A 72,089-nucleotide genomic window follows, 5' to 3' on the forward strand; every position below is an offset into this window, starting at 1 on the left:
GATAACATCAAGATGAAAGCTGGAGAATCCTTGCACGAATATGATGATAGGATCAGTGGTATTATCAATGAGCTGAATGTACGTGGAAAAATGTATTCGAACAAAGAAGTGGCACTGAAGGTGGTCAGAGGTCTTCCAAAAGAATGGGATTTCAAGACCATGGTAATGAGAGAGTCAAAAGACCTTAACAAGGTCGAAATTCATGACTTGTTTACTGATTTAAAGGCTTACAAGTTTGAACTACAAACCAGAGAAGGAGAACCTTCTACACCTACTGCCACAACTGCTTTAACTACTGTCAGACTGGAACCAAATGGTTCTGCTGAAAAATCTGCCGAGCAATGATGCTATGTCATTGTTTGTGAAGAAATTTGGAAGGTTTATAAGGAGGAATCAAGGAAACTTCCAGAAGTAGTATCAGAAAAATCAATCCAAAGAAGAATCTTATGCTTGCTACAACTGTGGCAAATCTGGTTATTTCATAGCAGACTGTCCTAAGCCAAAGAAGGGTAGTCGAGTATCAACTGAAAAGGGAAAGAAGCCCTATGAGCACAGAAGAAGGACCAAGGATGACAAGAAATCATTTAAAAAGAAACATGAAGTGTTTTTGGCTGAAGAGAGCAAATCTAAGTGGGCTGAAACTGACAGTGATGAGTCAGAACCTGAAAGCCCAAGCAGTTCAAGTGAAGATGAAGAGGAAGTCAAGTGCTTAATGGCAGATGATGCTGAACTGGAGTCAGCAAGTGAACATTATTTGACTTCAGTTCTACTGATTTCACTCGTGAGGGACTCATTACCACATTGCATGACATGGTAAATGAGTATCACAAACTTGCTTGATCATTTCAGAAGGTTAGAACTGAGCAAACTGATCCCAATGACAACAAAATAGAAACTGATGAGTCAGTTGAACTGTTGAGTCTAAAAAGAGAGATTGCACCGCAAAAAGCTGAAATGATTGAAAATCAAGCCTTGATATGTCAGTTAAAAACATAAATTTCAAAACATACTGAACTGATTCAAGCTTAGAAAAAGTCTTCAGTTGCACTGACTGAAATGAAGAATTCACAAAAATCAGTTGATGATAAAACTAGTTTAGGTTTTAACAATCATGTTGAAAATTCTGTAAGTGATACACAACCAAGGTTGAAAGAAAACAATGGAAAGTACATTACATTTGTAAAATCAACCATGATAAATGAATTCTCAGAACCTAGTAGACCAGCTGTTCAATTGACTGAAAGTAAGAACAAAGACAAATGGTATGAAATTGGATATAGCTCTGAGATTTCAAATGATACAAGAAACTGGTCACCTAAACGATTCAGTCACAAAAATCAGTACTCAAGGAATGGCTATTAAAATTACTACAACTGTAAGCCAGTTCAGAAACGATATCAAAAGAATAGTCAGTTGAAAAAGGATACAAATCATACTGTTTCATCCTCACATCACACACATATTGCCAATAATTCGAGAAAAACCATTTGGAACACAGCAACTGGGAAGTCAGTTAGACTAGTCCAAGTCTGGGTTCCTAAAGGACTAATCAGTTTAGAACCCAAATGAATATGGGTACCAAAATCATATATAATGTGTGGTTGCAGGTAACAGGTACAAACAAAGAATCAACTTGGTATGTAGGCAGTGGTTGTTTGCGACATATGACAGGAGATGTAAATTTGTTATCTCAACTGATCAAATATACTGGACCAAACATCAGTTTTGGAGACAACTCCAAAGGTAAAACTGTGGGTAAGGGTAAGCTTATCCATGGTAACTTTACAATTAAATATGTTTTGCTAGTTGAGAATTTGAAGTATAAGTTGATAAGCATCAGTCAGTTATGCGACAATAATTTCTCGGTTCAGTTTGACATACACACTTGTTCAGTTAGAGACTCAACTGATGAGGTCATCCTAACTGGTAATCGTTGTGGAAATACTTACAAAGTCAGTTGGATTGTATAACCTTATGAACCAGTTTGTTTCATTGCTTCCAAATCTTCTAAAAACTGGTTGTGGCATAAGAGGTTGAACCACTTAAACTTTAAATCTATTGCCTATCTGAGTAATCATGATCTTATAATTGGTTTGCCCAAAATAGATTTTTCAAGATATAAAGTTTTTTAAGCATGTCAGTTTGGTAAACAAGTAAGATCTTCATTCAAAAACAGAGGTTGTAAAGCATCTTCCCGATGCTTAGAACTGTTACATATGGATTTTTTTTGTCCAATACCAGTCATGAGTTTAGGGAGAATGAAATACACCCTAGTAGTTGTGGATGACTTTTCAAGATTTACTTGGGTTATTTTTCTCAAATCCAAAGACAAACTGCTGCACAACTGTTTAACCTCTTCAAAAGACTTTAAAATGAAAAATCAGTTGGGATTGATCGAATAAGGTCTGACAGAGGGACTGAATTCATCAATCAAAATCTTTCAAATTTTTTAGAAAATACTGGAATCAAGCATGAGCTCTCAGCAGCTAGAACACCTCAGCAAAATGGTGTAGCTGAGAGAAGAAATCGAACCCTTAAAGAAGCTGCTAAATCTGCAGAACAGATCAATGATTAATAAGAATCATGTGAAAACATCATATGAGATATGGCATGGAAGAAAAAGTGTGGTTTCTTATTTCAATATATTTTGCTGCAGATGTTTTATTCTTGATAATGGTAAAAATCATTTAAAAGCATTTGATGCTAAATCTACAGAGGGAATATTTCTTGGATATTCTTCAGTTAGCAAAGTATATATAGTTTTTACTAAAAACTCTTTAAATGTTGACGAATCCATTCATGTTGTTTTTGATGAAACTGTACTAACTGATAAGCCAACTGATCTAGTTGAGCTAGTTGATCTATTTACAGAAATCAGTTTGGAGGATGAAAGTGAAGAAGAAAATCATATCAATAGAAATATCCTTCAAACACCTGAACCGAAAATACTAGATCAATCAGTTGAACAGGAACCTACTCCTGATAATCAGTTGGTGGAGCAAACAAATGATATTCAGATAACAACTGATATAGCTCCAACTGAAACTGAAAATTTTCAGTTGCCAACAGAAGCAGTTGCTGATATGGAAACAACAAATAATGAGCTCAGATGGAAGAAATCACATCCACCAGAATTGGGGATAGGTAATCCATCTGACCCGGTAAGAACAAGAAATCAAATGCTTAATTTTTTCATTCATTCTGCTTTTGTCTCACAACTGGAACCAAAGAAAACTGATGAAGCTCTTGCTGATCCTAACTGGATAAATACAATGCAAGAGGAGCTAAATCAGTTTACCCATAAAAATGTTTGGAACTTAGTTCCAAGACCAGTTTGCAAACCTATTATAGGTACAAAATGGGTATTCAGAAATAAACTGAACGAAGATGGTTCAAATGCACGCAACAAAGCAAGACTTGTCGCACAAGGATATAGGCAGGAAGAAGGAATTGACTATGATGAAACGTATGCATCAGTTGCAAGACTGGAAGCAATCTGAATGTTCCTTGCCTATGCATCATTCAAGAACTTCAAAGTCTATCAAATGGATGTAAAAAGTGCATTTCCGAATGGTCAGTTGCAAGAAAAGGTTTATGTTGAACAATCTCTAGGTTTTATCAATCACTCTTTTCCTGATCATGTCTATCATTTGAACAAAGCCTTATATGGTCTTAAACAAGCTCCAAGAGCTTGGCATGCGACACTTTCAAAATTCTTAACTGATCATGATTTTACTGTTGGATCAGTTGACAAGACCTTGTTCAAATTTTATAAGAATGATCACATTTTACTTGTGCAAATATATGTTAATGATATTATATTTGGGTCAACTAACCCCAAATTACGTGAGAAATTTTCCAAGTTAATGCAAGACAAATTTGAGATGAGTATGATGGGTGAACTGTCATTCTTTCTAAGACTACAAGTGAAGCAACTGGAAACTTGTATTTTTATCAGTCAGACCAAATACACGAAGGAGTTGCTCAAGAAATTTGGCATGGAAACATGTTCAGCTGCAAGCACTCCCATGAGTTCATCAGTCAAATTGGATAATGATCAAGGGGGATTATCAGTTGAGACGACACTCTACAGAGGTTTAATAGGTTCATTATTATACCTAACTGCTAGTCGTCCTGATATTGTATTTGTTGTTTGCATGTGTGCTAGATTTCAAGTAAATCCTAAGCAATCGCATTTTATAGTTGTCAAAAGAATTTTAAAATATCTAAAAGGCACTCAAAATGTGGGATTATGGTATGCTAAAGACTCTTCTTTCAATTTAGTTGGATATTCAGATGCAGATTATGCAGGATGTAAGCTAGATCGTAAAAGCACCAGTGGATCTTGTCAGTTTCTAGGAGACAGACTGATCTCATGGTTCAACAAGAAGCAAACATCCATAGCTACTTCCACAACTGAAGCAGAATACCTTGCTGCTGGAAGCTGCTGTGTCCAACTGCTCTGGATTCAGCAACAACTGAAAGATTATGGAGTTGATGCTAATGAATCTCCCATATCTTTTGATAATACAAGCACGATTGCAATAACTTACAATCCTGCAATCCAGTTCTTCACTCAAGGACCAAGCACAATGATGTCAGGCATCACTTCATCAGAGATCATGCTCTGAAGAAAGCTATCAGACTGGAATATGTGTCAACTGAACAACAAACTGCTGACATCTTCACCAAACCATTGCCAGAGACTAAGTTTTCTCACTTTCGCAATATACTTGGTTTAATTGATTTATCTTAATTATATCAGTTTTATTGCTGCTTTGTCAATAATTGATCATTCAGTTTTGTCATATTTTATCAACTGATGTCAGTTAGTTATTTATCAGTTATTATATTTAGTTCGTTAACTGCTTGTCAACTGATGTCAGTTAGTCATTATCAGTTCTTGTATTCAGTTTGTTAACTATTTATCAACTAATGAAAGTTAAGTTTTGCAGAAACACAAAGAGACAACAGCATTGGTACAAATCAAGATTTTATTAAGAACAAAATCGATACCATACAACATCACTTAGTCCACTTCCTACGGCATCTTGCCATAACATCAACTAATTATTCAAGTCATAACTCCTAATATTCTTGAAGGCTAAGGCATTTTCAATTCTCTGAAGCAAGTGTCATTCCTTCAACTACATCATGTGGATCAGGACATCATCCTTGACTAGATCAGAAATATGATCGACTTGAGCAAGCCTTTTAAGCTTCCTTGCAAGTGATCTCTGCTTAGCAGAAGCCAGAAATTCTCCATCATTGATTGATTGAATGTAGTGAGCAGTAGTCCAAACGGACATAACCTTTGTAAAGACGTATTCCTCAGCATTTCTTTTAAATCTCTGAATACGTTGAGGCGTCCATGAAGGATGAGGAACATGTGTGCAACTTTCACAATCCATTGGAGTTCAGATGTCATTACCAAATGACAATGATCTTAATTTATAGACAAGAGACAGGTGGAAGACAAAGAGTCATCAGGCCTTAACTAATTCGGACAAAGTTTCTCTTACTTGGTTTTCAACTGAACTGACTAAGTTTTCAACTGGTCACTCAGTTGTTGATCCAACTGATTTTCTCAAATATGTTAACTGATAAATCGAATAATATTCTATATTAAATGATGTGTCTATTTGTCGAATCATTAATTGTTGTCTTTCATTGACTAGTATTTTGAAACGTGGACCCACATAATCCATTCATATTCTTACACATTTTTATCACACGTACACACATTTTAAATTCAAATTTTCCTAGACTTACAAGTGTCCAAAAATTTGAACAGTCACTTACATCAGTACTATACCCGCTCCAATTCAGTTTTTGTCTTTACGCGCACATTAAGCATTCAGAGCAAAATTCTACTCAAGCATACTCTTTTTCGCAGATTTCACTCAATCAAATGGCAAACCAGATCCCAGCTCATGTCATGAACGCTGGCGATCGATTTTGATTCAGTCTTCATTGTAAAAGACGAAGAAGTCAAGAATGTTTTTCTGAAACTGCAAGCAATTGGGCTGAAACAATTTCTAGGGTTATACTCTCAAGAAATCTATCCTAAAGAGATCCAAAATCTCTATTCCAGCGGATATGTCACTAAAGAAGATAGTATCGCAACTACTGTAAATGGTCAGTTGCTGATCATTGAAGAGGACTTCTTTTGCAACTTATTTCAACTGCCTACTGATGGGCTAGTTAACCTTTCTGAAGTCAAGGCATCTGATGTTGAAGAGATGCAAACCCTACTCTCTGCTGATGGTCGGAAAATCAAAGTTTCTGATCGCAAGAAGGAATTGAAGCCAGAGGTGCAACTGCTGGCAGATATTGTAGCGAAGGGGCTTTTGGCAAAGGCAGGATCCTTTGCTGCACTTACTCTGGTGAAATTTCAAGCTATGACTGCAATTATGACTGAAAGAAAGATGAACTGGAAGAATATTATTTTCAACATCTTGAGCAACATGTTTCAATGTTCCAAGCAATCTAAGGGTTTTGCGGTGCAGCTCAGCTATTTGCTGAAAGTCAAGGGGATGGTGACTGATGATTCTGAGAAATCATCAAAATAGAAAATCTTTAATGTCAAAAATGTCCAGCCACCCAAGAAGAAATTGGACATGAATCCCGAGAAGTTTATTCAAGTGAAGAAGGAGATTGGGATGGAAGGAGCTCCCAAATGAGTTAAGAAATCTAAGAAGGAGACCAAAAAAAGATGCTTAAACGTAAACTGATTATCAGTGAAAGTGACTCTGAGAAGACTCAATCTTCCAAAATTTCCAAGAAACCCAGGACCAAAAAGACCAAATCAGTGATGGATTTGGTCACTATCCCTTCTGATAAGATCATCCAATCTGGCCCTGAACAGCCGATCAAGGCTACTCCACTCAGAACTTTACCAGTTGAGACGTCAACTGATGATCAGTTACCAATGTTTCAGTTCTCAAAAATTCTATCACCGAATCTGGTGAAAAGAAGCTTCAAGAAGCTTGCTGGACTTAAAGCTTCACTTATAACTGTCACCAGACCAACTCCTCTGCCGATGGCAAGACCTAAAGGAGTATTGATTCGAGAACAGGTGGACGCGAAAAGATTAGGACTAAGCATTTCTCATGTTCTAACTGAATCTAAGGGTAAAGGAAAATGGTTGAAGAGCCCAGACCAACCAATACCATTCAGACGCACATTGACCTCATTTGGAAGGAAGTCAATGAATTTTCTGAAGGTAAACTCAAAACTTATGAAGAATTGGTAAAGTTTAGAACTATTGTGTTTGCCAGGCAATTACGGAAGAAATCAGTTTTAAAGAAATTCATTTCCTTGGAAAAACTTATTCTGAAATTGGTCAAAGCTGCCACGGTGGTTCAAGCACTTGAGAGGAAGAATATTTCTTTGATCAGATACGGGCAAAGAAACTGAGTCAGTTGATCAGTCAGCTGCGTTAGAACTACGTTCCCACAAGCCCAACTGCTATTAATGATAAAGCAGTTCATGACCAACTGCACGTGGACTTGTTAGCTCTGCAAATGGAAATCAAGCATTGGGAAATGGATCAGGAACTTATTATTCCAGATAATTCCAAAGATCTTTCTTCAGATGAGCTAGCTGATCAATCAGCTTAAACAGATCAGCCATCCAAGGATCCAAGTGCAGGCTCTGTTGAATATATGACTGATTCTTTTTCTAAAGATGCATCACAGCAAACTGATGTTCCTCGGTCTTCAACTGTTGAAGTTGCACTCTACACTGACGCTGAATTATCATTGGCCAACATTGATGAAGTAATCAAATCAGTTGCCTCTTATGTTCAACTATCCACTACTGAAGCAGTTGACGAGTTGTTCTCAAATGAAGAACCAGTTTTTCAAGCCCCATATCAACCTTTTGAAGAATCAGTTCAGTTGCCTTCCACAACTGAACTAAGAAATTTTCACAACTGAAGAACCAGTTCAGTTGCCCTCCACAACTGAACAGGAGATATTGAGAACTGAAGAGCTAGTTCAATAAGTTATCATGACTGAACAGGCAGTTTTGGAACCAACTGACGAGGCTTAGCTGCACTCAGTGCAACTGAAGAAGTGCCAGCTGATCAGCCTTCTATCATTCAGTCAACCGAAACATCAGTTGAGCATTGTATCCCAGAAACAACTGCTGTTTCAACTGATCATCCACATGAAGCATCATCAGACCCTGCTACTGATCCAACTTCTCCTCCACAACCTCAACAGGAAGTCTTACCAGAAGAGACTTCAGAAATGGTCAATACTACAACTGAAATAACTGAAGGGGCACTGGTCATTTTCAATGAAGAAAACAGAGAGCAACAAGAAACTTCCGGAGCCATGTCTCCAGGCATTACAATAGAAACTGAGTCTCTGTTTGAAGAAATTACAGCTATTCAGACCAACCTCGTCGGTATAATGACTTCCATTTCTGACATCCGATCAACACAATTCTTGAATACTATGAGGATCGATTCTATTAAAGAAAATATCATGGGTAAACTGCAGCAAATCCAGAAGGATGTTTCTTCTTTATTCTTTCAGATGGAAGAACTCCGCAAAGACACAGTTTTAACTGAAGCTCATTTCCAGACGCAAGAATTAGTGACAAGATCTCTAGACTATCTGGAAAGTACTGTCTCAAAACGAATGAATTTACTCTAAGATATCCTAATGAATGCAATTTCTAATCTCTCTTCAGATGTGTGGAATTTATAAAAAATGGTTGATGAGTTTGACAAAAAGGGTGAAACAGGAGAAATTAAAGATCAGAAAGGGGAAGATAAAGGAAAAAAGAAGAAATAAAGATCAAGTTGAAGACTTTAGAAGGAATTCTTTATTCTTTTATTCTTTGTACGAATCTGTACATTAGAATAATTATTTTATCTACAATGAGTTCGAAGATATTTTTTTGAGTTCAGTTGATCAGTTCATACTTTACAAGTTTGTCAAACACCAAAAGGGAGAAATTGTTGGAAACTTAATTTCGGTTGTTTGACAAACTAGTGATTAATTTATTGGACTAACTGATCAAGTAAATTGTAGTAACTGAACTACACAAAACAACTGACAGTTGCCTAACTGAAGATTAATGCGTAGTTTATCCAAGGCAACTGAAACCAGTTGAACTGAACTATCGAAGACAACTGACTAATCAGTTTACATATTCATTTGTGAGCTTATCAGATGATCATTCAGCTGTACACAGTCATCAGTTGAAAATGACATTCAACCGAAAACAGTACATAGCAGACTGCAACTCGTAGTGGAACGTCGCATTTCAGAGCTTACAGTGTACGAATGTCAGAAGAATATTGACGTGGCAATCAACGAATATAATGATTCAAATTATACTTAATGCTACCGTTGAAGAGAAGCCTATAAATAGGTGAGAAGATCAGTTGAGCAAGACACCAATCGATCTATCTAATTTTCAAGCTTACTGTTACGCTACTGAATTTATAGCTCTTATTCGAGAATCAAAAAGCTCACACTTATCTGATTTATCTGTAGCATTTGAGGCTACCTTTCGAGCTTACAAGCACAAATCGTTGTATTGTGTATTTGATCTTAACTAGATCAGTTGTGCTAAGTTCAGTCGAAGAACTGTGAGATATTTAGTAAACCAAGAGTTTCAGTTTGGCAGTGTTAAGTTCAAACTGAAGTGGGTCTGTACAATCTTTGTATCGATCAAAGTCTTTTAGTGCATATCATATCCTTGTGATAGAAGGGGTGACGTAGGAGTTATTTCATTCTCCGAACATCCATAAATCTTCATGTTATTACTACAGTTATTTATTCTATATTTCAGTCAGTTTATTTCCGCAACTGTTATCAGTTAAATTGATTGTCATTGACTGAAAAAGATTCCTAGTTTCAGTTTGTCACAGAACTGACACTTCATTCGAAAAGATTAAAAAATCGTGAGTGTTTATTCAACCCTCCCTTCTAAACACATCTCAACCTATCAACCGATCCTAACACTTTTCTTGTACATAAATACTCTGGGGCTAATCTTGATGAACCATTGATGTACTTGGTTTCTCAACAGTCTTCTTGGTAGAGATTAGTTTGTGGAGGCTTCAGAAATGAAGAAAGTCTCAGGAACCACCAAGCTATAGGAGACCAGTTATGATTAAACTGATGGTCCCTGGACAATTGGCTTTACTTCAGCAGCAACTATTTCTTCAGTTCCCAACTGAACTTCTTGAGTTATAGTCTCAACCGTCTTAGCCAGTTCAGTTACTACCTTAGCTATTTGTTCAACAACACCTTCTTCAGTGGCTTACTGTTCCCTATACTCTTGATGTATATCTTCCATAACTAATAGCAGAAACTCATCTACGTTGGCTACGGATGGCTCTTATTCTGTGTACGTGGTGAATGGAGCTGGTGGTTCAGAAATTGGTAGAATAATTATTGATGTGGAGGAGGAACGTTTTAGATGCTTCAAAACTGATTGAAGAATAGTTCTTGTAGTCTCTTCAGCGGTAGGTTCCAAAACTGATTCCACCTCAATTGGTCTAGCGGAAGGCTCATCAACAGCTTCGTTGAACTCCTCAGTTGGACTGCTGGCATCAATTGGAATGTACAGCTTCTTTCCCTGTTAGAGTAGGTGCCCGGGAATCCAACTTATAACTTAGGCTTTATTGACTCTATTGTAAAACGATCTTTATTTTAAAAATATTTTATAATGTTATGACATTATACTTTATCTGTATACTCATACAAGCTGCACAGATAAAGTCCTTGAATATACAATAGGTACCATGAGGTCTGATTCTCAACGTAAAATTATGAAACTCATTAGGAAGTGTACCATATATTCTAAACAGGTTCCTAGTCAAATCAGCCGCCTAAAACAAGGATAAAGATCACTTGAGATCGAACTAACATTTGTGATGTAAACGCCATGTTTCATTGTCAAGGACATGGAAGTCCATTCACACAAATGAGTGGTCATATGATGATGCACTGAACAACCCTCCCTCAGACTGTCCAAGTAGGTTCTCAATTATTGATTGGAATAGTCCGCAGTTATGATTGTACAACATTAGTCCTTGACCCAGGACAATGTAGGGGCTATACATACTAGCATGCACTTTGATCCGTTTACCGATCTCCATTGAGGATCATCAGGTGGCGAGGTTGAGTGTAGTTTTGAAATACGTAGGAGCAAATGCATTGTAGTCGGGGATTCACCGTTTGCCTATGGGCGAAGATATTCTATGTGATCTGATGAGTTAATAGTGCTAGGAGTCTCTGTCCATAGCAAGAAATGTGCTTTAGGGAATGGTGTTTTCCTAGTTGCACATACCATGCCACTATTAGTATTCAAAGATAAATCACATCATTATCGAATTCATATGCGACTCTCGATATACAAATGGTTGAAGATTCGATCGGATATACGTGTTGAAGGGACCGTACTATACGCTAATCATGGCTTAAGGTCCTTGTAGGCACTATCAATGATACCTAGGGGATCATGGGGCGATGCTATTAGACGCTCTTACCACGATGCGATGAATCGTCGTTTAGTCCATGTATATGACTTTATCAGACAGTGGTACGATGTATTAGACTGTTTTGTTTCATCTGTTATGCTTGGTTGCGAACTTTCAGTTTGTCGGCTGATACAACTGATGACATGGCTAACTGATCAAGAGTCAAAATGGTCAACTGATCAGTTCAGCTGGACAATATCAGTTCTAATTGATGTCTTCTCAGTTTTGAATACTTCAGTTGACATAGGTATTTTTAGTTCAGTTTTGCGAAGTCTTCAGTTCTTATCTCCATTCTATTTACCGAGCTTCGAGTTATTGGTTCTTCAGTTCTTTTGCGGATTTGTTTGTCAAAGTCTAAAACTCATAAATTCCAACAAGCCTCTTCCATTCTGAGATAATTTTCAACTCTCGATCTTACATATGCCCGAGCTTTCTATTTCATAACACTATTAATTCTTCTCCTGGACCAATTGATGCAACAGCTAGTTCTGCCTCTTTGTGTGTTTCTCCCAAAAGTACATATAGATTTGCAGCAACTTTTTCTACCTTCATAACCACAAACGTACCCACCCTTCACAATTTTCATTATCTCATTCTCGATATGGGTTTTGCACCCGATATCATCCAATTGTCCAAGGACAAATGATTTTTCATCAGTCCCTTCACATGTCGTACGTCATGTATGGTGTGAATGGTGCCATCAAATATTTTTATTTTTAAAGTACCGACCCCAGCAATTTTGAAGGCATGATCATTTCCCATGAATACAGATCTTCTTGAGACTAGTTCATAATTATCAAACAATTCTCTTTGAGATGTCATGTGCCATGTCTCTCATGAATCCATAATTCATGTGTGACAAAATGTGTGTCTGTCTTCTACAATTGTTGTTGCTTTCGCTAAATAATATTTCATCATCGCCTGATGTACTTGCCATATTTCCTTGAGAACTCTTCTCAATGCTCGTACACTCTTTCTTGAAGTGTCCTTTACCATCAGATTTAATGCAATAGATATTTTTCTTCTAACTTCTCGACTTTGATCTACCTCGTCTTTGGCTCCCACTAGGTCCATAAATCTTCCTCTTATCATCGATAAAGTCTCTACCTGCTTTGTTATCTTCTTTATCCTTACGCCGGCTTTCTTGTCCGAGAACCGCAGTTAAGACATCGTCGAATTTTAGAGAACCCATAAGAATATTGTTGGTTAAGTTGATCATATGAATTTGATAGATTTTGAAGTAGAAGATTCGCGCGTTCATTTTCATATGTTTTATGCCCCATAGAAGTGAATTGGGCAAATAGAGTATTTAGTGTGTTGATATAGTTGGTCATCGATGAGGATTCCGCCATCCGAAAAGTGTAAAGTCTTCTCTTTAGAAAAATCTTGTTGTGTAGTGACCTGACCTCATACATCTTTCTCAGAGTATCCCAAATAACTTTTGTTATTTTTATCTCAGAGATGCTTGACAATATTTCATCTGTTATAGAAAAGTGTACATTTTCAACAACATTATGATTCATCTCATTCCACTTTCCAGTCCGTCATTTCTGCTGGTCTATCTCTAATAGCCGCCAAGCAATTCTCTTTTCTTAAAATTGCTTGTATCTTTATTTTTCACCGCATTAAATTGCTTTCATTGAACTTTATTATATCATACATGCCCGTCATTATGTCTACAACAACTTAGTAGACTGAAAAAAGTAATCCTGCCTTAACAAAAAAATCTCAAAAAAATATTTTCTGATGTAGAATATCAGTCTAGGCTGCAACCACATAACATACTCATAATTTTAAGAAATTTTAAACCAATGCTCTAATACCACTTGTTGGTCCTACTTGCGACAGCTTGAGATAATAATAAGAAAATAATTAATAAAATTGGACATCAAAATTTACGTATAAAACTCCTAAAAATTATTGGGTTAAAACCACGGGTAAGATGAAAAGAAGTCCACTATAATATCTATGTTGTACAACCACTCATTATGTTTCGAAAGAGAACACACACTCTCTTAATACATGAGAACAAAACACCTCACAAATATTATAGAACTACACACTCAAAGAAGAAAAGATGCTCAAGAGAATAGCTGAATGAATTTTGGGATGATAAGAATGGGGGGAGAGGAGCTCTATTATAGCTCCTTCAACACCTCAACTCTTGGTTGGCATGTATATGACAACCAAAAAGACCCCCAACAATCAACCACCCCATTAATTGCCGACACAACCCACCATTAGGCAAGGTAGGCCGGCCTTTCATTTGATAGGTTGGAAAAATGTCAACCGGCATGACACCTCCAACGCCATTAGGCGAAATGAGACGGTCTGCCATTTAGTCGGTTGGAAAATTGTAACCCAAACTACCTATAAATGACTAAGCGATCGTCCCGTTAGACTTAGCTCGTTTTGAAATCTACAATTGAACACATCTCTTTGTAAAAATGTAAAATTTAATAATTTTTAAAGCTACAATTTTGTTTCATGGACGTAGGCTTAGGCGTAGGCGTCATAGAGACTAGGGTATCAAAATAAAGCAAATGACTAGGTTTACATATGAGAGATACTTTGGAAGCTGTAATGTCTTGTTTTTGAAATAAAAAGAGGTATAAATTGAAAATTTTGCTGGAGTTTATTGTTTTAGTTTTATTCTTGATTTATGTGACTTAAGTCACTGATTCTTCATTCCTATGTGGAAGCGAGGTGAAGTTTATTCTAGCTCACCCCACCACCCAAGTTTCGGCCTTTCTTGTTAAAACAATCATATCAGCATTTGTTCAAATTGTGATAAACAGAAATGCAGGTTGAAAACTTATACTGGTAGTAGACGAACGAAGTTATAATCTTGGTTATTCTTCAAACGCTTGAAGGCCATGGAATGCAGAGCATGTATAGGCCGGGACATCGGACCTTCAAGACCAACGAAGGAATCAATACATTTTATCAAAGCCAAAAATATACATATTTTACCTCTTGCAAACTCAAAAATTTTCAACACTCTCAATTTTTCAACATCATTTACAAAATCCATCCGAAGGGATTTTCAAACCATTGCAACTTCCAAAAACTGCTAACTTTCAGGAACTCAATCCATGGGGCCCATACCAACTCAGACAAGAAACGAGCAGCAAAAATAAAGGATGTGTTATATCAAATGTTTACTCATGGGAAGTTAAAAAAAATAAGGAATTGGATTGATTGAATTTTATTTACTATAATAAGTTTTAGGATCTCGAGCCTATATAGGTGAATAATGGAGAGATTTTTTGGATTAGCAAAAGATCTTATAATAATGACCATGAGCTATCATTGATCTTGGGCTCTCTCTGGTAGGGGTGGGCATAAAACCCGAAAAACCAAAAAAATCGACCGAACCGAATAATTCGGTTTAAATGGTTAGGTTTTATCGGTTTTTTGGTCGATTATGGTTTTAAAATTTATGAAGTTCGGTTTTTCGGTTTGGTTTTCGGTTTTAATCCCCCAAAAAACCGAAAAACCGAACCGGCTATATTATTGTTAAATAGAATGTTTTTATGTATAATGGGTCATATTATTGTTAAGTATAAGACTTTTTATATATAATGGGCCTATTAAGATTTAGGAACTTAGTATCATTAACCATCAATTTTTCAATCCGATCGTTTTCTCTTCTTTCTCACCACTCACAAGTTGATGTTTTCTCTTTTTTTTCTGTATATATTTCTTTAATATTTTCGTAAGATTATTTGTGTCCATTCGACCTGGTTGACACTTTGTTATCATTCTTATTACTGAATATTCCGTTGGATTCATGCATTTTTCGCGTTTACATGGTTAATTAGTTATATATTGTTATTATATTCGTATGACATGTTTGTACACAATACATGTTATATATATATTTATATATATATATATATATATATATATAAGATTAAGTCTCACAAATTAAATATTTGAAAAATACTATGATTTAGATTTTAAAGGCTTAAAGTGACATATAATTTTATTTCTCAACAAATTTTAGCTAACCGTATATAACCGGCCGTATAAACTGAACCGTATTACAAAAAAACCGAACCGAACCGTAATAAAATGGTTTGGTTTTGGACTATAGATATTAAAACCGAAACCGAAAACCGAACCGTTGTAGAGTAAAACCGGACCAAACCGACCGTTGCCCACCCCTACTCTCTGGACTCTTCTCCTGTAAATGGGCTCCCTTTGGGGCTTTTTCCCGCATTTCGAGCTCACTCTGAGGTCTTTTCCCATAAACAGGGTTCCTCTGGGCCTTTTACCTAACAGGAATTCCCGATGTGCCATCCTTCAAATCATATCAAACAAACTTATCATATTGGGACGAATCAGACGGATCAAACAGATCAAATTGAAACAAAATGGACGGGACAAGTTGGATCGGAACAGAACTAAGCAAAAGATGTAAGTGCGAAGAAAACGATTTGTAGCAAAACATATAGTATATGATTGAATTTTAACATATACATATGCATTTAAAGCATATATCCACTTGCCGTTGTTTTGAGCATGCGGTATAAACTTGAACGAAACATTGATGATTCTAGGAAATTTCGGACAGAACTCGACAAGGGTTCGGGTAGCACTCGAACGTGATTTCTAGATAAAAAAACACCTTATAATGTTGATATATATTGCATGATCCTTTCAGGAACTCATGAATATGGCAACTACACGATCGAACTAGTGTTGTTCGAACCTGCCTGGATTTTGCGCCAACTTTGGCCGAACTTGGGAATTATTAGGTCGAATACGGGCAAATTCTCAGACGAACTTGGGCAGCACCTCAATCACGGTTTGGGCAGCACCTGGTCATGATTTGGGCAGCACTTGGACAGCTCTGCAGTGGGCGAATATAGCCTCTCTTCTTCACTTGAAGTGGCCGAAACTTGGAGGGGATTTTGGGAGGATTTTTTGTGCAAGGATTCGTGAAAGGACTTGCATGTATTTATTGGCTGAATTGTGACACTCCAAGGGGTAGTCTTGTCCAAAAACTTGGTGTCAAAGTAGTCAAAATTTCATCCACAACCAAGAGTCACTTTACTTTGGTTAACTCAAAGGTCATTTCTTGCACATTAAATTTGTCTAAGCTCTCAACTCTTCCCTCGGCTACAATTTTGGCTTATTTAGGACTTAAGAATGAAGCTTCTTTGAGCTAAAGTTTCAAGCTCATGAGCTAGGGGTTTACATCCTCAAGAGACTCGACTTCGAGCTTGCGGTTTTCGCGACATCCCAGGCTCTACTATGATGAATTTTGCACACTTTAAGATTTTTCGTTCTTTGAAATTATGGGTCCTCACATCCCACCCTTCTTATTGAAAGTTTCGTCCTTGAAACTTGCATTTGCTTGATCTTCAAGAAAGGTACGGGTATTGGATACACATCTTCTTTTCTAGCTCCCATTGTCGCTTCTTGTTCGATATGGTTAGACCATTGTATTTTTATGTTTGATATGGTCCGATGTCTTAGTACTTGGTCATTGGTGTCCATTATGCGGGTAGGGACCTCTTCATATTTTAGTTCCTCATTCAGGTTCCCGTCTATTGATAATGGTTCGACTTCAAGAATATGATTCAGATTGGGGATATATCTTCTTAGTTGTGAAATGTGGAATACAGTATGAACTCTCGACATGTCTGGAGGCAAGGTCAGTCGATAAGCTAAGGCTCTAACTTTTCTGAGAATCTCGAAGGATCTGACGTATCTTGGATTCAACTTTCCGAATTTGCTGAATCGGGCTACTTCATTCGTAGGTGAGACTTTCACATAGGCTTTTTCACCATTTTCAAACTCTAACGGTCTTCTTTTCAAGTGATCACAGCTCTTTTTCGATCTTGTGTTGCCTTGAGTTTATCCCAGATGATAACCACTTTATCAACAGTTACTTGAACATGTCTGATACTGTGGTAGCTTTCTCTCCGATTTCATCCCAACATAGATGTGACCTATACTTTCGTCCATACATGGCCTTTTAGGGAGTCAGTTCAATACTTTCACGATAATTATTGTTATCGAAAAATTCAAACAAGGGGAGGTGTTTGGTTCAATTTTCTCTGAAGTCTATGGAACATGCCAGAAGAATATCTTCAAGAGTCTGTATTTTTATTCTCAGTTTGGGATTGAAAAGTCATGATGAGAGTGATCTTGATACCCATGGCTTCCTGCAAATATTTCCAAAATCAAAAAGAACCTTGGGTTCCTATTGGACAAAATGCTTACCGGAACACTGTGTAGTCTTACTGTATTGTTCATATACAGGGTGGCCATCTTTTCCAATTATAATTCATATGGATATATAGAAAATGTGTGTATTTGTTAAAATATCCATTATCCAAATCTCATCATCATTTTGTGTAAGGTCTAGAAAAATCGAACGATGTAACATGACTACATACAATCTTAGGTTTTACTAAAATATGTGTTTAATTATTTTAAGGCATTAAATACATGATTATTGTATTGATATGTGGTTTATTTCATGTTTTATTAAAGTTTCACGTATTAGGGCTTTTAGTAGTATATCGAGTTCGAACAAGGAACGGAGACCAGAGATAATTAAGGAAAAATAGTTTTCTTAAATATTATTTTAATTATTTAATATATGGTGCAATTAAAGGTAATTTTTGAAAATGGACCTTGGTTGGGTATTTTTACTCGTCAGGCCATATTTTTAAACGGTACGCAAATTTTAGCAAGTTGGAGGACTTTTTGAGGGTTCGGGCAATCTTTTCAAAAACGTATCTAAACGAAATATTTTTCAAGATTGTTTTTGGGCTCGATGGGACTATTTTATTGCATAATGAGCCTAAAAATCCTTTTAAACCTCGTTGTTTTTAAATTAAGGCCATTAGCACTTAATATTATACCTAAACCCTACACTAAAACACTAACCACTCGGCCGCCCCCTCATCTTTATCAATCAGCTTTTTCGAAAATACACCAGCAGCCATGTAAGGTCAAAAATTAAAACGGCGTAAACCAATTGCATGCAAATCTAGGGAAAATGAACAATAGCTAATTAAATTATTTTAATTGCTTAAATTAATTATGGGTGATATGTTTATAAGATTTTAGAGTAGTTTTGTACTTAAATGCATTAAATTGTATTTTTAAAATGTTATTCGAGAAGTGATCGAGGAACGGAGACCGATGACTGAAAAAATAGAAATAATTTTATAAATAATTGTTTTTAATTATTTAAAATAAATTTGATACTTTTTATTATTATTTTTAAAATAAGGAGTTTTGAGGTGATTTTATACGCCGAGACGTAATTTTTATCGGTATTCAATTTTCATCAAAAATATGAACTTTTTGACAACTTGGCCAATAATTTCACGAAGAAAAAAAACACCCTTTATTAGTTATTTCGTTTTTATGCATCAACATGAGTTTAAAGCATGATTTTTGATTCAAAACATGATGTATACTTGCGGAAAGGGGTTGCCATGATTAGGGAATGTTTACGGGTTGTTTTTACACGAGTTAAGGGTCCTAGAAAGCACTAGATAGGCTGCACACAAATTTGAATAAACTGGAACCTTGGAAACACGTTTTTGTGTCAAACTACATTTTTGAGGGGTTAAACCATGCATGGCTTTGCTTGGGCGCGGCCAGGGCTGGGCTAGGACATGGTTGGGTTAGGAGAGGAATCCTATCCACGCTAGGACTCGAGCACAGTGGCTGAGAAGGAGTCCTAGCAAGCTAGAACGCTACCCGTAGCACATCGAGTGAGGGGCAGCTGTGCGCTTGGGACTTGTGGCTCGGACAGGTTTGTTAGGGCTGGGCTAGGCTAGGTCTCTAGGGTCCTGAAAGGGTGCACGAGGGTCTGGGTCAGGGGCTGGCTCGTTGGTTACGGTCCTAGCAGGTTTCGAAGAGTCCTAGTGGTTCTAGGATACTCGCACGGCTGCTGTCTCGAGCAGTTGGCTTCGGCGTTAGCTAGGGTTGGTCTAGTGGGTCTAGGAGGGTTCCTAGAGGGTCTGGTCAGGGGTTGGCTCGGGGTGGCTCGAGCATGGCTCGTGGAAAATGTAAGATGGCTCGAGGAGTTTAGTTATGTTTCGGTCCTTAGGGATTTCATGGCTAAGGTTTGAAACCGTGGTTCAACGAGGGTTGAATCAAGGTTCACGAGGGCAAAATAAATATAAAAAGTTCTTGTTTTAAATTTGAGAATTTTATACTAATGTTCTAATTTAATTCGAGATTAAAACGCATTAAGAATTTATATTTAAAGTATAATTAAAAAGCCACAAATTTAAGCTAAATAAAAATATGAGAAATTTAATTTAAGTTTAAATAATTATTCGGGATGGTCTAGAGTCAACTAAAATAAGAAAAATTCAAAATCGTGAAATTTTACGTCTAGGAGTAAAACAATAATTATACACTTGAAAAATAATAAATGTTATGGCAGTGTCCTGAATGCTGTAAAATATGTTAATATGATTATTTTAAATCTTTATGGAATTTTATGATGAAACGTTAACGCAAAAAGATATGTTGAATGTTTGGTTTAAAAGAAAGATGATTTATGCATGTTTAATTTTTATAAAGTGATGATAATATGAAATGTTGAAGGAAGTGACGTAATTGTTACTAATACGATGATAAGATAATACGTAAGGCCAACGCTCAGTTGACGAGTGAGCTGTCGCTGATGTCCCCACCGCCTAATACTGTGGTTACATGTAGATGGATCCATCGAACCTCTAATACGAAAGTCACAATTAACGATCTGAATTAAACGAATAAAAAATTTATACGTATATGATAAATATGAATATGTTTATGATGATATGAAGAATTTTTATGTTTATGCATGATTATGAAAATGATATTTTAAGTAAAAGTATTTTCACTGTTGCATGTGATCTGTATACGTATTATTTGTTATCAAGAATATAGTTTCCTGAGTCTTTAGACTCACTAGGTGTGATCGATGCAGGTGAATATGATAATAATGATAATGGAGGTCTTGATGGTTGATCTTACTGGGCTGAAGGTGCACATAACCTGAGGACCAGCGCTTGTTCTTCCGCACTTATGACTTTTGATTATGATTTAGGATTTAAAGTTTATGTTAAAGATATTTTTACGACTTTCATTATGCTTTTGAGTGGTTTTTGAGAAGTTGTTAGGTTTAGCAATATTGCTAAGTTAGGAGTTGCAAACGTTTGACGATTTGATGTTTTGAACTATGGTTGGATGCTTTATTTTTAAAAATGGTTGGATGCTTTATTCTTTTTTATTTTTAAATATGGTTGGATGCTTTATTTTTAAAATGGTGCAAAATATTTTAAGTTTATTTATTCAAATTCGGCCGAGATCATTGAGAGACTTATAAAATTTAAAAAAAATTCTAGTACTTTTTAAGAAAAACGAGTAGTGGACGTTTCAAGCCACCTTCGAATTCTCTCAAGCTTTTGCAAAGAAATCCTTCTCCGTTTCTCCGGTGCAAGTCCTACTCGAATATCTCTAAGGTTTTGAGCGTATATACGCAAAGGCACGCCCAAAATCTAGCTTTTCTCATCATTCACATCATTATATGCTGATTTGTGTGTTTATGCATGAGAAATTATTAATACTATTATGTTGCATCGTTTTTGCAAGGTTTGTTAAGAAATACGCATACCGTTTTACATGTAAACTCACGTTTTTTGCTCGTATGCTAGGGGGCTACCGAATCACGTTTTTTAGGGGCTGCGTTGCTTCATGTTCGAAGGTATCTAGGTGTGTGGATCGATTTTGGATCAAACCATGTAGGGGCCGATCGGGTTTCATTGTTCTAGGGCTTGGGATGGTTCGATCGAGTGAGGAGTTGAGACAGCCGTGCGCAGGACATCTCCAAGCCCTGGTTCAGACATGATAGGGACTGATTTGGGATCCTGGGTGGTCGGTGCTAGGCTGGCTCGAAGGGTGAAGGTCCGGCCGTGTCGTGTGGGGCGTGTAGTTGTGTGAGGAGTCGGGTACGGGAGGTGTTGCGTCTCTAGGTGCATGGCTCGGTCTGGAGGGTCCAGTAAGGTGCACGTGGGTCTAGTCGTGGTCCTAAGTGGTCTAGTCAAGGTTTGGTTCGGGTCTGGTCCAGGTTGGATCGGTATAGGGTTGATTTTTTAGTTTGGGTACGCCACTAGGGTTCGGTCGCCTAGGTGGAGAAATTTCCAGCCGTGGTTCAGTCATGTTCGAGGGTCTTGAGTTGTCTGAATTAGGTTGTTTAAGGGCTGGTAAGGGGCGGTTAAGTCATGAGTCAAGTTTGGGAAAATTCGGTTAAATTTCGGGTTAATCCAGATTAAAACCGGGACCCTGGTCCAAGTCTTTAAAACGAATTGTAGAATTTAATACATATGCTCGAGTTTACATCTAAGAAATGATTATAAGTATGTTTTGAGGTATTTTAAGGAGTTTGGTTAGCTTCGGGTCGAAATTTTAAGGTCTAGGGGTGAAATGGTTAATTTGGGTTTCCAATGGAAAAATGGTCATTTTGCACCTGGGTCGACTTAGCAGTCCTGGCAGTGCCCTGATCACAAATCGATATGTTTTAAATGTACATTTAATCACGAACATAACTTTTTATGGGAATACGAAAATACATTGCATGCTTGATTTTAAGGAAATTTACGTACATGGATGATTTTTTATAAGTGATGAATATGATGATATGTTTTGAAGGATGAGAGTTGGTTGTGACTAATACGAATACAAACACGAACACGTAAGGCCAAGGCTCAGTGGATGGGCAATATTGTCACTGATGTCCGCGCCGTCGGGTACCGCGAATATAAGACGTATATGGATCCGTCGACTAGATCTGATACGAAAGTCACAACTAATGATATGAATTGAATAAGGAAAATGAACATGTATATGATTACACGATGAGATATGTTTAGAATATGTTTACATTACGTTATGTTTACGCTCATGCTTTCAAGACCATGAAGTTTATTTTAATTACAATACTTTTCACTGTTGCATGTTATGTATATGTACTTGTTATAACGATTCAGGTGTATTGAGTCTTTAGACTCACTAGATGTGAATGATGCAAGTGAGCATGATGAGTTTGAGACTGGAGGCACCAAAGGCTGAGTAGGCGGAGCTGGGGGTGCGCACGATGATTCGAGAACCTTGCATTTTTTCGTGCTACATGTTTATGGGTCATGGATGAACATTGTTTTTATACATTTTATTTCTTTTTATACGTTGATGATACGACTATCTTTGATTGTTGCGTTTGAGCTCTTTTCAAACAGTAGTCTAGTAATTTGATGATATTTAGGATTTATTTAACTGTAGTTATTTTTATTCAGTGGTTGAATAACTTTTAATACGCATGGTGGACTGTTTTCATTCGCATGCATGTGTATGAGCATTTTCAAAATTAGCTTTCAAAGAAAAAAAATTTAACAGTATTTTAGTAGTAGACGTTTCATTTTGTCTTTATTTTTCATAGTTCTACCACAAGTCCATGGAAATATGTTGTCGTCTCCACATCGGTATTTCTAGTGGTTGCAAGAGAAATCTAGGCCTTTGGTGTTCTTTGACATGTTGAAAAATTTGGCACCTAGCAGCCAAATCTTTTTTCATTTTATTCCACCAGAATATTTTTAAAAATCTCGATACGTCCAATGTGAACTAAAAATTTCGACTTGTGTGCTTCAGACATCACATATTGTTGAAGAGTTTTGATGGATCAGGAAAATCCTCTAAAAACAGTGATGAGTTGCAATAGCTCGTGTTCTAAGAATGATGACACCGATGAATTATATCGAGTTTGAAATTAAATCAAGCGGAAAATACTCGAAGTAATCCTTCATTAAGAAAACTGATCGATTAAAGCTTTTAATCTCTATGTAACTAATTAAGTGAAGATAAAGGGGATCAGTTCTCGCAAGTTTCAGTTCAATTATAGTGAGAACTGAAGTGATAGATACTCGAACTGATCAAGTCAGTTTAAAGCAAGGAGTTAACAGTTAAAGTACACAAGATATGTTTATGGATGTTCGGAGACTTCAACTGCTTCTACGTCACCCCTTCTACCACCTCAGGTATGATCCACTAGAAGACTTTGATTAATTACAACAAGTGTAATAACCCACCCAGCTTAGGAACTTACTCATTGTCTAACTGAACTCCTAGTCTAGACTGAAGGCATCACCTTCCAGCCAACACTTCTTTAACGTCTATGTAAGAAAGACTACATACACAAGTTTTACGTCATTGTGCAGGACAATATTTGAGTGGTGGTGTGTGTGTGTGTGAGAACTGATCTCTAAAAACTACCCGAAAGTGTTCTCACACAATAAGGAAAATATGCTTCTAAACTAAGCTGATAACACGTGAAGTGTTCCCTCTGATCTGATTTCTTCTTGTAAGCTGATATGCGATATGCGTGCCCTCTCTGTATTTTATCATTTCACTCATCAACTCTCATCATCACTCATTATCCTCTTCACTAAGCTTCATCTTCTATTTATAGGCGTTTGGCTGAACGTACAGTGAAACTCAGTGAATGAACCTGTTGCAATTTGAATTTGTTCCCCAAATTAGATATCTGGAACATTTGGCTTTAAACGTTGTTGCAACGTCTCTTATTGTACCTTGATAGTACAATAGCTTTTGTACCTTTGTGCACAAATGGATTAAGCTTGTCGTATCTGCAAACTGGTTCGCTCCTAACTGATGTTCTGAACTGGTCAGTTGAACTGGTGAGGTGAAATCAGTTGACTCGTCAGCTGAACTGATTTCACTGATTCAGTTGAACTGATCAGTTGGGCTCTTCATCAGTTTAACACTTCATCAGCTGGCCGGGCTTATGAAGGTCTTCTGCTGAACCACCTATCAACTGGATAATCAGTTGAACTGCTCTTGATACTTCAGTTGTCCTGGTTCAGTTCGATCGATCAGTTGGCACTTTAAATTTGAGTCTCGATAGCTTCAGTTTAAGCTTGGTAACTGATCAGTTCGAATCCTGATCAGTTTCAGTTTCTTCGCACTTAGGTAAACTCATTAGAAACAAACAAACAAGTTTTGTTAACATCAAAATCAAGATTGTGAACATGAAATATTCCAACAATCTTCCCCTTTTTGAGGATCACAAAACTTGAACAGTTAAAGCGATTTAAAATAAATTTAAACAATAAATAATTCTCCCCTTTTGTGAGAATCAAAAACGCCTAAAAACATTAAATCGAATAAAAGAACTTTCAATTCGAGGTATAGCAGAAAGAAAAGATCCCCCTCAACAACTGAATAAAACGATTTGAAAATAATTTGTCATTTCGAGGAATAGCAAATTTAAAATCAGTTTTAAAGAATAGTTCCCCCCTCAAGAACTGAATCAAAAACTCCCCCTCAAAAATATAATCGTTGCGCGATTTTAAAAAGAAGTTTAGCAATAAACACTCAAATAGTTAAGGCAACATATAAACTGGAAAAATCAGTTCAGTTACAAGCAAACTAACTGGATACACATTATGTTAATTTAATCCATTACGCGTCCCTTGTATTAATATAAAGCACACCATCTTATATAAGGGAATTTCTATTACACTTAGCAAATATCAATTAACATCAAGTATCAGTCAGTTTATATAAAAGAGAACTGAGTGTACCAACAATTGGTCGCCTAGAATGCTTGGAATACTGCATCGATTTTGAGTTTCTTTTGCCATAAGAACAGATAATTGCCTTGGACTTTATCTCTGTGCTGGCTAACTGGTCTAACTGATGCAAACTGGACTCAACTGATGTTGAACCACAATGATCAACTACTAGGATCTGATATGGCAATGAAGCGGCGGCACTTCTGATGATTAAGCTCTACTTAACTCATCAGTTTCAGCTGATAGTTGGGTTTCGACTGTTGATCAGTTTAACTGGTAAGCTGGCAACTGAAATCTTTTTCGCTGATCAGTTTAGCTATCCTGCTGTCAGTTGAACTCAAAAATCCTGCAAACAGCTAAACAAACAAAATAGCACAGCAAAAACAATTATCAGAGGGTTTTGAAAACCATTTTAAGACAATTTTAAAACACATTTTAAAAAGACTATCAGTTTTCAAATGTCCTTCTTATAACAGCTAGCTCTGATACCAAATGATGGATCGGGAAAATCCTCTAAAAACGTTATGAGGTGCAATAGCTCGTGTTCTAAGAATGATGACAACGATGAATTATATCGAGTTTGAAATTAAATCAAGCGGAAAAAACTCGAAGTAATCATTCGTTAAGAAAACTGATCGGTTAAAACTTTTAATCTTGTGTAACTAATTAACTAAAGATAAGGGGATTATTTCTCGCATGTATCAGTTCAGTTATGGTGAGAACTGAACTGATAGATACTCAACTGATCAAGTCAGTTTAAAGCAAGGGGTTAACAGTTAAAATACACAAGATATGTTTATGGATGTTCGGAGACTTCAACTGCTCCTACGTCACCCCTTCTACCACCTCGAGTAGGATCCACTAGAAGACTTTGATTAATTACAACAAGTGTAATAACCCATCCAGCTTAGGACTTACCCACTGTCTAACTGAACTCCTTGTCTAGACTGAAGGCATCACCTTCCAGCCAACACTTCTTTAACGTCTATGTGAGAAAGACTACATACACAAGTTTTACGTCATTGTGCAAGACAGTATTTGAGTGGTGGTGTTATGTGTGTGTGTGAACTGATATCTGAAAACTACCCGAAATTATTCTCACATACTGAGGGAAATATGCTTCTAAACTAAGCTGATAACACAATGAAGTGTTTCCTCTGGGATGATTGCTTCTTGTAAGCTGGTACATGATATGCGTGCCCTCTCTGTATTTTATCTTTTCACTCGTCAACTCTCATCATCACTGATCATCATCTTCACTGAGCTTCGGCTTCTATTTATAGGCGTTTGGCTGAACGTACAGTGAGACTCAGTGAATGAACCCGTTGCAGTTTGAATTTGTTCCCCCCAAATAGATATCTAGAACATTTGGCTTTAAACGCTGCCGCAACGTATTTTATTGTACCTTGATAGTATAATAGCTTTTGTACCTTTGTGCACAGCTGGATTAAGCTTGTTGTATCCGCAAACTGGTTCGCTCATAACTGATGTTTTGAACTGGTCAGTTGAACTGGTCTTGAACTGGTGAGGTGAAATCAATTGACTCATCAGCTGAACTGATTTCACTGATTCAGTTGAACTGATCAGTTGGGCTCTTCATCAGTTGAACACTTCATCAGCTGCCCGGGCTTCTGAAAGTCTTCTGCTGAACCACCTATCAACTGGATAATCAGTTGAACTGCTCTTGATACTTCATTTGTCCTGGTTCAGTTCTTTCGATCAGTTGGCACTTTCAGTTTGCGTCTCGATAGCTTCAGTTTAAGCTTGGTAACTGATCAGTTCGAAGCCTGATCAGTTTCAATTTCTGCGCAGTTATGTAAATTCTTTAGAAACAAACAAACAAGTTTTGTTAACATAAAAATCAAGATTGCGAACATGAAATGTTCCAACAAGTTTCGATTTCATAAATGTTTCATCCACAGAATTTCCTTCTCATCAGTCTGTAAATCTTGAGCTTTCACTTCTTTGAGTTTTTCCTAAATTTTTGTCAGGAGGGATCTTGGTCTTGATTCAATTTCACTTATTCTTGCAGGCACGATTGTGCTGACAGTGAACTACGATTACTTTCCCGATATCCTTTTGGCTAAACGTATTAGCTATCTTGTTAGCCTTAGGTCATACTCTTTCAATAGTTCGATCCACCATCTATTCCTCATGTTTAATTGTTTTTGTGTGAACGCTATTTGAGACTATGATGATCAGTAAATATCTCACATTTGGTACCAAAGAAGTAGTTCATCTGGATTTTTGGCACAAATACAATTGCAGTTAATTCAAGATCATGCGTTGGGTAATTTGTTTTTCACATGGTTTTAATTGTCTCGATGCATAGGCAATTACTTGCCCCTTTTGAATGAGAACACATCATAATCCTCCCTTTGACGTGTTTCTACCTTCTTCGAGAAGTTCTAATACTGGCGTAGAAGTGAGTTTCTTGTTCAGTATCTAAAAATTGTTCTCATATTTTTCACTCTAATTGATCTAGAATTGTTCTGAGTGAGCTTGGTGAGCCAAAGAAAATCCTTTGACATATTTTCTATAATAGCCGACTAATCCCAGAAATCTTCGGATTCTATTCCAGTTTTCGGTCAAGGCCAGTCCATTATTGCCTCCACCTTCTTCCGATCCCCTGATATGCCCATTTCGGATATTATATGACCCAAGAATGTGACGTTTTTTAGGCAAAATTCACACTTCTTGAATTAGTAAATAGTTTTTTTTCTATGAGCATATGCACTATATATTTCTCTAAGCATATGCAGACTAAGGCAAAGATGTTCCTTGCGGTCTTATCACTTGTTGAATATGAAAACTAAAGTTTCAAGAACGAAACTTCCAATAAGAAAGGTGGGATGTGAGGAGTCGAATTTTGGAAGAAAATTACGTAAGTAATAAACTTCCGAACTTTTAGCTCAAGCTTGTCAAATTAAAAGCTCAATAATTGTCCTTAAAATTTCGACTCAAGATGTTCAAAATCCAGCATAATGGAGCTCGAGACGTCGCAAAACCGCAAAGGCAGAAGTGTAGACACTCGAAGGCGCAAACCCCTAGCTCATGAAGTCTTCTAACTAGCTCAATGAAGCTCATTCATAATGTCCTAAGAAGGCCAAAAATGCAGCTAGGGGATGATCTAGGAGTTGAACATAATTAAGTTGCAAGAAGTGACCTTTTAACTAATCTAGATGACTCTTGAATTGGCTAGCAACTTGGACCATCATTGGAGGTATTTTGAAGGAAAAAGATTGGTGGGAGCGGGCAACCCTACAGCCATATTTTTCCTATAAACACCCTACCATATGCTGAAGAAATGCTACACAAAATCCTCCCAAAGCCTCTCAACCATTCGAGTAACACAAGGCTGCCAAAATCGTGCCATCCAAATCGAGTTCATGCAGCAGCAAAGTAACATTTCAAGGCAAAATTCGGTCCATTTGTTCACTTATAATTCAATCCAAAAAGTGCCCAAAGAAGTTGGGTGACAATCGAGTTACAACAGAGTTATTCAAACCACACTATTCTAACTTTCTCGAGCAAGAAGTTGTCGTGTTTTTGAGTGATTAGTCGAGTTCATACAACATCTAGCCAACAATTTGAAGATGTTTTTCTCTCCATTTATATATCTTACTTCAATCCAAGCAGTGCCCAACTAAGCACCAAGAGTTCGGGAAGAATTTGATCACCAATCTAGTTATGATCAAGTCTACCTCGAGCAAACAAAATTGTGTGTTTCTAGTCAAGATTGTGCAGTTTCTAACCAGTATTTTAATATTCTTCCTTGCCCGAGGATCTCATTCAGAACTTATTCGAGGTGATGTCCAAAATAGAGTTTAAGTCCTATTCGATTTCAGCCTAGATTTTGTCCAAACTTCAATCAAGTTCTCACTATACCTTTGAATTACGGTAAGTGGGCTTATATATGTTTTAAAGGCTTATGTATGAGTTAAAATTCGATCGTATACCGCATGTTTTGTTTTGAATTGTTTGCTTCACATTTGCATATTTTGCTAAGTTCTGTTCCGATCCGATTTTTGTTACGTCCTTTTCGTTTCGATTTGATCCTTTAGATCTGTCTATTTCGTCCCAATAGGATAAGTTTGTTTGATATGATTCCAATGATAGCGTATCGGGAAAGCTTGTGAGGGAAAATGCCCCAAATGGAACCCGAATGCGGGAAAATGCCCCAAAGGGAGCCCATTTACAGAAGAATACCCTAGAGAGAGGCAAAGATCAAGGATAGCTCATGGTCATTATTATAAGATCTGTGTTCAGTATATAATTCTGATTTGATAAGACTTTGTTGTGTTCAATTTTGATATGATCTGATCGATATAACTTTTGAACTCTATTTGTTCCGTGTTCGACCTTTACTTTGAAAAATGATCGCTTTAAAGATATGCACATTTATAACTTGTTATTCTGGTATTCGATCGGTCCCCACTTACTGAGTGTTTTCCAAAATGCTCACGCCTTACATCCCTCCCCAAATTATAATTAAGAACAGGTGGAAGAGGCGGAACAAGATCAATTTTCATGCTGGTGAAGAAATCCAGAGATGTGAAGATCAAGTCGCTGATTTCATGATTATAATTTATTCGTTTTCGCATTTCGCACTTTTCTTTGTAAGAACAACTTCCGTATTATTCGGATTTTTTAACATGTAAAGACGATGTTCTTTTATGAATTAGACTGGATTTTGACTATTTGCTATGAAGCTTATTGTTTTCAATTAAATTGTTCAACAATGTTGTCATCAATGTCTCAGTTTCGGGACGTGACATTTATGTGTTATATAAAAGGTTTACTAATGGGAAGTTTAGAAAATAAGAAATTGGATTGATTGAATTTTATTTACTTTCTTTTAATAAGTGTTAGGATCTTATGCCTAGATAGGAGAATTGAAACGTCTGCTATTCATTTTCTTAAAACGTACTAGAATTTTTTTTTTAAACCCTTAAAAATACGTTTTAATGCAACCATGTAAAAAATATATTTTAAATATGTAAATAAGTACATCATAATTAATTAATGCAATTAAAACAATTAATTGAAATACACAAGAAATTTAATAACTTGTATGCATATGGTTCGCGTGGACCTTCAAATTTTCAGGACATTACAATCTTCCCCCTTAAATTGAATTTCGTCCTCGAAATTCGCTTATCCTTGATAATCAAAAGTTCAAAAAATTAGTTCTAGTATCCCAAAAATCCACGCTTCCGCTGTGCTACTCTGATAATACTTAAGTTCTAGAATGTCCTTATGTCTCCTTGATCCCAATTGAATCTACCTTCTAAATCCTTATTTGCGATTTGCAACTTAAAAAGACCCATGATGACTTAATGCTATATTATTATAATCTCGAACTTCAACTTTTCTTACAATTCCCAATATTAAAATATGGATGACCACACTTATCGTATATTATTTTCCTTATTTTGTACCCCAAAATGTGCATCAATCTATCAAATTTCAATCTTAAAATCTCAAACACACCTACAAATTCTTAGATTTTCACGCTTAATATTGATTCATCCCATAATACCCTTGATTAACATCCCTTATAACGTTATAACCTAATATCTCTCAGGGTTCTAAATATTCTTACAAGCCTAAATCATCGAAAATTCTTAACATTTAAACCATTCAATTCTCACTTAATGCTACACTAGTCCCCAAATTCGTTAGCCATTGCAAAACTAAATTCTTAATTTCCTCAAAAATTATCCTAATTGGTCCTTAATGTCGAAAATTCCACAGTTAACCCATTAATTTTTGGCATTCTTAATTTCCTTCCACAGGTTTCCCATAACATAATTTCGAAAAGTTTAAACTTTTTTACCCCCAAATCAATTCTCATAGCCAATATTACCTTTCATCACAACTTAAATTCCCAATTTATACATTTTCTTACTTCCAAAGATAATTGCAGTCTTCGAACCATTATTACTTATGAGTAATTCCCAAAAATTAATTCAACTAGTAACCATAAATCATAAATATTTTCTTAGAAAATCTACGTGTCCCAAAATGATCGAGCAAAACTTGCATTGTGTAATCCTCAATAAAAATATGGTTTTGTATGCTCGAAAATTAATCGCAAGTGCACGATGTCAAGTAATAGTATAATGTACGTGAGTACGAGTATCGTTCCACTGAAGACTGTATTTTACAATTATTATTTTCAGTTATCAAATCTTTAGCAACAAAATTTGAATGGTCGTTTATTACTACTATGCTCCAATAAAAATGCCAATAAAAAGGTTCAGGAATTAAATAGTGAGATATAATATCTAGAATAGTTAATTAAAATTCAATGAAAAATGAATTTGTTGGGAATTTCAGTTCACCTACCCCTCGTTGATTTATTAATTCGTTCGATAGTGATTTATGCTTCCGACAAGATTTCATATTCGATTGAACACGCCCTCTCGAGCTATGCTAAACTAACTCTACTCAATGAAGTAATTAAATGTCTTTAATTATTATCAAGAGTGAATCGCATGTCGATCTATGAAATCCCCTAGTTTTCGTCCTACCACACTATGACTATCGGCGCGTATCCAATTTCATATGTCTATGTAAACTGTAGATCCACGGACTATGCTACTTGTTCCTATCACAAGCTATTCTCTCGAACTCACTCGCAGTATAAGATTATTATTAAAGTTAGCTTCTCTTTAATAATTATAATGAAAACAATAGCATAATCAAGAATAAACCAACAATTGAAATACGAATTAACTAAATCGGTTTCGGAGTAGGATCCCCTTAAATCCCAACAAAATGTTTAAAGGATAAAAACTAAATTATAAATACTAGATTTGACGAAAAACACGAAGAACGATGCCCGGAAATCTTCGAATCTTCAATCCAAACGCTTTCTCCAAGCTTTTCTCTCCTCCTCATGCTCCTTGGCTTCTGAATATCCTAAAAGTCGTCCCCCAAACCCTTCCATATCATCCATATCCAGAAAATAAGGTAAGGAATCGGCCAAGAAATCTTTCCAAAATTACAACCGCGCCCAGGCGCACATGATTTTCCGCCCGGACGGATGGCTTGCGCAGATCTTGTTTTAAATCTTTTTAATCGACGCGCCCGGACGGACATAAGTTTCCTCCTGGGCGGATGAGTTTCACAAATTTCTTTTTTTTTTTTTCTGAGCTTCCCGGCACTGATGGTGGCACAACCCTTTACAGAACCATTGCTGCTCTGATACCAACTGAAACGTCTGCTATTTGTTTTCTAACATACTAGAAATTTTTTTTTAACCCTTAAAAATACGTTTTTAATGCAACTATGTAAAAAAATATATTTTAAACATGTAAATATGCACATCATAATTAATTAATGTAATTAAAACAATTAATTGAAATACACGAGAAATTTAATAACTTGTATGCATATAGTTCGCGTGGACCTTCAAATTTTCGGGACATTACAAAAATAATTGGCAAATTTCTTTGATTGAAATTTAATGATTATCTAGTATTTAAATGACGGCTTATGAAAGGAATAAAACATTTAGTTTTTCTCGAAAAATATAGTTAATATTGAGATCATGAGGTTCTTTCAAACTGATTCTCGAACATCCAAAAAATTAGGTAGACAAAGTAGAAAAGTCATAACAAATCTCAAAGATAAACGATCAACCCTTTCATCGGCCCATAATCCGACCCTTTACCCGTGCTCATAACACTTACCAAACACAATTCTAAAAAAATACTTCTAAATCCTTTTTTCTACACCTTTTGAATTGAAAATATTAGAAGCCCAACCAAATAATGTGTAACGAACAAAATCAGACTAGGGTCTTGTTAGGTAAAATCTGCACAGCAGAATGGTATGCACAGTTTTTGTCACACGTTCCCAAATAATGTCCGCACAAAATCTGTTCAAACATATATGTGTTTCTGCAATTTTCAGGTGCAACTAATAAGTAGATGATAACAACTCAGTCTGCTATAAATGCCACTCCCAGCTCCGTTGTGTGCAACAAAACTTCACAGAACACGCCAATTTTTATCAAGAACGTAGAAATCAATTTCATCTTCCGAAACATCTGAGTATAGAAGAGGTAAGAGTTGAAGATAAGAATTTCAGCCCAGCTGATCCTCCAGGGAAGTAGGAGATGACGTAGTACGAGAGAGCAATCACCTACCAAAGCAAAGTTCAAGAAATCGAAACAATATTAAAGGTAAATTAAGAAGAACTATGTACCGTGTACCACAACTAGTGTAATTGTTTCAATGCTCCATATTCTACCACATTCTAAACTTCGATTTCTACGATTTTCTTCATTCTTACCTCGCAGTTAGACCTACTGAGTAAACTCCTACTTATAAGAGTACATTTTTCTAATGGTGGCCAAAAGCACAACAGTCAGCATAAAATGCCTATCAGTTTCAGAAGAAAATGCTGAGGAAATGGGAGGAATTAATAATCACAAATATCTACTAAATATACATTTATCCACAACCATATCAATTTTTTCAAAACTTATATCATGTTTAATCCAAACTAATTTAAGCTTTATAAAAAAATAATAACAAACTGTTGCCCCGGCCACCCACATTTTTCTTGCAACCACCAGTCCACACCTTCCACACCCCCAAGATTCATTCTGACTGACGGTCGCCAAAGCAACACTAGTTTTTAACATGTAGGGGGTAGAATGCCAGGGAAGAAACAAAAACAATTGAAACTAAAATTTTGATTAAAATTAAGTTTATACTAATCGTTAATATTTTTAGTATAGTAATTCAAATTCTTCTGATTTTGAAAAACTAAAATGTAAAAAATAAATTGCATACAAAAATCAATTTTAAATATCTTATAGCACTTTTGTAGACCATAGTTCAGTTCCATTTTGTTTTGAGAGAAAAATTATACACACACTCAGTGTGTTATTTAAAGGTAGAGAAAGGAACACTAATAAATGAGGAAGGCTCAGGATGCGTCATCGTGAATTCTGAGAACATAATAAGGCATCTCAATGGCTCAACTTCAATCCAGCAGGGACATCTCCTGGTCCCACTCCAAGTTTCAGACTAGATGCCAGAGTCGGACACAGCTCTTTCAAAATTAAAAATGGCATAAAGAATAGGGCATTGAATTATCTACAGAACCAATAAGGCAATAAAGAGTACATTATTCCCTTGAGAGAGTTGATATTCAAGACTAACGCACAGGGCTGAAAGCAGTGCCAGATTCAAAGCACAAAAAAGTCCAATCACAGTACTGTCCACTCTAGTTTTGCTGGGAAAAAGATATGCTAGGAAAGTTTAATGCAGTATCTAAAAACCTCATTCATTAGCAGAACAGGTCAAGATTTCCTCTATGACAAATACATAAACAAGATCAATTGGAGAAGAGGAATATAAAATTAGAACGAATGTGTTAATTATGAGGATAATTGTTATGGGAGAGGGTGGGAGTTTCATACCTGCAGTATGGAGAAGAAACCTGAAAGAAAATAGCTGTGAAGAACCATGGATGCATAAACTGTACCCACCATGCTGCCAACAAATCCTAACGTGAAAGAAAGTCTCTGCAGAAAGGAAAATGTGATTGACTGGGTTCAAAGACTTCCAGGAAAGTGGATGGAAGAATACAAAAGTGGAAAAGACGACTCATTCTATTCCTGGAAGGAAAAATAATGAATAAATTAAATTTCTAAAAAAATATAATTATAATACCTCCTTAGAAAACATGTGTTGAAGCTGACTCTTTGGACCTTTGAGGGCAAAGAGCGAACCAACTATGAAGGCACAGCCAATAGTGAAGCAGATAGCAAATTTTTGAGGCTTCAGCACCATCGCAGGCAGGAATATGGTGAAAGCAATGAAGATGAAGAAAAATCCAGTAGCAAGGAACAATCCAAAGTACATAAGAGATTTTCCAGAGGGAACAATGCTTGTAGCAGAGTTGAAGTTCCTGGGTAACCCCCTCATTCCTTTAGATACCCTGTCGAGGAACAAAAATTGAGGTCTAGGAAACAGATGAAACAAATTGGAAAATATTTCCGCCATAATCACATATTTCAATACAACTGACAGCCAAGGCTAGGGCTTATGTTCATTATATTCTGATAGCTTGGAAGAAGACAGCTAGAAAAGCCACATAGAGCTGTAATTTCCTGTTGCTAGATTGGAAAAAAAAACGAACCAAATTAAGGCAAGTTTTTGCTACTAGGTTGTTTCATCTTGTCAAGTACAAGTGCTTCTCGAGGTAGAGTACAATATTATGCAGAAATCAAGCAATGATTTGCTCACAAGGCCAGAGAGAAAGGGAGCTGGTAGGAAATCTGTCCAAAGCTTCCTGTGGTGCTCAAGTCAAATGCTTGATATTCCACTTCCTCTGTTATTAAGGTGAAAAATGTTTGACAGTGAATATCGGGCCTTTTCCATCCATATATCACTATCAAACTCTTAGTTTCGTACACATGCATCTACAAATTTGATAAATCTTATACTTATTCATCATTACAGCAGTAAAATAAAACCAAGTGTAAAAATTCCTTTTCAAAACATTCTAATATTAGTGTACCACATTGATCATCTTCAACATTATTTGAAAACTAAGAAGACAAGTGTAGCATACCCTATCTAAATGTAGGTTGTTCGCAGAGGTAGCCCATACATTTGGAAGCGTGGCAGACCTAACTTTATTCAATATTCTGTTTTACTGTAAGTTGCAGAAGCAGGACTGTTGGTCGAGTGAGTGAGTGAGTTAGGCAGTTATATGAAATAACACATTTTGCATTTTGATTGGTATTATTTACTACAGAAGTTATTAGTGATGCCTGGGAAAGGTGAAAGTGAAAAGATCAAGGACTCATGGAAGCCCTATTATATTCTTCTTTATGTTAGTTGATTATTGTTGACATATAAGCATAATCTTGTGATTGCAACAGTGGTTTTCCTGAATGTTATATCTCTCAAAATATGAAATCAATGGTGGAACACAGAATGGTGCTTACAGCAAATGGGTTCTTATCTTCTATACAACAGATGGTTAAGACATGTGATAACCACAACATAATAACATAGACAGTAATAAAGGAGAAATTATTTCCTACTGCAGTTCATTTATATTTTCTAAGTCTATCCACGCGAGAAAAATCAATTTTGTTTGCGTTTAAAATACTCTTGGCATATTTTCGAGGATTCTCACAAGAACTGTCCCAGATGTACTATCTATTTTCGATGATTCTCACAAGAATTGTCCCATATGTACCATCTAGGAAGGTGATAAACACTTCCATATTCGTAAGCGTATTAGACACTGAAAAAATTATCAGTCTACAAATCCTACTTCGAAAAATATGAAATATGCGCATTCAGGACCTGTTGGGTATATATATTGGCTTGGTTGGTGTAAAATTTGAAGACTAAAAAATTATAAAGGAGAAGCATAGTTGAAATTTGGGAAGAATCCTAGTTAACACCACAAAAACCAACCTGTTTCAAAAGTTTTCTTTTCTATATTATTTTCCCTACAACTCCAAACAAGAGAAACACAAAATAACCAATGTCCAGCCACTTGTTCCCCGTGGAAATAATTACTAAACGGACTAGTCATACATAAAAAAGAAATTTATTTCCACTATAGATCCGTTATCTTTTCATTTAATAAAAAAGAAATTTATTTCCACTATAGATCCGTTATCTTTTCATTTAATAAGTGCTACAAACCCAATACTAAGGGCAAAGTTTCAGAAGCAGGACTGTTGGTCGAGTTAGTGAGTTAGGCAATTATATGAAGTTACAAGTTTTGCATTTTGATTGGTATTATTTACTACAGAAATTATTAGTGATCCTGGAAAAGGGGAAGGTGAAATTATCAAGGACTCATGGTAGCCCGTTATAGCTTTCCTAAGGAAAAAAATTAGGCTAACACAAGAATCGGCAAATACTAGCACCAGTTCATATGTTTAACCAACTATTGATGGTGTCAACAAGTGAAGATATAAGCTGCATTAGCATTTGCAAATCTCTATTGATAAAAAAAAATATCTAATGTATGCTTTTATGACGCACCACTGATAACCAAACAATAAATTCTTCTCTCAGCAATTAACAACAGAACATGGATCTCAAACAGTAACACTAATATCAAACCAAATAAAACCGAAGAGTAACATCCTCGAATTATTGACGACGGGTAGGTTTTTGGAAACCTTACACATCGAAAGTACTGGTGACTTTGTCGTTAGCGGTGCGCACGGCGGCTTCGATATCGAATGAGGAATCTATGTCGGCTTCGGCTTCGGATTTGGAAGCGGCGGCGTAAGCATTCCAGTCAGCCAGTAAAGACGACGTCGGCTGGCCGATTTCACTGCTCGGACCGCCGGTGAACCACCCCGGACTTGTTTTCTGCATATTTATATTTCTAACTAATTGTACTTTGCTGCTCTAAAATAACATTTTAAAAACAAAGAAAATATTTTAGTCTCTTTTATTTTTTGATTTGATAATTTGTCCATTATATCTTTAATTTAAAAATATATTTTGATTTTAATTATTCTTTTTGCTAAAAGTCACTGATAAATCAAATTTTATTCCTTTGATATTGATGTTAATAAATTTTTAACAGTATCTATTCGAATTCCTTATAGACAAGATAATACGATAATTTACTAAGAAAAAATTTTCCAGTAGTGATAATATCAAAAATAAAGAATTATTATTTCTGAAAATTTTGAGAAAAATATTCAATACTATAAATTACCAGCATCTTCTAATACGAAGATCAATAGATATGATAGTTTTAATTTTAGATTTGATTATATCATAAAAACAATTGAAAAACAATCCCTCTGAAAGGGGGATATGATTCATTTAGTTTGTTATCACAAAAGTTTATTAATATTCATAAGCAATCATATAAATTTATGCATTTAGGAATGATCCAAGTAGGTTTAAAACCTCTTACAAGATTAGGTTTAAACACAACAGCCTTAATTATCGTCAGAGATCAAACGCATAATAAATTTAAAGATTCTTTATTATGAAAAATAGAGTCCTCGTTATGTGAAGGACCTATACATTTTAATTGCTTCCCTAATTTTCTTATTTTGCTTTTTGATCCAAATATCATAAAAGCACTCACTTTAAATATAAAGACTGAGGATTTTAATATGATAGATGGAACAGAAAACGTTGCTATATTATATATAATTTGCTATAAAGTAATGAATTCAACTATTTCTAATGTTAGAATTAATGCTAATCAAATTAGTTCTAAAAGAGAAGAAACTACTCTTTTTATAAGTGATATTAATAAAAGTAATATTATGATTCTCAAAACAATTATTTGGAGTCAAGTACTCTTCCAGAAATCTGAAAAATAGAAAATATTACTCCTTCTCTTAAAGAAGAATATAAATTAGAAAGTATTGTTCACTATGTAGATGGTGATATTGAAATAAAATTCTCATCTCAAAGACATCTACGTATTAAACTACCTGAAGAAATTATAAATTATACTTCTTCTATATCTGATTTTGAAATAAATAAGTATATATCATATTCAGAAAACCAATGAAAATATTTATCAAACCTGAATATAAGGTTGATCTACCTGAATCAAGTAATTCTAGATTTCAAAGAAGTTACTCCGTTAATAATAGAACTTCTAATTATCATACCTTTTCTGAGAAGATGGCTCGTTTGTATATAGAGAATATACTGAGACTGCATGGAGTTCCAAGTGCAATTGTCTTAGATCATGACCCTCGATTCACTTCAAAGTACTGGACTAATTTACAAAAAAATGGGTACACGACTTGTGATGAATATTGTGTACCATCCTCAAACAAATGGTCAAAAATAGCATACAATCCAAATACTCGAGGATATGCTTCGAGCTCTATTTATGGACTTTTAAAAAAATGTTTGCAAGAAGTTTATCATTAGTGAAATTCTGTTATAATTACAATTTTCAAGTGATTATTGATATCAAAGCTTTGTATGGATGAAGATTTGGATAACATGTCTGTTGTGATGTGAAAAGCAATTGACTAGACCTGAGATTATTTAAGAAATGCATGAAAAAGTTCAGTTGATTCATCAAAGAATGCAAGCTACCCATGACAGTAAAGCGAGCTATGAGATTGTTGATCATATTGAAACTTGTGCTTATCATTTGGATTTGTCACACTCGTAGTCTGACATCTACGATGTATTTCATGTTTCTATGTTGTACAAATATGATCCAGATTTGATTCGTGATTCAGCCTGATGATGCTGAACTTGATCCAACATTGTCGTATACTGAGCATCTTGTTTGTATTCTAGATCGCTAAGAAAAAGTTATTCGTAATAAAGTTATAACACTTGTTCGAGTTCAGTGGACGAGACATGGGGTAGAAGAATCAATGTGGGTGACAAAGAAGAAGATGAGAGCATATTATACATTATTTTTTGATTCCTAGTATGGATTTATTGTATTTGTATAACGTGTAAAATATATGTTTGTAAACAGAAATTTCAAGGACGAATTTGTTTCAAGGCATGGAGAAATGAAAGGCCTTTTAGTAAATTATCCGATAATTTGGCATCATTCAAATAGTTATTGAGTTGTTAAATTAAATAATTATTTATGAAAAATAAATTTAGAAAAGTGTGTTAAAATATGTTTTTTAAAATATTGGAGAATTTAAACGATATAAAATACATTCGGAGTTTAAATAACACTCCAGGAACAAAATAAATTCAATTTCTTTGTTATTTAGTGTTTTGTTCGTGAGAAATATAATCCTCCATGTTTTCCCATTTCTAGCCCATTTTCCAGCTCGTTTCTGTCACGTTCGGCAAGTTTTCAGGCGAGAATTCGCTTTCCCTGTTCCAGCATTTCTATATTTCGAGTTTTAGAAATTATTTGAGCACCAGTTCAATTTTTTATCCAATATTCAAGCTCTTTCCTAGGCACTGAGTAAGCTGTCAGAATTGGAATTTCACACGCTTCGATTTAATTCGTTTTCTTCACTTTTACCACACCATTATTGATTGTTAATTGAGTTTATATTATAGGTTCCACTATTGGAAGTCGTCGAGGTATGTTTTTGAAGAGCCTCTAAATTATCACGGAATTATTAGTGAGATATTTTGGAGAATTTGTGATCGCTCAATGTTTATTAGATTGAGTAGCGATTATTTAGCTAAGATTAAAATAATCGTGACTTAAATAGTTGAAATTTTTGGAAAATATATCCGTCGAGTTGAGATGTTGGGAAAATAATTCAACCTTGGATATTTTAGAAATATAATTGAATTATCTAAGGTATTGTTGTCGGTTTATTAAATATTTGTGGAATATTTAAATCTTTGTAGGCCGAAGTGATAAAGTTGGAAGTAAAAATCTATCTTTGGATCTTCGTGAGTTGGTATTAGTATGTTACAGTTGGTAATATATGACGGTAACACGTAAATTACGTTTTAAGTATATTTATGTATTTTTATGGATGCTTATGTGTATTGTTAAATTTCTCATTAATGTATATGTTAATTTATGTGACATATTTCATGGTATTTAGATTAGAGAATGATATTATGACATACATTTTTAGCTATATCTTTCTTGTTGAGCATTACATTTGTTACTTGTTATTAAGCGCATGTTTTATATCTCAGGATCATGATATAGCTGATAGGCCTATATTGATACAATTGAGATTGTAGATTCGGTTGAGTAATACCACCTGCTAGTGCAGCTCTTCAGAGTTCTGTTCAGTTGTGACATCCTGTTGTATCGTGACTGATGTGTATAGGCTGAATCGTGGGTATTTGTGTTAGCATTACGACGTATAGGCTATTGTCGTGGGGTGTTTGTGTTAGCATCGTGACATACTTGACATGTCGGTTCTGTTGTATGATTATAGTTTCTATGTACATTGTTGCTCGAGCAGTACTACTATTGTTATCGTAAAGTTTATTGGCTCCTGCTACCCGTCCTTATTGAGTCATGTTTCATGAATTGAATAATTTATTGTAAATATGTTTATGCATGATTTATATTAATATTTATTGTTTATTTGTTTTATATCAGAACCATAACCTCAGTTGTTTACTGGAGGGCTGGTGTGGCATCTATTGGGTAAAACGATAGGTCTCCCAAGTATTTTTGCATCATCAGTGAAGGGTCCACCACTGGAGCTCGTGAGTGAGTGAGGTCGGATTGCTTTGGTCCTATCAGTATGAAATCTCCCAATAAGTCTACATATATATTGGAGTCTGTAAATTTTATGCGAGATTTTATTTCTCGGGGACATTTCCATGTATATGTATGACTATAGGGATTTTTTGTTGTTTGTTTGGAGCCTTGTCGGCTTCTTTGAATTGTTGTTTTTAGATTATTGGTTTGTGTCAGGTCGGCACTTTTATGCGATTGTTTATGAATTCTACAGTCCTTAAGTCATTTTTTATTAACATTTAATTTAAATATTTGGTATGCCCTATTTACAGGGAGTTCATGCCGAAATTTTTATAGGCACCGTGATCCGTTTTAACATATTTTAATACTATTTTCAACTAAATTTTTAATCTACTGATATTGCTTGATAATTAAATTATAACTATAATAATTGAGCCTCACAAGTATGCAAAATTGTTGTATTGATCAAAGTCTTATAGTAGAATCTTTCCGAATAAAGATATGCGTAAAATGATTATCTTCGAATCTATATAAAAAAACGTCTTATTTACTTCAAGCTGCTTACCATTTTTGTATGTTTGTAATATGATAATATGAATCTTTCGGTTTTACCAGCCACTTGTGCATATTAAAATTCACCGAGTCCGACTGACTATTTTCCCACTTAGAAACATTTTTTTCTAGTTGTCTGATGTGCCCAGCTATCTGAGAATTTATTATAGTCATTAACCGGACTGAAATCACTTGCAGTTTAAAAATCTGCAAAATATTTTAAAACGTTTATTAATCCATTCTAACTGGTAAGATGGCAACTAAAATCTTGTCCGCTGGTCAGTTTAGTTATCCTGCTGTCAGTTGAACTCAAAAATCCTGCACACAGCTAAACAACAAAATAACACAGCAAACATATAAAATATTATCAGAGGGTTTTGAAAACCATTTTAAAAAAATATTTTAAAATACATTTTAAAAGAAATATCAGTTTTAAAATGTCCTTCTTAGAACAACTAGCTCTGATACCAATTGTTGGATCGGGAAAATCCTCTAAAAACGTTGATGAGCTGCAATAGCTCGTGTTCTAAGAAAATATACACCGATGAATTAGATCAAGTTTGGTATCAAACCAAGCGGAAAAACACTCGAAATAATCCTTCGTTAAGAAACACTGATATATTTTATATCTTGTGTAACTGAATGACTGGAAATAGCTAGGGATCAGTTCTGGCTTATATCGGTTCAGTTATGGACAGAACTGAACTGATATCAGCTGAACTGATCAAATCAGTTAAGAACAAAAACAAGCAGTTAAAAAGAAATAACACAAGATATGTTTATAGATGTTCGGAGACTTCAACTGCTCCTACGTCACCCCTTCTACCACCTCGGGTAGGATCCACTAGAAAACTTTGATCTATACAACACTTTGTACAAACCCACCCAGCTAGGACATACTATTACTGCCTAAACTGAACTCCTAGACTAGATTGAAGGCAGCACCTTCTAGTCAAAACTTCTTTAATATCTATGTGAGAAAGACTACATACATAAGTTTAATGTCTTTGTGCAAGACTGAATTTGAGTGGTGGTGTATGCGTGTGTGAGAACTGATCTCTGTGAAATACCCGAAAGTGTTCTCACACACTGAGGGAAATATGCTTCTAATCTAAAGCTGATAACACGTTGAAGTGTTCCCTCAGAAACTGGGTTGATTGCTTCTTCAAAGCTGATATGCAATAAGCGTGCCCTCTCTATATTTTCCATCAACATTTATCATCGTCTTCACTGAACTTCGGCTTCTATTTATAGGCGTTTGGCTGAACATACAGTGAGACTCATTGAATGAATCCGTTGCAGTTTGAATTTGTTCTCCCAAATATATATCTGGAACATTTGTCTTTAAGTGCTGCTGTAACGTCTCTTATTGTACTATGATCATACAATAGCTTTTGTACCTTAGTGCACAGCTGGATTAAGCTTGTCGTATCTGCAAACTGGTTCGTTCCTAACTGATGTTCTGAACTGGTCAGTTGAACTGGTCTTGAATTGGTGAGGTGAAATCAGTTGACTCGTCAGCCGAACTGATTTCACTGATTCAGTTGAACTGGTCAGTTGGGCTCTTCATCAGTTGAACACTTCATCAGCTGGCCGGGCTTTTGAAGGTCTTCTTCTGAACCACCTATCAACTGGACAATCAGTTGAACTGCTCTTGATACTTCAATTGTACTGGTTCAGTTCGATCAGTCAGTTGACACTTTTCTGTTTACGTCTTCGATAGCTTCAGTTTAGGCTCGGTAACTGATCAGTTCGATCAGTTACAACATCTGCACACTCGGTAAATTATTAGAAACATAATAACAAGTTTTGTTAACATCAAAAACAAGATTGCGAATATGAAATGTTCCAACATCTACAGACAAGATTTCATTTGCAAGTATACTAGTTCAACTGATCATCAGACGAAATCCAACTACCAGCTGAAACTGATGAGTTAAGTGGAGCTTAATTATCAGCAGTACCGCCGCTCAATTGCCATATCAGATCAAATATAGATGATCAATGCGGTTTAGCACCAGTTGAGTCCAGTTTGAGTCAGCTCGACCAGTTAGCCAGCACAGAGATCAAGTCCAAAGGCAAATTAGCTGATCTTCTGGAAAAAGAAACTCAAAATCTTTGCAACTTTCAAAGCATTCAAGGCGACCAGTTGTTAGTATATTCAGTTCTATTATGTGTAAATTAACTGGTGTTTGATGTTATTTAAAGTCTGCTAGTGAAGTAGCAATTTCCCTTACATTGGTTGATATGCGCAGATGTATAATACAAGGGACGCTTATTTGATTAAATAAAAATCTTGTTCATCCAGTTAGCCTTTACATAACTGAACTGTTATTTTAAGATTTGTTGCCTAAAGTGCTTGATTGATACCAAAACTTTATTAATCGCATAAATAATTATATTTTTGAAGGGGAGATTTTCATTCAGTTTCTGAGGGGGAGTTTTGTTTAGAATTATCCCTCGAACTATAAAACTGTTTTCAAATTATTTCATTCAGTTGTTGAGGGGGAGCATTTCTTTCTGCTATTCCTCGAACTGAAAAACTTCTCGAGCTTTTTTTTATTTCTTTGATTCTCTTTTGAGAGAACTTCTTTTAGGTTTAATTGTTCAAGTTTTGTGATCATCAAAAAGGAGGAGATTTTTGGAACATTTTATGTTCGCAATCTTAATTTTGATAACAAAACTTGTTTGTTTGTTTCTAATAATATATCTTAGTGCGCAGATAGCTGAAAATGAAATAATCAGTTTGCGAGCCAAAACTGAAGCTGTCGAAGACGCCAATTGAAAGCATTCAACAGATCAACCAAACTAGACCAGTTCAACTGATGTATCGTAAATGAGTTCAACTGATTGTTCAGTTGATAGGTGGTTCAGCAGGAGAATCTCAGAAGCCCAGCCAGCCGAAGGAGTGTTTAACTGATGAAGAGCCCAACTGAGATCAGTTCAATTGTACAAGAGTGAAATCAGTTCCACTTACGAGTCAACTGATTTCACCAGTCCAACTAAATACCAGTTCAGAACATCAGTTAAGAGCAATCAGTTGCAGATCAAGACAAGCTGAACTAAGTGGAATAGAGCTGTGCGCAAAGGTACAAAAACTTTTGTCCAGTCAAAGGACAATAATGGACGTTGCATCAAAGCTTAAAGACAAAAGTGTTCCAGAAAGAATAAGACAAATTTCGAGGAACAGATTCAAAATGCAACAGATACAATAATTGAGTCTCACTTTACGATCAAACTTCGCGCCTATAAATAGAGAGTGAAGATCAGTGAAGATACAACAACAATATACAACACAAGAGAGAAAAGAGAAGGGCACGCTTCACAGTCATATCAGCATAAGAGAGAAGCATTCAGCCCAGTAGAGGGAACACTTAAACACGTTATCAGCTTTAGATTAGAAGCATCTTTCCCTCAGTGTGTGAGAACACTTTCGAGTACTTTTCAGAGATCAGTTCTCACACACACACACCCCACCACTCAAATACAGTCTTGCACAAAGACATTAAACTTGTGTATGTAGTCTTTCTCACATAGACATTAAAAAAGTGTTGACTGGAAGGTGCTGCCTTCAGTTTAGTCTAGGAGTTCAGTTTAGACAGTGGTGTAAGTCCTAGTTGGGTGAGTTTGTACAAAGTGTTGTGTAGATCAAAATCTTCTAGTGAATCCTACCCGAGGTGGTAGAAGAGGGTGACGTAGGAGCAGTTGAAGTCTCCGAACATCCATAAACGTAACATATCTTGTGTTATTTCTGTTTAACTGCTTGTTTTTGTTCTTAACTGATTTGATCAGTTCAGCTGATATCAGTTCAGTTCTGTCCATAACTGAACCGATATAAGCCAGAACTGATCCCTAGCTATTTCCAGTCATTCAGTTACACAAGATATAAAATATATCAGTGTTTCTTAACGAAGGATTATTTCGAGTGTTTTTCTCTTGGTTCTAAACCAAACTCGAGTTAATTCATCGGTGTTCAATATTTCTTAGAACACGAGCTATTGCAGCTCTTGGAGAATATTTTGTTTGAAGCACGCAAACGATCCTTCAGTTGGGTATGAGCAGTTGCGGTATTTTGGTCATATCTCTCAGCTCGGTTATTGGAATGAAGCGATTCAATATGAATTGAAAAGATAAGACAATGATCTACAAATCATCTTTAGTAGTCAAAGTCTTAATCGGAGCTTAAAATGCTGAAAAATGACGATGAAGATACTAGTTTTGCACAAACTGAAATCAGCTAGGATGGTTTTAGCACACCAGCTGAAAATGAACTAAATCAGCAGCTGAAAAGCTGAACTGAACTGAACTAGCTGCTGACCAGCTGAACTGAACCAACTGCTGACCAACTGAAACTGAACCAGCTGGAACTGAACCAGACCAGTGAACTGAACCGGACCAGTTGAACTGAACCATTTGACCAGAGTTAACCACTAGGGAAATGGTCAGCAAGGCGAATTTGACCGTTGCAATTTCAGAAACAATACATAAACTTTCCAATCGGTCATATTCTTGTATCTAACGTATATATCATTGTTGGAACCTATAAATACGACATATTGAAGATCAAACAAAAGCTTTTGAAGAGGATTCAAAGCATGGGCAGTTAGCATTAATAATTCAGCTAGTTGAGAGCACAAGCCCTTGTGTGAGGATACATTTGAGATGTACACTGTAAAGGATAAATTTCTTACACATAATCACTCACACATATACAAGAGAGTTGAACTTCAAATATTAGTTGAGTGAGTCTTTGCACAAAGTCATAAAACAATGTGTTTGTAGTCTTTGCATTTGAGACATTAAACAATATGCTGATTTTGAGGTGATGTCTTCAATCTTGAGTGTTAAGAGTTCTAGTTGGGTACTGCTCTTACAGAGTGGGTTTGTACAAAGAGTTGTATAAATCAAAGTCTTCTAGTGAATCATTCTCAAGGTGGAAGAAGGGGTGACGTAGGAGCATTTGAAGTCTCCGAACATCCATAAACAAATTCGTGTCTATTTCTTTATTGCATTTACTTATCACTTTCAAAATTTTAAAGAATTGTTGAAGCATTTTACGTGTTCTTCAAATAGAAAAATATTGCATATCAAGTGTTTGATAAAATGCTTCAACCAAAATATTTTTTACTCATTCATATGCATTACAAAATATCTAATCGGTTTCTACGAAAGATTAGGTAGGGGAAAGAGCAGAGTTGGGGCCAGACATCTTCAGACAGACTGCACAGTCAGTTGTGAAGATTCACGACAGGATGAAGACTGCTCAGAGCCGACAAAAGAGTTATGCAGATCAGCTGCGTAGGGATCTAGAGTTTGCAATGGGCGATCATGTATTCATGAAGGTCTCACTGATGAAGGGTGTTATGAGATTTGAGAAGAAGGGCAAACTCAGTTTTAGATTCATAGGACCATTCGAGATCCTAGAGAGGATTGTGACACTAGCGTACAGAGTCGCATTGCCACCAATCTGACGGGAATTCATAATGTGTTCCATGTCTCGATGCTACGGAAGTACATGTCGAATCATTTGCATGTGCTGAACTATGAGCCTCTATAGTTGACGCCAAACCTTTCTTTCTACGAGAGACCCACCCAGATATTGGACAGACACGAGAGGAGGCTCCGAAACAAGGTGATCTAGATGGTCAAAGTCAAGTGGCTGAATCATTCCGAGGAGGAGCCTACTTGGGAGATCGAGATCGAGATGAGGAGTCGTTACCCGAAGTTATTCGGTACGTTTTAAATTCGAGGACAAAATTCAATATAAGGGAGATGAATTGCAAGGTCTAGAAATTCGAACTATGTAACCTGACTGCATGCAATCAAGGGTTTTTTCTAAAATATGTATTTAATTATTTTTACTGCATTAATTACATGATCATGACATGGATATATATTTTATTTCATGGATGTTAAGATTTCATGTATTAGGGCTTTTAATAGTATTTCGCTGCTCGAACATGAACATGTAATGCCAAGGCTCAGTGGATGGGTAATATTGTCGCTAATGTCCCCTCCACTGGGTACCGCAGTTATACGTAGATGGATCAATGTACTAGAGCTGATACAAAAGTGAACACTAATGATCTGAATTCAATAAAAAGAAATGAACACATATATGTTGATATGATGATATGATGAGTTATGTTATGGATACGTTTATGTTTTGACATGTTATGTTTAATATCATTCTTTTAAGATCATGAAATGTATTTTTATTACAGTAATTTTCATCGTTGCATGATACGTATATGTACTTGTTATCACAATTCAAGCGTGTTGAGTCTTTAGACTCACTAGGTGTGAATGATGCATGTGAGCATGATGATGTGGACATTGGAGGCGCCGTAGACTGAGTAGGCGGAGCTGAGTGTGTGCTCGTTAACCCGAGGACCATACTTTTTCCGCACATTATATGTTTAATAATTAGGAGTGAAACATTGTTTATTTTATTCATTTTACAGCTTCTTATATGTTGATGGTATGACATGATTTTGACTGTTATATTTGAGATTTTTTAAAACAGTAGTTTAGGAATTTGACGAAGTTAAACTATTTAATTTTAGCATTTTTATTTAATAGTTGAATGATTGTTTAAAATGCATATGTTGGAACAATTTTCGAAAATAGCTTATAAAAAAATCAATAATAGATGTTTCATAATTAATATCATAGACCATGTATTTTTAAAATTAAGCATATAATTTCGTGCTATATGGCGTAAATGTGGTGAGTTTGATAACATATGGGTGAAATATGTTTGCTTTTTAAAAAAATAAAGAAGTTAGGATAAAGCGTTTTCTATTATGTCAAAAGTTATAATTGTCAGGCCAAAGCATAACTTTATTTTTTATACTTGTGACAGTGCAGAGTGCACCCACTTGAGTGTTAATGTATCAGACTATTAGGCTCATGAGTCTAGGGATGTGTTTGTCTATTTTTTGGTGGTGTCTCATATCTCTTAGAGATCATTCTTACTATTTATCTATCGTCGGCTATGTCTCCAACATAGACAATATGCCTATTAAAATATAATGTCACTCTTTAACGGTCCAGCCAGTTAACCTGATCAAGTAGCGCAACATCAGCATTTTGACGTACGTAAACTTCTCAAGAAGTCACTCATTCAATACTATTTTCACTCATAGATGCTTAACCCAATATATATGTTAGCTTATTAATATATTTTTTCTGAGATTTTGTGTCATTTATACCTTTATTAAAAGGGATTGATACAACTATCCCTAGAAACAAATATGCCACGGTTAACATAACCGAAAACTTGTCAGAATATTTTATTGATAAGTTAAACATTTTGTTTGAATTAAACATTAAAACCAAAGGAGTATTAAGAACAAAATTGTTTATGTTAAAATAACAATGATATCAACGTTATTCTATGATTTAAAAAATTTGAATTGCATTTTTAACAAAAATATAAATGTAGTAAAAAGATATGTACTCGATTCAACAGTTGATATCAGAACTAAGATATTGTGTTTGATCTCATGAATTGCAAGGTCGTTTTATTTTCAGAGAGATTGATGGAGAGCAAGTGGGCATGCTCTCTAAATGTGGTTATTTAAAATATATTATATAATTACGAAGACTTAGTCCTACACACAGCATTGAATACTTTGAATAAATTACATAAATTGATTGTTGAATTTAAGTACGCTCTCAAAAGCATTTATAGCAAAATGCTCATATGTGAACATTCAAGTTTAGATAATTTTGACCACTTAGACAATATTTGGTTGGAGGAATTAGGTGAGTTTATGGTTTTTTAAACCACCTAATCCCATGTTTGATAGGATTTTTATTTAACCAAGTCAATCCTTCCTATGAATGATTGGGTTATATTAATTGTGATAAAATAATCACTCATCACCCCCTAGTATTATATATCCAACTCTTAATCCATTCTATTTTTTCAATTTTACACTTCTCTTAAATCCAAACTCACCACCACTTCCATCCACCGACCCCCGGCCGACCACCCCCTCCTCCTGCCGACTGCCGTCGCCGACCGCCACCTCCGTTGCCGACCACCCCTCCTCCTGCCGGCCGGCAGGCAGCCGGCCACCGTCGGCTCCATTGCCGACCACCCCTCCTCCTGCTGGCCGATCACCCCTCCTCCTGCCGGTCGAACACAGCCGTCAACGACCGCCGCAAAAATGGAAGGGCAATTTTTTCAATTCATCAAGAGATTCTTAATTATTCCATTCTCAACCATCATACCAAACATAATATTATTTTATCATTATATATTATATTTCTACTTCAATCATTATTTTTATCATTTTTCTCTTAATCATTTCTTAATTTTATCCTTCAACCAAACATAGACTTAGTGTAATTATTATCGTAAAAGTCAATCTAATGTCTTTTAGCCGATGGTTATAAATGGTCATTCAGCATGTTCGAACCGATGTGTATATAAGACTATTTAAAATCGAAAACGAAAGGGATATTGAACTTCAAATTCTATTTTCCTTTCACCTTAAATTTCAAACTGCTCATTCTAATAATTTCACTCTAAATTTAAAAATATCACGAAATTTGGTTCAACTCTAACCTTTTCCATAAAGATAGGAATTAATAGCGTGATAGTTTTAAAAATTTTACTTTATTGAAATATTTAAAAATATTAATAATAAATTATAACTATAATAATGTGTTCCATGAAAAGGTGTGGGCCTAACATTTCGTTTTCATGAAAGGACAGGGGCCTACCTCACATCCCCTACATGTTTCTCTTCTCTCTTTCTGCACTTTTTTATATCAGTAATTATTTATCGGAAAAGGTTTTGTCAGAACTCAACTACACTTCACCCATCTATCTTCTGCCAGGTATAGAAAGATTTTTGTCGGAAAATCCGATCTTTCTCTTTGTTGGAAGTATTGTGTGAGTCACACAAAAGTCGGTTTTCTTTTCAATCGTGTAGTTGTGATTTTGCTGTGTTTAGGTGCATTTTAATGATAAATTTTGTAAGTAAACCTGTTCTTAGCAAATGGGCTTGCATTTATTTTTCTAATAACATTTTCCTGGGGTTGTTTTTATTTTCTGAGATGTACCTGTTTGTTGGTTTTTGAAAATCTGAAGAAATCTTGGGGAATTGAAGCTCAGAATTATGTTAATGTGTGGTTTAAGCATCTGGAAAAATTCTGTATTTGTCTGAGCTTGTTTTTCTTTTTATAATTGGGTGTATTTTTGGTGAAATGATTGGAATTTTCTATCTTTAGCTGGGATTCTGTTGATTGCGTCTGGGAGGATGTTATACGTTTTCCTTTTTCTTGGAGAGGTTATTTTGTGATTTATTTCTTGGAGAGGTCTTATGTTTGCTGATATTCTTAGGGATGCTTATACTTCGAGGCAAATTGGTTTAAGTTTAATTAATGTTTACTTCTTGTTTGGATTCTTGATTCCCAATATACTGGAGACTTGGACACCTTATCCTCTCTCTTGGTGTGATTAGGCATGCCGTTGTTGAGTTTTTAATATAACGCAATTTATCTTGATACATATCCTTAAGGAATTTGTCCTTGCAACTTTATCATTACCACATTACGGGGTGGGTTCCGTATCTGAAGAGAATTTGTTCTGTTTGTATATGGGAATATAGCAGTGAATTTCTTTTTATGGTTTCAGAAGTATATAACTTGCTTGGGGTTGAAAATTCATTCTATACTGCTTTTCCTGACTTTTCCTATCATAGCTTCTTGTTGTACAATATCCAATTTATAGCATGCCAGATCTTTTGCGCACTTTGTTGCTGATATCTGGATAATAATATGTATGCTTGAATGTTGAATTAAGATTGGTTTTCTTGCGGAATAGAGTACAGGTATCTGAACCAAATTGTGGCTAAAAGTGAATGAACTTTGAAGTTGAAGACAGTTTAGTTTTTTTAAAAAAACATCATTTAGGATTGACGGAAAAATCCTGGGAAAGAAGTTGATCCACGAAAATGGGATATCATTGTGATTTCTGTGGAGAGCAGAAATCCATTGTGTACTGTCGTTCTGATGCAGCGAGTTTGTGTTTATCCTGCGACCGTAATGTCCATTCTGCAAATGCACTTTCAAGACGTCACTCAAGGACACTTGTGTGTGAAAGATGTAATTCTGAGCCATCATTTGTTAGATGTATGGAAGAAAGGTTGTCTCTTTGCCAAAATTGTGATTGGTTGGGACATACTGGTTCAAATACAGGTTCTGCACACAAAAGACAACCAGTTAACTGTTATTCTGGCTGCCCTTCAGCTGCTGAACTCTCTGAAATTTGGTCGTTTCTTCTAGATTTTCCATCAGTAGGAGATTCTACTTGTGAGCAGGGAATGGGTTCGATGAGCATTACGGATAACAGCCCAAAAGATTGCCAAGGTTCCCTAGGAAAGAACAATGTTCAAAATGCATGCCTTTTGATGGATAAATCTACGGTTTGGATGGAATCAGCAACACCTTTGCTTGATCCGAATCTACATAATGTGGATCAGCTAGCTGGATCTTCTTGCTCTACCACTCCCAAGGTAACCATTTTTTCTTAATTTTTCTTTGAGCACTTCCAGAATACAAAATGCCTGCATCTTTACCAGGGTTAGTTTTGCATATGCTTTTGCATCCGAATGGACATTGCTGGACTTTTCCGTGAAGCCATTGTATAAATTTGTGAAAGTGTTTTCTTTTTCCCTTCCTTTATGCGAGTTCTGGCTCTGGGAAGATTAGTCATATGGTCTGAGAATAACAAAGTTGCTGCATAGTTTTTTAAGTATAAGGAAATTTGCAACCTTTCTTCTCACAAACTACTTTCTTGATTTTGTGTACTGTAGATTTGATTGGTTGAGGCGGCAATTATATAATATTTTCACGATGTAGATCCAACCAAATCAGATTTGTTTTAGGTTTTAGTGAAAATCAATAAAAATTATACAAAGTGCTGTATGCAACCAAGGAAAGGAAAACTGTGAGACAGCTTTATGTGTTAATGACAGCAACATTATCACGACAGTAGCATGAATAAGTCCTTCTGGTTAACTCTAATTCTTTATTTGCTCATGTCAGAATGATTTGATTTGAGCTTTATAATGCACATTCTCACCATCTAATATCGTTTAAATGTTCCGTCTGATATTTTCTACAAGTTCCTATTTCTTGATTCATTTAAATGTTCTGTCTGATATTTTCTACAAGTTCCTATTTCTTGATCTACTCCACGATAATGACATAAAGTTGTTATATGTGAATTTAAAGTAGCGTAACAGGAGACTTACAGAAGATTAGAAATCAGTATAGTGGAGCTACGCCCAATGGATGACCCAGAATAAATTACCACTATTTACATATCTGGGATCAACCAATAGAAACTGAGTCAACCGGAAGGCAAATATTTAACCGGAAGAAGACTGGAAGGAATAAAACATAACCAGTTGAATAAATCTCATGAGGTAGAACAAAATTCTACCAGGAGAAGAAAATTCAAATGGAAGTAAAAGTTTAACCAACAAATATTAAACCATGTGGATTTTTAATCATCGCCAGAAATATATTTACATAAAATAAGTTTGAGAATCAGGCGTTGAAGTGAGTCTCTGTTCTTCTCGTGATTCTTTATGAAATTGAGGAAATATGCAAAAGAAAGATGGTTTTAAAGAGGAATTCTGATAAAAATGTTCAAGTATATACCGACTTCTTGGAAGCTGTAAAATACGGATAAACACAAGGCCAACTTGCTAGATGTTCTATCTCACCTTACTGCATCGCCGCCTAACTAGGGTAACAATTATAAATTCGATGTAAAATTCATGATGTAAAGCATCCAAAAAATGCAACAATAAATTAATGTTGTGCTTAGAATGTTAGGTCCTCCACCCAAGATATGTTTTCTTGTCTCCCTGATAACATTTGTTCCAGAATGGCAATTCCAAGGATGCAATCCAAACTTGTAGCCTCACACGCCTCATCGCCACTCTGCATTATTAAAAAATAGCAGACAAAATGATCCACACAAGATATGTTTTCTTGTCTCCCTGATAACCTTTGTTCCAGAATGGCCATATTAAGGATGCAACCCAAACTTGTATCCTCACATACCTCATCACTACTCTGCATTATCGAAAAATAGCATGGAAGGATCCCTTACATTAAACCATGCTCTCAAACATTTGCCCGGATTTATGACGCGCAACTGTATGTTGTGTTTATTGCAACATTATGCAAGTATGTACTTATTATAAGAACACTCCCAGTGGGCAGAACCACGTGTACCTCAGCCGCTACCAGCTTCTGAACCTAAGGGCTAAGGTTTAAATTTTATGCTGTTTTCACCTTATTTTATGCAACAGAGTTTTTGTGTAATGTTTATTGTAGATCTCAATTTCGCCATCCACTTCCTATTTATAGGTATACTCAGGCGGTAGATTATTCTTCATCGTGAAGAAATCATTCTACTCACTTGTTGCATGTTTATTACCCATTTAATTCCCTTAAATTGTGACGTTTGTTGATCTCCAACCTCCTCAACACTTCATATTCCCAAGTATTCGTGCATTTGGCATTTTAACTGCACTTTTTTTGATAGCTCATAGCATAGAATTTCGGGGCACTACAAGTAAAATTTTAAGGTTATCTTAAAATCTTACTTTTGCACTTCTTCTAATTTTTTTCGAGCAATTCAACTTACTATGTTCAGTTGAGGGATAGATTAAGTGTTTTTACGATAGAAAAATCGCCAAGATTAGAGGTGAAATATGAATTACAGTGGTTACAAAATAAGAGATCCTTGCCAACAGAAGCAGCTAGTCAACTCAAATTGATTAAAATCTGAGACTACTTATTTGCACAAATAAAATCTTCAACCAAATAAAGAAATAACTATAGTCCCTTAATCAGAAAATTCCAATTAATTACTTGAAATGCATTTTAGATGCCTAGAACTCATGTTGAATCTCAAAACTGAGAATTTCCGTTGTATTTTTGGCTTGATGCCACTTTTTAAAACCAAAATCTTAAACAAATTGCAGTTCACAATGAGGTGCCATGTTTTATTAACACACTTTCGTGCATCTTTTTTATCTACTTGGTTTAGAACCTTGTCAAGTATTGTCCATTTATCTGCAGGTTTTTTTATCTGAAGCTAAGGGGCCTGCTGTATGTGAAGATGATGGTCTATACAATGATTTTGATATGGATGAAATCGATTTAAATATAGAGAACTATGAAGAATTTTTTGGTGTAACTCATAATAACCCTCAACAGCTTTTTGATGATGGACTATTTGGGACAAAGGACGTATCAGGATCCAACTGTCTGGGTGATTACGCTGGTGAGGTAATTCAATAAAACTGGAACTGATTTATGCTTATCTGGTTGTATCATGGATGTACTTCATTACAATCTATTAGTGGATAAGGAAACTTTGCCTTTGCCAAGAGAACTGTTTCTGAGGGAGGTATTATTCTTCATGAAGTTAGATCCTGATAGCCGATTTGATATCTTTCTCATTTACCATAGTTGTCTTTCCTTTTGTTCAAAGACTGGAGGGTTAATATGCGAACCTGTATTTATTTTTATGCCTGGGAATATTTTGGTTAACTCAGTAGCTGGAAGCTTTCTGTGCTTCTGGTTTCTGGCTCATCTGTTGCCTTTCAAATTTAGATGTGTTATCAAAGCATTTTGTTTGTAGCAGCCACGACTCATTATCAAGCACGAACTTGCAAAATAAGGTTATTTTTTATTGTTGTGGCTTATTGTTTTTCCCCCATAATATAAATAGCAGGTAAACTTTTCCCTTAAAATCGTTCCAAGTGTTGAAAGTTTGAAGGATGTTGTAGCTAAGCTTTCCTTTCATAAAAAGGACAGTATAGCTTGAAAAGATGCAGATTTTTTATCTGTAGAAGTAATATGAGGCCGGCCTTGAATTTATTTCTGGTTCCTTTTCTTGATGCTCTTTGTTTTGTGATACATGTTAGGGATCATGGTGTGGAAGGATAAATATGCCAGTATGCAGCAATGTAGCTTCTGCAGATTCAGTTATGAGTTGTAAGACGGAACCAAACACGCGTTTCGCACAGCAGGCACATTCTGGCATTTCATTTTCTGGTCTCACCGGTGAGAGCAGTGCCGGTGATTTTCAAGATTGTGGAGTTTCTTCAATCCCGATCCCGGAAGAACCACCGTGGGCTCCTCCAGGTCCCGAGAACTCTGTATTTTGTAGCAGGAGTGATGCTGTTATGCGGTACATGGAAAAGAAGAAAGCACGAAAGTATGAATTTTGTTCGATTTTTCCTCCTAACTTTTATATGCTCAAAAATGGATCATAGGCAGTATATGTGAGTTATTAGCATTTATTTTGTAGTATCTGAATCATATACACTAGATAGGGGTGTTTCAAGTAATTCAAGAGGGGGTGGGGCAATCTCACCCCTGCTCAATCCACCACCCCTGCTTGTGTACAGGCAATGAATAATACTGGTTGATACCATATGACACGATGACTCGTAAAACTGGTGATGAAATTTTCCTCTTTTTTTGCCTCGTATACTTGATTTCAATTCATTAATTTGACAGATTTCAGAAGAAAGTAAGGTACGAATCTCGCAAAGCAAGAGCAGATGTAAGGAGACGTGTGAAGGGTCGTTTTGTCAAGGCTGGTGATGCTTATGATTATGATCCATTGAGCCAAAGCCGAAGCTGCTGAATGAAATCTTCTCCTTAGAAAATGGAGAGCGCAGTACAAATTAGAGATCTTCATATTTCTATTGAAATGTGAACATGGACATAAGGTTGTTATTGTAGGTGCATCGTTTCAAGCACGCGACTGAATTTAAAATATGTACAAAAATTGTCATATATAATATACTTGAATGTATAGTTTTATTTCAATAATAGGTTGTTTATCGAATTTTACCTTTGGTTAATAATCACTTGGCTCCAATTATTTTGAAATTAACGGAGATAATTCATTTTGTAAATATTTACGAACAATCAACAGAACAACTTTCTTCAACCTCCAAAATTAAGTTCACAATTGATTTCATAATTTTTCTTCAAGTTTGCACTAGAAAAGCATAAGAGATTTTAAGTTGAGGAGGGACAACGGGCAACGGCGGCGGAAGCATGACGGTGATATAGTGGAGTCAGTAGTCGGAGGTGGTCGAAACCCTTTGGTTGATGAGAGGGGGCGGCTGAATTGGTTGTGAGAGAGAATATTTTGTTGTCAAATATTGCTGTATTATCGAGTCAAAACTCTAGACTCAATTATTCATAATACATGGATTTGGAGTCATATTAGGATTCTGATTAGGTGATTTAAACAAATAGAACATATACTAGTTGGTGTTTGATTATGAGGCTCTAAAGCAATATATCAAAACTCCTAGTAGTTAGTGTCTGATTTGGATGTTCAAGTCCAATTAGTCAAAACCCCCGCCGGGTGTTTTGTCTAACTAAGATTTCTACTGGTTAGTATTTCAAAAGGATATTTCACGTCTATTGATCAAACAATCTATCATCGTTGTTTCATCACAATCTCGATCGACGACCAAATATTATCGTGTGACGAGTGTAAACAACGCTTTATAATTAGCCAAGTCGAACATTTACAAGTCAAACATTTGATCTTTATCAAAATCCACCTACAAGGCCTTTTATAAGTCGAACATTTGATCCTTATCAAAACTCAACTTCCTAAATTTGACTATTTCAACGAAAACACAGAAATCAATACTAATATAATTGTAACGTCCGACAGTCCACGTAAACCGCATGTATGAAAATTATTAAATTGCTAAAATATTTTAATTAAATGATTTTGGATGCATGAATGATATATTTTAAGTAACTAAATGATTGACTGTGTGATTTTGCTCATTGCGTAATTCAAAGATTTTCAGACGAATATTGGTGGTGGCCAAGGACGGAGGATCGAAGACGATTAAGGTGTTAAAGATTTAAAAGCTAAATTTTTATTTTTAGTTAAGAAAATATTTATTTTAAATATTTTAAGAATTATTGTATTTCTAAGTCAAATTTAAATTAATTAGTGGTAACAAGGAAATTATGTATTTTATAAGGGATTTTTTTTGGAAATAGATATTTTTAAATCTTTTAATTTGAGGTCTAATTATTTTATTAATCTTAACAGATCTAATTAATTATTTAAAAACTATGGTTAATTGAGCTCATTAATTAAGTGTTTAGGAACCTTTTTAATTTCTTTTTAAAAGAGTCCTACACACACACACCTTAACACCTAAACACACACACACACCGAAACACACACTCAATCACGTAAGTTGGAAGGAAAAGTGGCCAAGAATTAGGACTCTTAGCAAGGGGAAATTTCAATTTTTTTTTCTCATTCGTTTTTTGATTTTATTCCTCGTTCTTCCTTCCAACAACGATCACCCGACTCGCTTGCATCTCAAGGTGGGTTTTTGACAAGAAAAAATGGTAGGAAAAAATAGAAATTATCCTCCGTTCGTCACTGACGTTCCACTGCTTCGTTATTCGTATTTCGAGCATTATAAACGCAAAGGAACCCTTCTAAACCTTATTTTTGCACCATTCAAATCATAATATGTGTGTTTTATGTTTTGAAGCATGAAATTTATATTGATCAAATTATTTGATGATTGAATGAATATTTTTCAAAATTTTGACGTTTTTATGCTCTCTTGAGACGTGTTATGATTTCTAAAGGATATGTTGTCATTAGAGGACATTAAAGGATTGGAGAAGAGTTCGTTTAAGCAAAGAACGATGGCTGGAAGTTTGCATAACGGGACGTATGGATAGAAGCTAGAACCTAGGGTTTCCCTTGGGTTAAAGTGACGTCTAGGGGCAGGCTGGACAAGGGGCTCAACCAGGCACGGTTTAGGCGCTGTGATGACTATGTCCTAGGTCTAGGGAGAGTCCTAACATGGATGGACTCTTGGATGCGTGAAGGGAGGAAAGCCGCGAGCCGTGGGAAGAGAGGCTAGGGCGCGCGGCTTGTTTTCTAAACGGAGATGGTGAGCGGCATGGTTAGGGCTGGTCTAGCAGAGTTCATGTAGGGTCCAGGAGGATCTCGGCAAGGTCTAGTCCTAGGTGGCTCGAGGGTGGTTCGAGAAATTTGGAGAAACGTGGCTCGATTAGGGCTTAGGGTTTGGTTTTTTCTATTGAAAGAGTTTGGGCTCGAACCGTGGTCAATAGGAGTTGGTTCATGGTTCATGAGGGTAGTTTAAGTATGAAAAGCTTATGTTTAAAATTTAGGAAGAAAATATTAAGTTTCGAATTAACTCGGGATTAAAACGCTTCACGATTTAGTTAATAAGTAAATAAATCGAAAGGCTCGTGTTTATGTCTAAGAATAATGTTAGAAGTCAAATTTAAGCTTATATGATGATTTGGGATAGGACTCGAGTCAATAAAAGTGAGAAAAAATCAAAATCGGGAATTTTGGAATCCAGGGGTAAAATGGTCATTTTACATCCTGAGTAGTACGAAAGGTCTGAAGTGTAATACATGTTAAATGATATTTTATAATGTTTACAATGAAAATATGATATTTTTTGCTATATGCAAAGGTTTTACGATTTTTCCTGAAAAATGTTATTTTACGAGTTTTTAAGATACGATAATTTATAAAAGGAACGGAAAATATTTTGAAGGATGTGAATTGACTGTGACAAATATGATATGATATGATATGATTGGAGATATCGTGAGACAGCCCGTTTATGGGAGAATGCCCCAGAGGAAACCCAACGATCGTATTTTCAATTTTGGCCGAGGCCCAGTGAAGAAAGTGGTGGACGCCCCGCCCCGATGTACAATAGTGAGCTAAGACTGATCAGTCAACCACATGATGATACAATTACAACTAATCACTTTCAAGGATCAAACTTCACCCAAAATAATATACGGTGATGGAAAACTTTATGATTTAATTATTTATTCACGCTTACAAATTTATGCTAACTTATTTTAAAAATATATATGATTTTAATGCATGTGTCTGTATATGTATGATTTGTTACGTATGGTTAGAACGTGCTGAGACATTAGATTCGTTAGGTTTGTATGGTTGTAGGTGAGAACGATTTTGAGGGAGGCGCTGATGCTTGAGTTGATCGAGTCCGGCAGTACACTCACGAGGGACTCTATTTTCCGCACTTACTGCGACGTACCATATGTTTAAACTACTTAAAATTTGCGGAAAAATAAAAATTTTTCTTAAATAAATAATAATATTTCAAATTGCGATAAAAATAAACTACTCGCCTAAAATATTTGAAATAGAAACGATTACAAACAAAGTTTGCCAAAAAGGTACTCGTTTAAATAGCGTGAAATAGTTTCATAAAATTAGAGTAACTAAATTAACATGTTTGAGAGTTCTTGAAAACATAGGCGGTCTTCGGGTTTAGCCTCAGCGCAGTCCGAGCCGACTCACTGGTCCCCACGTCTCGCCTCTTCAAACTCGTCCCTACCTGCATCGATCAACTCTAGTGAGTCTAAAAACTCAAAATATGTAAACTGAGAATAACAAATAATGCGTAATAAAACCACATTCATTTTAAATTAGAGCGTACATACTTAAACTTGAACGTACTTACATAAACATAGACGTGCCATCATTTCGTAAAACTTTTCATAAACATACTTGTATCATACATACTTGAACATGCATAACATCATTTTGCATAGAGATATGTTTCAAAACAAGTGACCCATACATAAATGCGCCTGATCAGACTAAACCACAGTACTGAGCTAGCAGGGATGTCCAGTACCACATACATGAGATCCCCGATCATGCTTTACCGGGTGGATTGATCCATGATCATGCTTTACCATTTTTCAATCCTGATCTAAACCCGGTCATGCTTTATCGGGGTGGAGAGGTCCTCGACCACGTTCACCGACTTCCAAACCCGTTCATTATTGGTCATGTGACCAATTCGCATACCTCAAAAACATAAACATTTTGTTTTGCACTTCGATCATACTTACATAGCGTTGATGGATTCGTTGGATTTCTCTTGGAGCCACTGCTGCACATACTAACACAATTTCATGCACTTAATTTCCATAACTTAGACGTAATAGTCGTGCTCACCACCGAAATAAAAAATTGACTTATGACGTTCTAAATCACTCGGAACTTGACCTCGTTTAATCATCGTATTAAACATACCATCAAACCCCGAACAATCTCTATATGAAGTGTGAACATATCTCAAACATGGAAGGCATGGGCGCAAATAGTGGTTTAAAAATCATGGACAAGCACCTAGGCGCTGGGCATTGCTGCGCTGCCTAGCGCCTAGCGCCTAGCGACGCGGTGCTGCAGTGCCACACAACTAGCTATGGTGCCAAAGGGTAGCGCCACGATGCTAGTCTTGCACAAAACGGGTGCTGCGGTGCTAACCCTGCGCACAACCAACACAATGAACGCATTTTGATGAAATTTATATGACACGCCCAACCGACTCGAACCGATGCAACGAGACTCATCCTAGGACGCTATGGCAATGATTCAAACTCACACAAACGCCCCAAAAACACGACGCACAATATACAACATAACACAACCCATAAAAACGAATTTATTTGCCACCAAATGCCTCCTACGACTTCTAATGCAACCAAGTGCCTAACGACACGAAACGAAGCACCAAAAATCGCCCAAACGCTACACTCAACATGTATAGATGCAGGAGTGATCAACCGATGATTCCCAACGAAGCCTGCAACAAACAATTCTCAAGAATATGTAAAGAACACATTTTCATAACATTGCACTTTGAGCTGTCCCACGAAAATGACCATAACTCACTCGTCCAAAAATTACGAATTTACTGTCAAATCGAAGGTATCAAAAAGTACTACGTTTAATATGTTGAATGTTTTCCAGCAAATCAACCAAAAATGCATAGTAATCGAAATGGCAGCAAACTCGATTTTTAAGATCTAAAAATCATTTCAAAATTGATCCAACCATTTATTTGCTCAAACTTTGCATAACATACATGGATTTTTGTACACAAGAAACCTCAAAACATATAGTATGACAAGATCGATGCAAAAACAAAAGAATATACATTCATTTGATGATTTTAAACTCACAACACGACGATACTGAAGCGAAGAGATGCGAGGGACGATCCAGGATGACTTGTGGCATGTTTTCTTGAAGAAAAATAGACGAGGGATTGCTAGAAAATTGTAGGGGAAGGGAATGAGTTGTGGCTGCTGAAAGAACACCTAGAACCCTAGCTTTTCTCTAAAAAAATGAAATGAAACAAGTGTGTGTGCAGCCGTAAGTGTGTGTGTGAGTATAAAGTATTAACGTGTATGTGAGTAATTAATTAGGGGAAATTTAGCTTAATTAATTAATTAACATGATAATTAAAATACTAACTCACTACTAACTTTACTAAAATCCTCTAGTTTAAAATAAAATACACAAGTGATAAACTTTAAAAGTTTAAAATATTAAAATCACCTAATAAATTAAATTAGGATTTAAAATGCTTTAAACTTCATAAATCATTTAAAATAATGAATCCCTTGACTTGAAATAAAATACCACATTTTCGTAATTGAGAACCCGGAAAATTCAATCCGAGGCAAATCATGTAAGGAATACAAATTTAAAATTTATCTTAATCTAAACTCAACAACTTCCATTCTATATATAGAACTTAAATATGAACTTAGATTTTCAGCTAACTTGACTCGAAGAAGTAGCTTCAAAGCTTGGAGACTCACTCAACGGGAGGCCAAGATGCAAGTAACCATATCCATTGAAGAATTATCACTGGAGGAGTAAAACCCCAGCTCAAGGACTCGATCTTTCAGCTCAAAACAGCTCAACCAAGCTTGTCCTAACAAGACCAAAAAGAGAGCTAACAGATGAGCCAAGGAATTGGACAAACTTATTGTGCAAGAAGCCACCTTTGAGATAATCAAGATAGAAGCTAAGGGAAGAGCTAAAGGATAGGACAAACTTAATATGACAGAGATGACCTTTGAGTTAATCCATGAAGGAGCTAACGGAGGAGCTGAGAGACCAGGACACATTAAAGATGCAGGAAAAGATCTTTGGTGCTTGGAGTACCTTTGACCACCATTATGAGCACATTCAAGTCCATTCTTGGGCTTCAAGTTTTGGCCAAAGGGGTAGGGGAAGAGCCATAATTCTCCTATAAATACTACCTCAAGGTTGGGAGAAAAGTACACCAAAAAGTACTCTCAAAATTCGGCCAAAGGAGAGCAAGGAAAGGGAGGGAAGTTCTTGCAGTGCAGGCGATCAAAAATTCGTGTCGAAGTGCTGCTGATATAATAAGAGTGTTCTGTTCAAATTATAAGTCGAAGTGCTGCCCGAAATTCGAGAGGAAACTTCGTGTCAACTTCTACAAATTTCGGATCTACCTTCATAATACTGTAAGTGGGCTTTTGTTACATATTTGTTTGTATTTTTAAACTTTGATATACATAATATGGCATGCATGTATGTGTGTCCTTATTTTCGAAAATGTCAGTCTGTTTTATTTAAAATTTCGATCGATTATATGTTTCTTCTATGTTTCAAAATTCGTTGATTCCGCTGAATTCGTTTGAAAATCTAATATCTGAAAATTCAGATAAGTTCTGTTCGATGAAAAATCTGAAACCTTTGTTACATTGTTACGATTCAATTTGAAATAGGACGAGAATTGTGATTCTGTCTGGCCCCCAATGGTTGGTATAAAACCATTTCCGTTTGGCCCCCAATGGTGGGTATAAAACCATTTCTGTCTGGCCCCCACCGGTGGGTATAAAACCGTGTTCTGGCCTCACCCCTTAGAGGACTAACATATTGGGGACAATTTGACCATGGAAATGAGATGAGTAACAGTGTTGTGTCTGTTCTGTCTGAAATTATCTGATTTGCTTCCGAACTATTTCGAATCATCTGAAAAACTTTGTCGTTTGTTCGATTCGTTTCTGTTATGATGAGTTAAAAGTAATAAGATTTGAAAGATTGTTAAAGAACTGTTTAAAGATTAAGATCTATATGTATCATTGAAAATCGATCGACCCCCACTTGTTGAGTGTTTCCCAAAACACTCACCCCTTACAAATTTCAGATAAAACTGAAGAGCAAATAAATGAGGAGGAGCAAGAAGCTTTCTGGGGTTGGTGAATCGATGATCCAGATCAAGACTCAAGAGTTTCTGATTTTCTTTTAATTCCGCTTCTGAAACTCTGATGTAATTTCCATTTCATTGTCATTGAAAAGACAATATTAATTTATGAAAAAGACTGGTTTGTTTTGATACGAGGCTTAATTGTTTTCAAGTAATTAAACAATGCTGGATGTCATCGACGCTTCGGACACGGGACGTGACATTTAAGTGGTATCAGAGCCAGGTTCATAATCCCGCTGGTATTTTGATTGACAAAATTTGACGAAGTCAAATTTTGGCAAAAGCCTAGTGCATCCCAATTTGAGTCCAACTTTCATCTGTTCCTGAAATCCAACTTTCATCTGTTTCCTAAATTTCGAATAGACTTCAAAAAAAATCCATCCCTTCAATCGCTTCGCAATTCTTAGTGTCAAAAATTTTCCACGACAAATTTGTTTCTATTTTTGTGCCTTTCTACCTTTGATACGATTCTGATGCTTTACCTCGATTTTTATCATAGGAAATGGCAGGCAGACCATCCCGAAACAACCGTAACCCTCGTGGCGCCAACCAAAATAAAAATCCACCACCACCACCGAGAGTAAATCTCAGTCAAAAAGATATGATGACAATAGCTACTATTGTAGCCACGACATTGCAAGGGTTCGTGAACCCATTGGCTAACGCCATCCAACCACCCCAAGAACCACAACCGCATGGGATTAAATACCATTATGAATCTCTGAGGAGAAATCGAGTTCCAACTTTCGATGGGAACCCAGACCTGGAAGTCAGCCACAACTGGCTCAAGAATGTCGAAACACAACTGCATTTACTGGAAATACCTGAAGAATTGAGAGTGGAGGTTGTGACAACGTTTTTGGAAGACCAGGCTAGGAAATGGTGGGAAACTGTGTCACCATCTCTAGCTGAAGTGGAAGAGATCACATGGCAGATTTTTAAGAGAGAATTTTTGAAACAATACTACCCAGCTGAATTTCGTCTGCAGAAGTTGAGTGAATTCGAAAACTTCAAACAGGCTCCGGACATGTCGGTGATGGAATACACTTAACGGTTCAATGATCTAGGAACCTATGTCCCAACAATCATGTCTGATGAAACGCTAAAAATGCATCGTTTTAAAAAGGGACTCAACAGCCGGATTCAGTCAGCTTTGGCAGTATTCAAGCCAAACAGTTTTGCGGATTTGATGGGCGCTGCGATGAGCGCAGAAACGGATATCAAACGCCGTGAGGAAGAAGACAAGAACAAAAGACCGATGGTCAATCAATCTACTCAGAATGGTCCCAAGTTTAAGAAGCCAAATTATTCAGGTGGGCCTTTCAAAGGAAGCGCTGGCAATACTGGCAATAGGGAAGGGAAGTGGTGCGACACCTGTAAACAGTATCAAACCGGAGAATGTTATCAGAAGACAGGCGCATGTTTCAAGTGTGGACAGGTGGGTCATCGAATTAAGGAATGTCCGGAAAACAAAGAAAAAGGAGCGGGACCCAGAAAGCATAATGAAAACAAGACCAATGCTCGGGTGTATGCAATCACCCAGGAAGAAGCTGATAACACCAACGAGGTGGTGGCAGGTACTATTCTACTCAATGACATACCTGCATATACTTTGTTTGATTGTGGTACTACGCACTCGTTTGTGTCCAAAAGATTTGCTAAGAAGCTTAAACTTGAACATGATATTCTAAGTGAGCCGTTAAGAGCGGCAACACCGGCGAACAAAATAATTGAGACCCACAAAGTGTATAGAAATTGTAAAATTTGTATCAGCAAACAAACTTTTGAGGCAGAATTAATTCAACTCAATATGGTTGAGTTTGACATCATTCTTGGAATAGACTGGTTAGCTAAAAACCATGCCATAGTAGACTGTCAAAAGAAAGATATTAGACTTCAGACTCCGACTAAAGAGGAAGTCATATATCACGAAAAATCCAAAGAAAGAAAATCTCTGTTATCGGCCTCACAAGTCTGGAAGGCCATAAAAGGAGGAGAAGAAATTTATCTGGCAATGATCGATGAGATCAAAGTAGAAGAGGTCCCAAAGTTGGAAGATATTCCAATTGTTCAAGAATTTTCAGATGTTTTTCCCGAGGAATTATCGGGTGAGATACCCGATAGGAAAGTAGAATTTGAAATCAATTTGGTCCCTGGTGCTGCGCCAATCTCAAAGGCACCATACTGAATGGCTCCAGCTGAATTCAAGGAGTTAAAGGAACAACTGCAGGAATTACTGGACAAGAAGCAGGTCTGCCCTAGTGCATCTCCGTGGGGAGCCCCAGTGCTATTCGTAAAGAAAAAAGACGGAAGCATGAGGCTATGCATTGACTACCGGGAGTTAAACAGGATCACTATAAAGAACAAGTACCCACTCCCAAGAATAGACGATCTTTTTGATCAGCTAAAAGGAGCCAGAGTTTTCTCAAAGCTCGATCTAAGATCTGGTTATCATCAACTAAAGGTCGAAACTGAAGATATCCCTAAAACTGCTTTTAGGACAAGATATGGACATTACGAATTTACAGTAATGCCTTTTGCTCTAACAAATGCTCCTGCAGCATTCATGGACCTGATGAATCGAGTGTTCAAACCATACCTTGACAAGTTTGTGGTTGTTTTTTTAGATGATATCTTGGTATACTCACCAAGTGAGGAAGAACACAGAGAACATTTGCGTCTCACGTTGCAAACACTGAGAGAAAATGAACTATATGCCAAATTCAAGAAGTGTGAATTCTAGTTACAAAGTGTGGCGTTCCTAAGTCATATAATTTCTGAATTAGGGGTGTCAGTAGACCCTAAGAAAGTAGAAGCAATCAAGGATTGGCCACAACCAAGAACAGTAACCGAAGTAAGAAGTTTGCTTGGTTTAGCTGGCTACTATAGAAAATTCGTGGAAGGATTTTCTTCAATCGCCATTCCTCTTACCAAACTTACTCAGAAAAACTCAAAGTTCATATGGAATGAAGCATGTGAGAAAAGTTTTGAAACCCTGAAGACCAAACTTGCATCCACACTAGTTCTAATTCTTCTAGAGGATGGCAAGAATTTCACTGTATACAGTGACGCTTCAAAGGAAGGATTAGGGTGTGTGCTTATGCAAGAAGGTCAAGTAATTGCTTATGCAGCACGGCAGTTAAAACCGTATGAGCAGAATTACCGCACTCATGACCTGGAGCTAGCTGCAGTTGTATTTGCGCTCAAAATTTGGAGGCACTACCTTTATGGAGTGAAATGTGAAGTATTTACTGATCATCAGAGCCTCAAGTACATTTTCACCCAAAAAGAATTGAACATGAGGCAAACAAGGTGGATGGAACTTCTAAAAGATTATGATTTGGTAATCAATTATCATCTGGGCAAGGCGAATAAGGTGGCAGATGCATTGAGCCGAAGAAATTTTGGAAAAGTAAGTCTATCTTCACTATCAGCGCAACCAGGACTTCGGGAAACTATCAAACTGAAGCAGAGTCAAGACACCTCCATCCTTAAAATTAAAGAACAGATCCAAGAGGGAAAAGTTCCAGAATTTCAAATTGATGAGAATGGTATCCTTTGGATGAAAGGACAGTTGTATGTACCCGATATCGATGGGATTCGAGAAAAAGTAATGACCGAGGCACACAAATCGAGATTTTCGGTACATCCAGGAAGCACCAAAATGTATAGAGACCTGAAAAATAATTATTGGTGGAGCGGAATGAAGAAAGACGTGGCTGTCTTTGTTTCCAAGTGCCTAATCTGTCAACAAGTCAAGCCAGAACATCAACGGCCTGGGGGACTTTTACAGCCATTGGAAATACCAAAATGGAAGTGGGACAACATCTCCATGGATTTTGTAGTAGGACTACCAAGGTCAAGGCAAGGTCACGATGGAATTTGGGTAATCATCGACAGACTGACCAAATCTGCACATTTTTTGCCAGTGCGGATGAATTACAACTTGGATAAGCTAGCTACTTTATATATGGACAACATAGTGATATTACATGGAGTCCCAGTAAGTATACTGTCTGACAGAGACCCAAGATTTGTATCAAGATTTTGGAAAAATTTTCAAAAGGCTATGGGAACTAAGGTCACTCTCAGCACGGCCTATCATCCACAAACTGATGGTCAAACCGAGAGGACGATTCAGACCCTCGAGGACATGCTGAGGGCATGTGCTCTGGATTTTCCTAGAAACTGGAGTGAACAGTTACCCCTGATAGAATTCGCCTATAACAATAGCTATCACAGCAGCATCGAGATGGCTCCAAATGAGGCTTTGTATGGTCGAAAGTGTAGGTCTCCTCTATATTGGGATGAAGTCGGAGAAAAAGCTGTTACCGGACCAGAGCTTGTTCAATTAACCATTGACAAAGTAGTCATAATCAAGGAAAGACTCAAGGCAGCCCAAGATAGACAAAAGAGTTGGGCCGATTTGAAAAGAAGACCGTTGGAATTGGAGATCGGTGAAAAAGCTTATATCAAGGTCTCTCCTATGAAGGGAGTGGTTCGGTTCAGTAAATCCGGAAAGTTAAACCCGAGATATGTGGGACTGTTCGAAATATTGGAAAAGGTGGGAACCTTAGCCTGTCATCTGGCTTTGCCGCCAGATATGTCCGGAATTCACAATGTTTTCCACATCTCACAACTGAGGAAATATGTCCCAGACCCAAGTCATGTACTCAAGGTTGCACCACTAATGATTGAAGGAAATCTCAATGAAGAACTCAAATACGAAGAAGTCCCTATCCGAATAGTGGACACAAAAGACCAAGTGTTGAGGCACCGGACAATCCTATACGTCAAAGTGCAGTGGTCAAATCATACCGAAAGAGAGGTCACTTGTGAACTCGAAGCGAAAATGCGTTCACAATACCCTCATTTATTCAAAAGCTCGAAATGATCCACGTTTCGAGGACGAAACTTTCAATAAGAAGGGAGGGATGTGAGAACCCGGAAAATTCAATCCGAGGCAAATCATGTAAGGAATACAAATTTAAAATTTAGCTTAAGCTAAACTCAACAACATCCATTCTAAATATAGAACTTAAATATGAACTTAGATTTTCAGCTAACTTGACTCGAAGAAGTAGCTTCAAAGCTCGGAGACTGACTCAAGGGGAGGCCAAGCTGCAAGTAACCATTTCCATTGAAGAATTATCACTGGAGGAGTAAAACCCCAGCTCAAGGACTCGATCTTTCAGCACAAAACAGCTCAACCAAGCTTGTCCTAACAAGACCAAAAAGGGAGCTAAAAGATGAGCAAAAGAATTGGACAAACTTATTGTGCAAGAAGCCACCTTTGAGATAACCAAGGTAGAAGCTAAGGGAAGAGCTAAAGGATATGACAAACTTAATATGCAAGAGATGACCTTTGAGTTAATCCATGAAGGAGCTAAGGGAGGAGCTGAGAGACCAGGACACATTAAAGATGCATGAAAAGACCTTTGGTGCTTGGATTACCTTTGACCACCATTATGAGCACATTCAAGTCCATTATTGGGCTTCAATTTTCGGCCAAAGGGGTAGGGGAAGAGCCATAATTCTCCTATAAATACTACCTCAAGGTTGGGAGAAAAGTACACCAAAAAGTACTCTCAAAATTTGGCCAAAGGAGAGCAAGGAAAGGGAGGGAAGTTCTTGCAGTGTAGGTGATCAAAAATTCGCGTCGAAGTGCTGCTGATGTAATAAGAGTGTTCTGTTCAAATTATAAGTCGAAGTGCTGCCCAAAAATCGAGAGGAAACTTCTTGTCAACTTCTACAAATTTCGGATCTACCTTCATAATACTGTAAGTGGGCTTTTGTTACATATTTGTTTGTATTTTTAAACTTTGATATACATAATATGGCATGCATGTATGCGTGTCCTTATTTTCGAAAATGTCAGTCTGTTTTATTTAAAATTTCGATCGATTATATGTTTCTTTTATGTTTCAAAATTCGTTGATTCCGCTGAATTCGTTTGAAAATCTAATATCTGAAAATTTTGATAAGTTCTGTTCGATGAAAATCTGAAATCTTTGGTACACTGTTACGATTCAATTTGAAATGGGACGAGAATTGTGATTCTGTCTGGCCCCCAATGGTGGGTATAAAACCATTTCCGTTTGGCCCCCAATGGTGGGTATAAAACCATTTCTGTCTGACCCCCACCGGTGGGTATAAAACCGTGTTCTGGTCTCACCCCTTAGAGAACTAACATATTGGGGACAATTTGACCGTGGAAATGAGATGAGTAACAGTGTTGTGTCTGTTCTGTCTGAAATTATTTGATTTGCTTCCGAACTATTTCGAATCATCTGAAAAACTTTGTCGTTTGTTCGATTCGTTTCTGTTATGATTAGTTAAAAGTAATAAGATTTGAAAGATTGTTAAAGAACTGTTTAATGATTAAGATCTATATGTATCATTGAAAATCGATCGACCCCCACTTGTTGAGCGTTTCCCAAAACACTCACCCCTTACAAATTTCAGATAAAACTGAAGAGCAAATAAATGAGGAGGAGCAGGAAGCTTTCTGGGGTTGGTGAATCGATGATCCAGATCAAGACTCAAGAATTTCTGATTTTCTTTTAATTCCGCTTCTGAAACTCTGATGTAATTTCCATTTCACTGTCATTGAAAAGACAATATTAATTTATGAAAAAGACTGGTTTGTTTTGATACGAGGCTTAATTGTTTTCAAGTAATTAAACAATGCCGTATGTCATCGACGCTTCGGAAACGGGGCGTGACATTTTCGTAAATCGCCTAAATCGTCGTCGGTCTCCTTTCCCCAATCCCACAACGAATATTTACCTGAAACATATAACTCAAGAAAACATTTTAACATGCATCAAATAAAAATGTTATATTTTAAAATAATGCTAATCATAAATCAATCATTGCTAAAATAATTTTAAACTTAAATAAATAATTAAGCAATTTAAATAAAAGCATGGGTTATACGTGTAATGATTGACTCAGCCACCGGACTTTGAACAAACAATTCCGGGTAGCGATTCCTCATATCCGCTTTGTCCTCCCAATTAGCCTCCTCCACTGATTAATTCAGCCACCAGACTTTAACCAACTTGGTCACTTTGTTCCGAAGCCTCTGCTCCTGTCTGTCTGGGATTTGGACAGGTCTTTCCTCATACGACAGATCTGGAGCCAACTGTAACGGCTCAAAACTCAAAACATGCAAATGGTTTGTTATATACTTCCTCATCATCGAGACGAGGAATACGTTTTGTACTCCGGCCAAATTCGACGGTGGGGCTACACGATAAGCAAGTGTCCCAACTCTGTCAAGAATTTCGAATGGCCCAATAAATCTCGGACTCAATTTGCCTCTCTTCCCAAACCTCATAACACCCTTCATAGGTGTTATCTTCATGAATACGTGATCTCCTACGGCAAATTCGAGATCTCTCATTCTCTTGTCAGCATAACTCTTTTAACGACTCTGGACGGTCTTCATCCTATCACGGATCTTGACCACCACATCTGCAGTCTGGTGAACGATCTCCGGACCAAGTTCTGATCTCTCACCGACTTCATCCCAATGAATCGACGATCTGCACTTCCTTCCATACAGTGCTACGTAGGGAGCCATACCTATAGATGATTGAAAAATGTTGTTGTAGGTAAACTCTACTAGAGGTAGTTTTGATTCCAATTCCCATGGAAATCAATCACACAAGCTCGTAGCAATTCTTCCAAAATCTGAATAACTTGCTCAGACTAGCCATCTGCTGAGGGTTGAATCCCATATTGAATATCAACTTCATCCCCATGGTTTCATGTAAACTCTTCCAAAAGGACGATGTGAATTTCGGGTCCTTGTCGGACATAATAGAAACTGGGATCCTGTGCAATCAGACTATCTCCCTGATTTAAAGCTCTGCATACTGAGTCATGGAGAAAGTCGTCTTCACCAGTAAGAAATGTTCTGACTTAGTAAGTCGATCCACTATAACCCAAATGGCATCGAATCCTCTGACTGACCTCGGAAAACCATCAAAGAAATTCATGATGATATTCTCCCATTTCCACTCGATGATAGGGAGCGGCTTAAACATTTTTGCTGGCCTCTGATCCTCTGCTTTC

At 36.4% G+C, this 72,089-nt stretch overlaps 2 protein-coding genes across 7 annotated transcripts; one reads left to right on the forward strand and one right to left on the reverse strand.

Annotated features, from left to right (window-relative positions):
• Positions 1 to 32,904: 32,904 nt before the first annotated feature.
• Positions 32,905 to 37,545, reverse strand: LOC142527628 (uncharacterized). Of its 2 annotated transcripts, none has more exons than XM_075632473.1 (4): positions 37,309 to 37,544; positions 34,821 to 35,088; positions 34,568 to 34,672; positions 32,905 to 33,279 (listed from the first exon to the last, which is right to left on the reverse strand). In XM_075632473.1, the coding sequence occupies exons 1-4, from the start codon at positions 37,503 to 37,505 to the stop codon at positions 33,169 to 33,171; spliced, it is 681 nt and encodes a 226-aa protein (XP_075488588.1). In that variant the 5' UTR covers positions 37,506 to 37,544; the 3' UTR covers positions 32,905 to 33,168. The 2 variants fall into 2 exon arrangements, with proteins under 2 accessions (XP_075488588.1, XP_075488589.1); XM_075632474.1 differs by lacking the exon at positions 32,905 to 33,279 and adding an exon at positions 33,310 to 34,459 and having other exon boundaries at positions 37,309 to 37,545.
• A 13,012-nt stretch (positions 37,546 to 50,557) lies between these two features.
• On the forward strand, positions 50,558 to 56,731 carry LOC142526617 (zinc finger protein CONSTANS-LIKE 10-like). Of its 5 annotated transcripts, none has more exons than XM_075631119.1 (5): positions 50,558 to 50,682; positions 51,671 to 52,361; positions 54,949 to 55,158; positions 55,800 to 56,092; positions 56,398 to 56,731. In XM_075631119.1, the coding sequence occupies exons 2-5, from the start codon at positions 51,801 to 51,803 to the stop codon at positions 56,525 to 56,527; spliced, it is 1,194 nt and encodes a 397-aa protein (XP_075487234.1). In that variant the 5' UTR covers positions 50,558 to 50,682; positions 51,671 to 51,800; the 3' UTR covers positions 56,528 to 56,731. The 5 variants fall into 5 exon arrangements, with proteins under 5 accessions (XP_075487234.1, XP_075487238.1, XP_075487235.1 ...); XM_075631123.1 differs by having other exon boundaries at positions 50,628 to 50,682; positions 51,678 to 52,361; XM_075631120.1 differs by having other exon boundaries at positions 50,637 to 50,773; positions 51,673 to 52,361.
• Positions 56,732 to 72,089: the final 15,358 nt, after the last annotated feature.

Source organism: Primulina tabacum, chromosome 15 (genome assembly GCF_025594145.1).
Source record: "Primulina tabacum isolate GXHZ01 chromosome 15, ASM2559414v2, whole genome shotgun sequence".
NCBI lineage: Eukaryota > Viridiplantae > Streptophyta > Magnoliopsida > Lamiales > Gesneriaceae > Primulina > Primulina tabacum.

What these genes read in the sequence shown, in the direction of transcription:
- LOC142527628 (XM_075632473.1), bottom strand. Translation starts at nt 37,505, where the DNA reads ATGCAGAAAACAAGTCCGGGGTGGTTCACCGGCGGTCCGAGCAGTGAA. An exon ending in AACACATGTTTTCTAAGGAG is followed by an intron (nt 34,673 to 34,820) that starts GTATTATAATTA and finishes TCCTTTCTGCAG; the next exon opens with AGACTTTCTTTCACGTTAGG. An exon ending in GTTTCTTCTCCATACTGCAG is followed by an intron (nt 33,280 to 34,567) that starts GTATGAAACTCC and finishes TTGCTTTGGTAG; the next exon opens with GTGATTGCTCTCTCGTACTA.
- LOC142526617 (XM_075631119.1), top strand. Translation starts at nt 51,801, where the DNA reads ATGGGATATCATTGTGATTTCTGTGGAGAGCAGAAATCCATTGTGTAC. An exon ending in CTTGCTCTACCACTCCCAAG is followed by an intron (nt 52,362 to 54,948) that starts GTAACCATTTTT and finishes ATTTATCTGCAG; the next exon opens with GTTTTTTTATCTGAAGCTAA. An exon ending in TGGGTGATTACGCTGGTGAG is followed by an intron (nt 55,159 to 55,799) that starts GTAATTCAATAA and finishes GATACATGTTAG; the next exon opens with GGATCATGGTGTGGAAGGAT.